At 36.6% G+C, this 72,089-nt stretch overlaps 3 protein-coding genes across 5 annotated transcripts in view; 1 reads left to right on the top strand and 2 right to left on the bottom strand.

Annotated features, from left to right (window-relative positions):
- Positions 1 to 3,170, top strand: part of LOC113352850 (uncharacterized protein At5g65660-like) — a 6,043-nt gene extending 2,873 nt beyond the window's left edge. The window contains exons 3-4 of the mRNA XM_026596614.1: positions 2,596 to 2,693; positions 3,087 to 3,170. Coding sequence (XP_026452399.1) covers positions 2,596 to 2,693; positions 3,087 to 3,170 — 182 coding nt within the window. The remainder of the gene's footprint in view (positions 1 to 2,595; positions 2,694 to 3,086) is intronic.
- A 19,827-nt stretch (positions 3,171 to 22,997) lies between these two features.
- On the bottom strand, positions 22,998 to 49,270 carry LOC113350500 (beta-galactosidase-like). Of its 3 annotated transcripts, none has more exons than XM_026594645.1 (18): positions 48,966 to 49,270; positions 48,493 to 48,701; positions 48,337 to 48,403; positions 43,420 to 43,512; positions 43,177 to 43,320; positions 42,927 to 43,015; positions 42,700 to 42,802; positions 42,483 to 42,570; positions 42,115 to 42,233; positions 41,847 to 42,011; positions 41,492 to 41,673; positions 41,283 to 41,392; positions 41,085 to 41,194; positions 24,203 to 24,313; positions 23,990 to 24,100; positions 23,688 to 23,893; positions 23,252 to 23,588; positions 22,998 to 23,123 (listed from the first exon to the last, which is right to left on the bottom strand). In XM_026594645.1, exons 1-18 carry the CDS (start codon positions 49,071 to 49,073, stop codon positions 22,998 to 23,000), a joined length of 2,478 nt encoding a protein of 825 aa, XP_026450430.1. In that variant the 5' UTR covers positions 49,074 to 49,270. The 3 variants fall into 3 exon arrangements, with proteins under 3 accessions (XP_026450430.1, XP_026450431.1, XP_026450432.1); XM_026594646.1 differs by having other exon boundaries at positions 22,998 to 23,108; XM_026594647.1 differs by lacking the exons at positions 22,998 to 23,123; positions 23,252 to 23,588; positions 23,688 to 23,893; positions 23,990 to 24,100; positions 24,203 to 24,313 and adding an exon at positions 39,450 to 39,510 and having other exon boundaries at positions 48,966 to 49,268.
- A 950-nt stretch (positions 49,271 to 50,220) lies between these two features.
- Positions 50,221 to 58,041, bottom strand: LOC113352849 (phospholipid:diacylglycerol acyltransferase 1-like). The gene is made up of 7 exons (XM_026596613.1): positions 57,623 to 58,041; positions 57,360 to 57,526; positions 52,116 to 52,171; positions 51,657 to 51,940; positions 51,206 to 51,530; positions 50,843 to 51,102; positions 50,221 to 50,712 (listed from the first exon to the last, which is right to left on the bottom strand). Exons 1-7 carry the CDS (start codon positions 58,039 to 58,041, stop codon positions 50,226 to 50,228), a joined length of 1,998 nt encoding a protein of 665 aa, XP_026452398.1. The 3' UTR covers positions 50,221 to 50,225.
- Positions 58,042 to 72,089: the final 14,048 nt, after the last annotated feature.

The following is a 72,089-nucleotide window of genomic DNA, read 5'->3' as shown; positions in this document are numbered from 1 at the left end:
ACCAAACCGAAACCAATTTGTAAATTGTTTATTTTTAGGAATGTTTTGGCCAATTCAAGCACCGTTAACTAAATTTGAGTATCCGTGAATACCTAAAACATCATACTCTTGTTGTGGCTCTTAAAAAGATCTAACTTTTTTTATTCCAAAACCCTCATCTTCATCATCATCTTCATCCTCATCTTCTTCTTCTCCCTCTCAATAATTATTCTTTTGAAAAAAATCAACTTATTAATTTAATCTCACTAATCATTAATTAACTTACTAATCACTACACTAACTTAATTAATAAGGGTAATTTTGGTACTAAAATAAATATATGGATAAGGGGTGTTCACTTTACTTCCGAATATCCACCAAAAAAAAACAATAGTCTCCCACCAAAACGGGGTAGTGCCCAAAAAATCGTTCTATAAAAGGGAACATTACACGGTATGCAGTTTGCCTATAATCAACCCAAAACAATACAACATTTGTTGTTTGGGGATAACGATAAAAAAGATATATTAAAAATCTAAAGAAGTGGTGTGGGCAGACAACTAACTTATGGTTTGGTTAATAAAAAGAACCAAACGGCAAAGCATTTACCTCTCCAATCTCCACCCTTCTTTAGTTTTTAATATTTTTTCTTTTATCTTTTACATTGAAACCTTCCTTCATTTAGTCTATCTCATACATAAGTTGTTCTTCATTTTCTAGTCTTCTTTAAACAGTCTATCTGATAGACCTTACTCTAATAGAATATCCGCTTCAAACATGAGCGTGTTTGGGAAGAATTCAGTAATTCAGGGCCTTTTAGATTGAAGGTGTAAATAATTTAACTCTCTTTTAATCTCCGTACGTATGAAATTAATCAAATACCGTCATTTTACACTCTACTCCATCTCTTAGGAACCTTTTGGCGGTGATTTTACTAATACGATAGTTCTGCACTTGTCGGGGGTTATCCCGTGTTAATACCATATATAAAAAAATCAAACAGTGCCGGATTTTATCAATAGGATTAGGAGCCGGTAGTATCTATCAAAGTAAGCGTTTGCATGCTGTTCTTGTTACTTCTTATTATAAAAATATATATGCATGTGTCCACGACACACAGCATATGGTTGGCCTCGGGCACATGTAAATGTTTTTGGTGATCAGATTTAACGTATTTTCAGATTCGATCTTTATCTTTTACAAACTTCCAACAAATAAAATAAGATATCTTATATAACCAACTCTAAGCAGTAAGCACTACATACTCTGTGCCAACTACCAAGCCAAGACGAGTAAGAACCGTGTGGATTAAAAAATGAGTTATTAGTGTACCTGACAAATACGAGTAAGAACCGTGTGGATCAATCGAATAAATTCGGACATTTTTAAAAGTCGACTCCTCCAAATAATTCTCATTTATATTAATATAATATTGACTTTGTGTTCAGAACATGGGGCTAATCACTGTTATAAAAAAGGTGCACTTTGTGTCCTTGATCAAAGAATGGACAGGATTTATCAGGGAGGGTAATCCGGCGGCCCAGGTAAGCCGGATCGAGTTTGACTTCGACGGCTGGGAATGATCGGCTATGTTTCGTGTGGGTCGATAGAAGTAGGGCAGGGTGACATATGTGGTTCACATAAAACGTTCTCTCATTTTCTGATGCTACGCTTATTCTTCTATCTCGCAGAAACTCTAGATTTTTGAGAATCTTTCGTTCATGCGGTCTGTGTGCTTGATGTTTTCCGAAGATCCAGGAGGCAAGGTTTAATCAAAAATACGATGCAGAGGATAGGAATAGAAGGTAAATATGTTGAAACCCTATAATTTTCTTTATTTATTTATTTTTTTTCACTTTCTGATTGATGTTGCTTGAAGTTTGCTGGAAATTTAAGAGGCAGAAGTTGATAACACTGATTTAATTTTTCTGAACTATCTATCTGTGTTGAGTTACTGATGCCCCATATGCTCTTCATATTGATTTCCAATTGTTGTTTCCAGGAAATTTAGGAGGCAAAGATTTATCACAGAGAAGTGTTTCACCAAATTCGAACTTCTGTCTCAATTTGAAATCGAAATATTACGTCCTGAATTTGTTTTAGGGTTTTTGTTTATTTTTCCGGGTTTGATTGGGGCTGTTCAAATTGACCAATGGAAAACCTAGAGCAGAGAGACAACGAATCGCCCATAACCTATTTTTGAGAAAGATGTTGTTAATGAATGTGTTTGTAATCGTGAATTGATTCATTAATTGTATAAAGTTTGATTTTGACTATGATTGTATAGCAGATATCCATGATTTTAAAGTTCGAATTATTGAAACCACTTGAATTTATTTTAAGGATCTAACTAAGGTTTATTTGATATGAATGCTACAACTATATCGATTGGTCATAGGTGCGATGGGGGATTTGGTAGATGATCATAATTAGTTTATGTGGAAAAGGCTAAAGGGAGACAGTGTAGATCATAAAGCTGCTTTTCCTCTATTACCATGCCTGATCTTGCCGCATTATCCTTAATAGATGCAGAGACCATAATGTGATATTGTGCTAATAGTGTTCCAGGATATATTCGAGTTTATTGTGATATTGTTTTTGGCTTGATTATTTCAGATACAGACTCTGCAGCAGGGCGATGGAATATTACACCATTATCCATAATCAAGGATGGAGACAACTTTTTGCTGGATTTAGCTCTTAACTCAATGAAGGTAATGCTTCACTTAGCTACACAACATTAGCTAGATAATTCACAGATGTGTAAATTGATGGGGTTTACTCAATCTCATTAGCTAAGTGGGTGACTTTTTTGAGTGAATTACTTTGATAAGTGGTTTGCACCTTTAATATGCACTATTAATCAATCCTCAGATTTATATTTTCATGTACGAATATGTGCATGCAATCTTGATTGCGTTCTAGCATGGTAGAGTGCCATCTTATTGACACGGTTAAGAACGCCTGTCATTTGGAGTTTGCATATCCAAAAATTGCCATGCCCATATTGTTTGTAGTAGCAAATGATGGTCAGCATCATAGATGTTCAATCCTCGCTTGCGTCTCTACAATCTTTATTTTATTAACATGATTTGTTCTCATGTCAGGAGAGTAAAAAAATACTTTTTGGTGGCGTTATTCTCAAGTGTCCCCATGCATTAGAGTTGGCAGTAGTTGCTAGGGAAATTTGATTTAGCATCCACAACATGATCAAAACATGGTGCAAGATGAGCTATATAGAAACATTTGGGTTTAGGTGTTTTCTAAGTACCATGTGGATTTGTTCACCTTAACGTATGCAAGAATCAATTTATTTGCACAGAATGACTAATCAATTCATTTTTTTGGGTTCAACTATCTTCAAATTAAGATCTCTGTTAAGGGAACTATTTAGGGCAATCGTCAAAGTCGTGCTAATTTATCTTTGTGGTCTTAAGTAATCAGATCCAAAAAATTCTAACTTTTGTTGTTTCGCCGACCCCTTAATATTTTTTGTTCTTTCCTTGGTTTGGTTTTAATATTTTTCTGTGTATTTATGTTTTTGGCTTCCGCCTCACTCGGCTCACTGAGAAAAAATTTGTTGAATAAATTTTTGGTTCCAAATTTCAGCAACATTATTCACAATGTTGTAATATCATCATTAACAATAGTTAATATCATTTTTAATTGTACATTTCATTCTTGGTTGCTAAATATTTCGCTTTTGTCCAATTTTATTGCTAAATCATATCAGAATTCTAAAATCTTCATGATCTTGCCGCACACATTCAGCCTAAAGGTAATTTTCTTCTCTGTAAGAGTGTAAATTTTACTGTCGCCAATTGGTTTCTGATAATCCGTCTGAGTTCTTCGTATCTAATTTGATGTCACAACAACAATATCTCAAATATGAATTTTGGTTTAGGAACTTCATATTTATGTGATTCAATTCATTACTTCTGTTATGTCGTTGTCATGTTTTTCCATCGTGTAAGTTGAATCCTTGATTTCTGTACATAGGTTCTTCAATTGCTGATTAGGTATTGACAATCCTGCCAAGTGAAGCATACCAAAAAGGTAAGATTATTTTGTGATACCTATTTGATTTTTTATGCAGAATAAATCTTTTTGATTTTTGGTACTATGTACTATGTTTTTAGGTTTTTGATTTGTTTTTGTTCATGGGTTATTTTTGCAGGTTGGCGTCTATTCTGTAATAGTCTGAGAATTGAGGTGATTTTATTCTAGCTTAATCTTATTTTGATAATTGGTTATTTTTTTAAGTTCTTTTCTTTCTAAGAGGTGGAATAGAATAACCCGGTTGAAGCGTAATGATCATACGTTCGCTATCAATCGCCTTGAACCTTATCTTCCTTACTTCATTCCTTTGAGGGACTAGGTCAATGTCCCGAAAGTAGTCGTCGTCCTTTTGTAGAATGATGGGCTCTTAGGAGTAGAAGTGGGCATGAATGGAGCTTAGCTTCTAGGACTGTGTTGACTGAAACTCTCTTTCTCCATCTAATCTTCATTTTCTGTCTCCCTATAAAAGAATTTTACATATAAAAAAAGTAATAATTTTTTTGAATCTATTCCAAGTTGAAGGAAGAATCGATATTCAGTAATCAAACTATTCACTCCATAGTCTGATATATCTTTTGACGAATTGATTAAGCGGACGAGAATATAGATAGAGTCCCGTTATACATGTCAATACCAATACAGACAACAATGAAATCCTTGGTTGTTTTGTTTCTAAAAACTAATGTGATAATATAAGACCCAGGATGCAGATGATCAAGATTGTATTCTCAAAATTCTGTAGCCCTTTCTTTTTCTTTTTAAGTGCAATGTTAAATTTCTTCCGGGCTTAATTATAGGACTGATGTTGTGTCATTTATATACATTTGAATTACTATGGCGTTAAGGCCTTGGTTTTAGGTTAGACTACAACGTATCTTGCATTCATATATGTTAATTAGGTAATAATAAATGGTTTATTCATTGTTATCTATCCTACACCGATGATCTTGAATTCCTTTTTTCTTCTTTGTTTGGCTTATTTTCCGTTTAGATGAAGAAGAGCGAAGTAAACAATTGTTGCACCCAGGGAAGAGAAAAAGCATTGCATTGTTCCCATAAGAACAATTGACAATCTTACTTAGGGTATTCTGATCAAGTATCTTTATCAGATTCTGCTTATACTGCTGCTTACTGAGCATGAAAGAGAACTTGGTGAAACAAATGAAAATAGTTAAAAACTGCAACAAACTTGGAAGAGCTTCTGGATAGTATTGTAGAAGTTATCTATTCTTTTACTGTTTGTTCTGCTTGAGGTTATTGATGATATTTTATTACCAAAGCAAGTTTTCAATGCATAGTCTATCGGCATATAAAACATAACAATGTTGACTGCTTAACTTTGTGGCGGTATACTAATGATATCACATTGGAGACTGATGGACGGAGGTGGTTATCTTAGACAAATGATATAATTAGTAGCCCAGTAGCATTTCTATGGTACTGCAAAGGTTGATGCAGTCAAAGTAAGATAATTTTATCCCTAGATATTTCCGTCGACTTTATCTTATCGAGTTTTTTCCATGGTTTATAACAATGATTCTGTTAGCATCAATGATTCTGACATCTTTGTCGTGGTGAATGAGTTCAATTCTACCATAAAATTATGGGTATTGGTAGTTGAGTTGCTAGTATCGTCTCTGTATATGATAACAATGGATGTTACCTAAATTTGGCATCTTTGCTTAATGGGAAAATCGCTCACTGGACTGATTATAGAACATGTCCAAGACTACCAGCAGGTTAGTGGCATCAGTCTAATATAACTACGTATAATCCCACAAACAATTCTGAAGCACGAGAATGGTTACGGTATTGTTAGGGGATGAAGGGTTTTTGTGTATGATATCAATGCGTAACATAGGTTTCACTAAGGAGATAGAGGATGGCCGCAGAGATGATGATGGAGGTTTAGAAAGGGAGACAGAAGCAAACTTAAGACCATAATGTTGAGGTTAAATGTGTATAAAGCAGGGTGTTAGGTACATTCTCTTCTTGTTGTCTTAGCTCAAATGGCAGAGCGCATGGCTTTAACCATGTAGTTGTGGGTTCGACTCCCACAGATGGCGTAGTTATTTGAGTAAACCAGAACTTTACATGCTTCAGATACCAGTATATAGTGCGGCATAGGTGTACATGTAAAAAACCTTTTATCTCTTTACATTGTTTTCTATCAATCAGATACTAATACTGTTTTCTCAGCACTTTCCTTTAGAGGAGAATATGTTGATAGTCAGACATCATTTAATCATTACAGTACTCCGAGTTGATTCTTTTTTACCAATTTTCTCTATTGTAGAACAATCTGATGCAATGTCAGACTTTTTTTTGGGGATATTTAATCACATCTCTGTTTTGTAAGATAATAAGCTTGAAGAGCGAGATGTTTTGTGACATTATGGTAATTGGACCATGGATGTTGAGGAGGCGTGATAATGGGGATTCTGTTACTTTTGACTGCTATACCCATCAGGTGTTTCACTTTCTTATGAGATAAGATGAAAATTGGAAATCTCTGAGTATTTAGACATGAAATGAGAACTGAGAGCAGAACTTACCCATGCTCGGATGATGTTGAAAGGCGTGAGAAAGATGGCGACGTAAGGAAAAGGTTGGATTTGATAAATTCTAACGGTTTCCCAGTGAAAGATGGATGGATCAGGATTCAGGGGTTAATCTGTTGATGAGCTATGTGGTGGTTGTTCTAAAAGAAAAATTTATGGTTCTCCTTCCTCAAGTAGTCAAGTTCGCTTACACACTTGCATAAGAACCTATCTTTTTGTCAGTGTCAAACACGAAATGCTACATTATATATTCTGAAACATGAATGATAGGCTTTTTATTTACTAAAGTTTAGTGTTAATTTGATACCTTGCTAAAACTAAAACATTTTTAGCAAGGGGTTAAAAATGTAACATTTTCAGCATTTCATATTGAGATTAGGATAACATTGTTGCTTTTACTAGAATTCTGATAAATTATCATCTAACAGCAAGATATGAAGAGCTTTCTACGTGAAATTAGCTTGGGAGTGCATCATAAGAATGAGCAATGGAATTCCTATTCAAGAGGAGTGTACACTTTCCCTTGCACTATGTACGTCCTGCTATTTCCATAGGTTAGATGAGTTGGAAACTTGGTATGAAACAACTGGATAATTCTATAAGAGAGAATATTAAATCTTGATCGACTCTCGAATAGTTTGACAATTTCCATATTTCGGATGGGAAAGCATTTTATCATTCTAAGAGCTAAAAACTTTTTTTAGAGTCATTAGTAAATGCTTGGGAATCAACCGAACAAAATTTTTTATACTATCTCATGAAAATCCAAGATATACTGGCAGCGGTTTTTTTTTTTTTTCTGATCGTTCAAAATGAATTGTATTAAGATGCACACAAGCCGTGGGTGGGCGAATACAACTTAAAGAGAGCTCAACAGCCCTGTCTAAAGTGCACACACAAGAAGAAAGAAAAAGAGAAGACATCAAGAAAATGCAACTCGATGTACCTTACAAAAAAAATTGTCAAATGTAACATGCGAACCAAAACAGGAGCGCTATACCATAAAAACAAATTATCAAATGTAACTGACAACGGATTGTTATGTTGGTGTGATGGGACGAAACCCAGGAAAGGAAGTAAGCCATTGTAGGATCAGAATCTCACAACGACAATGTTTCAGCGAAATTATCAATGACACAGCACAACAACGTCGCAGAACAATTTCAGAAATGATAAAATAAATGACGTCAGCAAAGATCACGAGAAAGATATGATAGTTCTGCGAAAATTAGAGAGTTTGCGAAATTAACATTTGTAAGGTTGCGAGAATGTCGCAAACCATACCCGAAAATAAAGGACAGATTAGTTGTTATCCACTATGTATTTCTTTATAAATAGTCGTTCGAGTTGTAAAGAAAAGAGGAGATATTTTTTGAGTAAGAAATAAGTAAATAGGAGAGAGAAAGTTCAGAGCAGAGATCATTCTTGATTTCTTTATCTTTTCTTGTAAGAACATTCAAAGATTAATCAATAAAATTAAGAGTGTAAACCTAAAAATGAGTTGATTAACAATGAAATCATATGAGGGGTGTTGTGTATGATTTCCTGCAACTACATAATGGCTCTAGAAACAGGGACGTGTTGAAGATTATTTTAGAAAAAGTTGAAGATTGATATTGAGATTTGTGAAAATTTAGAGTGATTGATTAAGAATTTTCTATAATTTCTTGCAATATTGTTAACATTGAAGAAATGTCTAGAAGAAGAAATACATCCGAACAACCGACTATTGTTAGAAGAAGCAAAAGAATTGCTGGAAGAGAAAGAAGTGAAATGGAAGAATCTACTAGAATGAGAAGTAATAGAGAAAATCAAATTCAACCACCAATTCAACAAACACTAGTTCAAGGGAGGAATACAGATTATGATAGGGTGAGCATACACACTTGGCAATCAAATTCGGCAGAAGAAGAGCAACAAAACAGAAATTATAGACAGGAAGAGAGAAATCAAGAAGCAGATGAAGGAATAATTCATGGAGATGAGGAAATTGGAGAATTAGAAACGTTGAGACGAAGAATACATGAAGAAAGAAGAACTGAGGCAGAAGAACGTGCAAATTTAACAAGGCAAAATCACGAATTAAGGATGGAGAATATAAGACTACAGAATAGAAGATCGAGAAGTATTACAAAATCATATTCAAGATCGACTAGAAGAGAAATGAGGCGAAACTCACCCACAATCAATGCTGGAAACAATATTCAAGAAGAAATATCAAATCCTAATGAAGAATATCGCGAAAATAGAGAAAGAGCTGATGATCGTTACGTTACAAAAAATGAAACTTTTGATTATGGGAAAAATGGTGGAAATCAAGAGAACGAACAACATACGGGAAGAAATCACCAAGATGGCGAAGGAAATCGAGAGGAAGGAAGAAGAATTTTACATGTGAGAGAAACTCAAAGAAATCAACAGACAATTGAAGAAGAAATTGAAATACATTATGCTGAACAAGCACGTTTAATTTGCGAACGTGAAAGATTGAGAGCGGAAATGGAAGAACAAGAGCTTCAGGAGACAATTCTCCAGAACAATCATGACAATCGAGAAAGAAGACGTACACAAAACCGGAATAACGGTAATCTCAATGAAGAGTATGATAGAGTAAAGAGGATGGCTGAAAGACAGCGATTTGAATTGATAAAAAATGAACAAAATCATGGAGGGGAAAATGAAAGGCATCATCATATGCAAATTCAAAATAGAGAGGAGGAAGAGAATCGCAGAAGAAGACGAGATGAGGATAATGAAGAAGAAATGCAAAATTTCGCGAGAGAAGATAGACATGAAGACATAAGAAGAGAGGTGAAATTAAAGAGACCAATGGATCAAGATTCAGGTGTAAATAAACAAATCTTGAATGAATTAGAAGAAATGAGAGGAATGCTAAATAATAGAGGAGAAGTAGGTAGAAGACAATTGGATGAAGCAATAGAAGAAGCTGCGAAAACTCCATTTACAAGGGAAGTACAATTAGGAGGAATACCACCGAAATGCAATTTGCCCGCATTAACCAGCATTTTTGATGGAACAACTTGTGCAATTCAACACATTAAAGCCTATGTGAGGTGCATGTTACAATGGGAAAATCATGATGTCGTATTGTGCAAATATTTCGCATCCAGCTTAACAGGAGAGGCGTTAAAATGGTTTGAAGGTCTACCAAAGAACACAATAACCTCCTTCAATCATTTGCAATCTACATTCTTGGGGGCGTATATAAGTAATAATTCCTCGCGACCTGGTATAGAAGATGTGTTTGGATTAAAATAAAGGATTGGCGAAAGTTTGAAACACCTGACTAAAAGATGGAGAACTATGTGTAACGAAATGGCTGGCCGTGTGGATGAGAGATATCTTATATTATCATTTATCAATGCTATGTTCGCAACAAACCTATTGTATGTCCAAATTTTCAGAGTCAATAATAAGATCACAATGACTCAATTGTGGGAACTTCAAGAAGAATACATTGCTCTAGAGGAAAGACAAAATGAAATGGAATCATATCCAGTTGCGAACACCAGCTCACAAACAACGAATGCAAGCTTATTACCCAAGCTAATAAACACAGTTGCAAATACTTCGCAAGTACAACAAGAGAAGGTGACAAGTAACAATCAACAGAAACTGGTAGCTATGGGAAGCCTAGATCAAGAAGAGTATGAAAGAGAAAGAAATTTCTACAATCGTGAAGGAAATAAAAAGATTCAAAGACTCGATCAACCGCAAGAAACTTATGGAGGTCAAAGATAAAACTATAATAGAGGACAAGGAGGTCACAAGGGAGTGTGGGAAGAAATCAAGATGCCACCTTTAAATGCAAGTGTAGAGAAGATATGGGAATCTATAATCTTGATGGAGAATATACCAACACCATGGAACATGGGAACGGAACCACCTCCAAACCACAGAAGTCATGAGTTTTGTTCTTATCATCATTTTCATGGACATACCACAAATGATTGCATAAATGTAAAAAGAATTATTTTGAGAATGATAGACCAAGGAAAACTAAACGACTTTCTGGTAGGGCATCCACAATCTCAACCACTGCCACCACCACCAGAACATCACAAATTGAATACGATGAAAAAGAAAGAAACATTCTTCATAGAAGTTGGTGCAAAAGAAAAAAATCTATTTTGTCATTCTATCGTACATTCATATAATACAATTGAAGATTTTCATGATAATGTTTTGAGTAAAGTGTTCGCAAGAGATAATGATTGAAGAGAAATTATGAATATTGCGAAAATCTCGCCACTAGAGGAATGGGAGAAACATATCATTTCTTTTGCCGCAGAAGAAATTCCCGAAGGAGAAGAGGTGCATGACAATCCATTGGTAGTATAATTAGAAATTAATCCAAAACCGAAAGAAGATGAGGATGATGAAGCTGAAGATTCATGGGAAACCAATAGAATTCTAATTGATATTGGAAGCTCTGTGAACATCTTATTTTATCATACTTATAAAACCATGGGTGGAAGAGATGATGATCTTATACCATCAACATATAAGATATATGCTTTTAATGGTACTGCTAACAATCCTAAAGGGGAGGCTACTATGCAAATTCCATTGAAGGGAATATCTTCTGAAATCTTATTTTGTGTCGTTGATGTAGAATCACCCTACAATGCGTTAATTGGTCGACCTTGGCTACATGGGATTCTAGGTGTAGCTTCAACTTTTCACCAGTGCATCAAATTCCCTCAACCCAGTGGTGTAGGAATCATAAAGGGAGATTGGGTTGAAGGAAAGAGGTGCTACGAAACTGAGATAGAATCTTGTGAAGGAACAACAAACAAGAAGGAAAATTGGCGACACAAAATCAAAGATACACAAAGAAGTGAGAGGTTCATGGTGGATACAATGGAAAAGAAAGGAGAAGAGATGTTGCGAAACTAATGCTAGCTCAGAATAAAAATAATGAACATGCCACTACTAAGGAAGCAGTAGCAGAAAATAATAAAGAAGCAGAGGATGACAAAGGTAATAAAAACAAGAAATGTATGAATGATTAAGTTGTTACGATACTCTCGCAATAAGCAAAATTCTCAAAAATACATTTGATTGAATGGAAAAATTGAGATTGCGAAATTCAGATACAATATGATGATTTGCGAGACTCTTGAAGAGATAATGAATTTACAGAAAATAATCAGATAAAAATGACAAAAGAGAAAGAGGCGAACCTTTATAGCGTACACCCTAGAAAGAGGAAAATGTAAGACCTAAAGTACGTCATATAAGGGGGTACCTATTGCATGACTCAGGGAAAGGCTACACCGCCACCGGAACCTGAGTCATGGAGATTTTGGGTCAATGAAGCCCATCCGGGAGAGGCACCTTGGATTCTCATCTTAAGCATATGACTTAGGTTGGGCGACTAAGGTAATAAGGACTCTCCCAAGGATTGCAGATCTGATCAAGGCGTCGAGGTACACGGTTGAGTCAAGAGTGCCAGAGACATTTGAAGCGTACATTGCCATTCTTGACAAGTCTTGTCTTATATTGCAGTCGGCCTGAAGAAAACCCCACTTAGGGTGCAGTCTCGTAACCATAAGTCATATAGGTAAAAGGGATAAAAGGCTGCGAAAACAACTGGTTGTTGTTAAGACTGGATGAGAGGAGCTAACCTTGTATGGTAGAAGTACGCCTCCTTGAAGGGGCAACCAGGGGGGAGATAAGGGCGGCACCCTCCATTAGGGAGCTGATAAGTGTCTTAAGACGCAAATGTCATGAGGATTTTTATTCGCAATGATATTAAGGCTTGTCATATTTTTGCAACAATCCTGAATAGGCAATAATAAAAAAGAAAAGGATAACACGAGATCAATGGGTTTTCGCATGAAAATGCGAAGACGTCCTGCGATTTCGTCGCAATAAGGCAATGTCACGGGGCTTCATTTTCGCAAGAATATTTAGGCCTGTCATACTGTCGCAACATTCCTGAAAAGGTCATAATACAAAAGAAAAAGTTAAGGCAAGATCAATGGGTTTTTGCATGAAAGTGCAAGGACGTCCTGCGATTTTGTCGCAATGACAAGAGGTGGCATAATAAGACATTTAATTAGGAAGGAAAAATAAGACCACACAGGAATGAGATTTTGAAAAGAAACAAAATTCACTTCGCATAAGATTGCGAAGTTATACAATAAGAATTTTTTTATGAAATCTCCCATTTGGATTCAAATAACAGAGGCAAGTATGAGAATGTATGAAATTAGAAAATGTTATTTGTCTCCATATGAGAGATTTACTCAAAGATTCAAGAATTAATGATTATATTGATTAACTGTATTGCAAAGAAGAATTGTTTTAATTAATTCAGGTCAAAATGAAAGAAACACAAATATACAGAAAGAAGAAATAAATGTACAAGTATTACAAAGAATCAAAGAAATAAGTAAAGACTATTTCTTAGTTAATCCTTCATTATCTTCATCAGACTTGTTTCCTTCTTCGTCTGCGTCAGAATCTTCATCACCATCAGAACTTCCATCACTATCAGATTCTTCATCGTCAGCTTCGCTATCGGAGATAATTAAACTGAGAGTATTCTGTGGGATTTCTTCCAAGAGACAAGAATAATCATAATGTGGGATATTATGATCGTCACAAACCATTTGGATAGTTTGATTGCGAAAATGCATATCATCATTCTTAAAATTCGCAACAGTGATCTTGATTTGATTCTTTAATCTAGAATACTTGTCGTTGCGAGAAGAAAGATTCTTTGCGAGTTCCTCCTTTTCAGCTTCGAGTTCTTCAATCTTTTCACGATATCTATTTTCAGAATCTGCAAACAAGAGACAATCAATTATTAACTTGATGAGAATTCATAAGAAGCAAAAGATTAGTAAAGAAGAGCAGTTAGTAACCTTCTCTGTCAGAAATCATATCTCAAATCAAGGCTGTATGCTCAACTTGGAGACTAGCATTTACACCTAAATCTTTTCTAGCATCATCTAAGATTTTCGCAGCCCAAACAAATTCATCCTCACTACTTATAAGAAGACGAGAACGAATTTGATTTTCCCTTTCGCAGAGTTCGATATTCTTGCGGTTAGCTTCATCTCGTTCTAGTTGAACTTCAAGAAGAGCCTCTTGGAATTTAGCCAAAGCCTTGGCATCTTGATCATCTATGAGACCGCTAATTTTGGTTCTTACTCATTGGTTTTCACTTTAGAATCAAGAAGGAGACGCTTAAATCGGTTGTCTAAGCCTAAACTAGATCTGTGATCAATATCTAAGAGGCGAAATTTAGATCTAAGCTCATTTAGAGAAAGAGAGGAAATTCTATCATTTGAAAAGCTATTTACAGAATTGTTAAGACGTTCAAGAAGGGTATCATTATCCAAGGCATTAGGAAATGAACGAATAAGGGTAGCTTCATCAGAAAGACCATAAATGTCTGCAAAAAGCATCATTTAAATAAGATAAAACAATAGGATGAATGAATAAAGGGAAAAAAGAAAAGTAACATACCGTAAAGTTGATTATTAGCTTGCTGAAGACTAGAAATTTTGTTCTTATACGAAGAAGAATCAATTTATAATTGTCTATTTTTCTCGCGAAGACCTTTAACTTCAGCTTCTAATTCTTCATTCTTTTTGCGAAATTGAAGATTCTTCTTTTCAAGATTTTCACGTCTTCTCTCTAGATCTGAGGCAACAACAAAAGAAGCTTTTCCATCCTACTAAAAAATATAAAAAATATTAATATAGAAAGAAATTTTGAGTTATAACAATGAAGAAGTAAAAGGATCTAGAAACTCCACGAAGAGAGCTATCACCATCCAGTAAAGGGACATCGCAAAAGGTAGTGAGAGATTTGCAGGTATTTGTGAATTGGCTATCTCCCATTCCTTGTAGAGAATCAGAAAAGAGGCCAGAGAGCTTAGCCATAGAAGATTCAGGTGGAGAATCTTCACTTGCAGCAAGATCATCGTTGTCCTCATCACCCTTGTCACTTTCGGAAATGAGGAAGAATATTTGAAGGAGAAGAAGAACGAACTTTCCTTTTCTTTGGAGGAGGACCAGTTGATTTTTCCCTGCGAAGAGCACCTTTACCTTTATCACCAATCTTCGTAACATCGGCATATTCTTCTACTTCAGCAATAATCTTCACACACAGATAGAAATAAGAAATGGAAGTATGAAAGTAACAGTATATTGTTTAAAATCATAAGAGAAAATTTCTTACCTCATCTGTGTATGAGCGAAGAGCTAACAGAGTACTAGACTTCCCAGTCCTGTTATAACTATCTTTCAGTTTTTGAATCTGCGGAATGTCGCAAGAGTTAGCGAACATAATAATAAAAATCAATAAAGAAATATAAAGTGAGTTAAATGGGAAGAAACATACCTCTTTCTCCTTTTCGGTCCAAGAGAAGACCCAAGGTTGATAAGCAGCGAGATTCGCAGGAAGAACATTTGACCCAGCAATGTAGGGTCCTTTTAGCATTAAAGGAAAAACACACCATTTATCATCTTTGGATTGGCGAGAAGTTGTGTTTTTACCAGAATGCCAATCAATATCTTGCATGATAATTTTGGCTTCATCAATGTTATCTTTTCTCTTTAAGCGAATACCCCAGCGAGTATTCTCTTTCTTCATGTAGATAAGTTCATAGTTCTCAAAGAAATTCGCTACTGTGTATTTTTCAGCAACTATCTCTGGGTTTGCGAATTTAGGATCCTTAAGTTCTTTGGAGTAAAGAGATCCTCTACCAGCACCATGATTAGCGAACTCTAGCATCAGACGGATGCAGTCCCCACTCAGTTGGAAGATAACTCGCGAAAATCCCGAGTGAGCGAGAATTTCATAAAATAAAGGAAGATCTGGGTTATAAAGAGGAATAGGGAGACTTGCGAGAATATGACCTAGAGAAATTATGATTGATTGATCGTCACAATACTGATCAGAGAAAAGCTTGACAGAAAGAATTGATTTGGCATTTTCACCAGGAATGGTGGAGAGTGTGAAACCTTTATCAGCAAGATCTTTTTGTACATCCTGTAAATTCTTTTCATATCTATGACCACTTGGAGCCGTGTTTGAATATAGAGTATGGGAATGTATGAAAAGTAAGAAGATTGAAGGAGGAAAAAATTACAGCGGCAGAATTTGCAGAAGAATAACAGAGTTGCAGAGATGAGAGAATAAAAATAGAAGAGAAAGTAAAAAGAAAAATGGAAAGAAGAGTATATAAAGGAGATTTTTTTTACTCGAAGAAATAAACATCATTAATGACACAGCACAACAGCGTCGCAGAACAATTTCAGAAATGATAAAATAAATGACGTCAGCAAAGATCACGAGAAAGATATGATAGTTCTGCGGAAATTAGAGAGTTTGCGAAATTAACATTTGTAAGGTCGCGAGAATATCGCAAACCATACCCGAAAACAAAGGACAGATTAGCTGTCATCCACTATGTATTTCTTTATAAATAGTCGTTCGAGTTGTAAAGAAAAGAGGAGATCTTTTTTGAGGAAGAAACAAGTAAATAGGAGAGAGAAAGTTCAGAGCAGAGATCATTCTTGATTTCTTTATCTTTTCTTGTAAGAACATTCAAAGATTAATCAATAAAATTAAGAGTGTAAGCCTAAAAATGAGTTGATTAACAACGAAACATATGAGGGGTGTAGTGTAGGATTTCCTGCAACTACATCCATATCATGCCATCATCGGCATATAATTAAGATATATTAAGATTAATGGCAACCACATGTTTAAATTAACATCCAGAAATCTGCCAGACAATGAGTGTGAATCCTAGTTGGGTGGATATTAAAGACGAGTTCATGCCACAACAATATGCTTCTGATCGTCCTACATGCCCTTGAGTTAAAAAAGGACCATTTAGTGGCAGAAATCAGAAAAAAAAATGTTTGGCAAAGCGGTTACACACGTGTGTTTACGATTGAAATTCAAAAGCGCGGCCAGATGATCTCGAAAAAAATCGAACAATGAGCCAGTTGAACATTTTGAACCAGGCGAATTTTCACATGAAAAAACTGGCCCAGTTTTGTTTCAAACTGTTAGGAAATGTATGGTATGTCATACATGGTCCATGTAATAAGGATTCTATCTATATGCATGAAAAATGTAAAATGTAATAAAGGTTATCCGAAGAAACACCTTAACGGTCCAAGCATGGATGAAGGTGGGTATTAAATTTATTGTCGGCATAATGATGAGAATGAGATAATTGTTCACGGTGAATACATAGTGTGCAATAAAACTATTTTTCCATGCAACCCATAATTTTCTAAAGTATTTATTGGCCGCACTAATGTTGAAATTGGTGGGGTAAGTAAGGGTCTTTAAATAAATAAATCTGCAAAGGTCATGACGATGTACGATGTGACGTTGGTTTTCAGTAAATGTGACGAGGAACAATAGTACATCAATGCAAGATATATTGGACCACTAGAGGATGCATGACGTTTATATGATCCTTCGCTACACACCAACAAGATCCTAACGTTGTTCGATTAGCTATCCATCTTCTCGGAGAACAAAGAATTGTGTATGATGTGAGTAAGTTAATAAAGAGAGTTAAAAAAGTTGTAGAAGAATATAAGTCAACATTGATGGTGTACTCTGAATATTAACCTTACTTACAAAGCATATCCTCATTAAGAATCTCTGTAGCATTTTGTGTGGACAAGAAAAATAATTGAAAAATAAGACGATGGGTTTTGGGATTGCAAGGATGTATTTCATCAGTCATAATGTCGGTGATTTGTACAGTATAAACTACGTGTGAGATAAAACATCCATAAGACAACTAATGAAAAAGTACTTGATTATGGATTATATCTCCTTGATGAACATCTACACGAATTTGGCAAGTTTCTTGACGATTTCTAAGATATGCCGAAACCAATATAAAATTGGAATAATGTAGCTGGTATATTCAGGAGTATCTGTTGCTGCAACTTGAAGTATTAGATTCTGAATTAAATGAATATTTTGAAGTTTTTCCCAGGTTCATCATGGTTACCAAACTATTTCCGTCGTTTTTACTGTGAAGACACAATAACTTTTGCCAGAGTAGTTGGATACCAACTTCACAAGAAAGTAATTGGTTTCATGCGGGTAGGTAATGCGATTTTTCTCTCTCTAAATGGTAGTGCTAAATATTAGTCGCAAGTTTGCGCCTAGCTGAATACATGTTTCTCACTGCTGATTCTTCTTTAATTGTTTTGATTCTTTTCTTGAGAGGTCGTCGTGCCGCATATTATACGTTCAAGGCTCTTAAAAAAATAATTGAAACCAGTGTTCGTGGAAATGATCAAAAGAATCCACATGCTAAATTCCTGAGACATATTAAACTAATTATGTAGGATGAAGTTCTATTGCATCATAGACTTTGCGTCGAAGGAGTTGATTAAACAATTTGTAATTATGGAATCCTAAAAGATCATTTCGTTTAGTTACATTTATTATGGGCAGAGATTTTTTAGGAAAAAATTGCCTGATATCTGTGGATGTTATTGGAGAAGAAATCGTTGAAGCATGTCCGAATATCATTGCTTTTGAAAGACATCATTGTATTGACTCTTAATCAATATATGTGCCTAGATAGGCGAGAGTGGGAAAATGTATCTTTTGCAAAATTCTGAATAAAGATACAAATATGGATAATATTATGTTTACAATTTTGTTTCATATTAATACATGCCATAATATTTTGAATATTCATATTCTGGGTATTATAGGTTGGTGATAATTCGAAGGAAGTTGTTGATCTTTCCGTGTCAATGGGTAGGTGTTATAACATGCCTAAATTAATAATCTTTCATTTATCCCTAGATTACTAAACATAAGAGAGCATGCCAAATATGTTTTATTGAGACGATAATACTGTCAACACGCAATGAAAATGTACACAAGATTAATATGTCTGCTATGGAAAACATGTCTGCAAATATATATACATTGACTTGAAAATGTACACAAGATTACCCACAACATCCATACTTTGATGGCATAAAAATGTACCTAGATGCACCTAAAAGGTTGAGTCTCGTTATAGGATGGGTTAGAAAATATAAGTTGTTGTCAGAGAGTGACTTAAAACTTAATAACGAGTTAATAATATTGAAAATACAAACATGCTAAAAGAAACGACCGAATGAGTTATAAATAGTTACAACATATAAAGTCTTCTACTAAAGCAAGTCATGGGAAGTTGTTTATGTTGAATTCTGAAATTAGAGATATATCAAAAGCATAATTCAGGATTAGAAGTTGAAGGCTTACCATCCTAAAAATAGGGATCAAAATGCTGAAGCAAAGCGTAACATGTTATAACTAATATGAAACTTAACGGAAAACAAATATTTTTTTAGGATACCACAGAATGTCTAGAGACATCCTCACATCCAAATGATTATGCAAAGTTGTAAGAACGTAAAGTTATTTGTATAAGGACAAAGTTGATTATTAACCAGAAATATATCAGTAGGGGTTGCATATAGGAAAAAAAATCAAGGTTAGAACCAATATTTAGGTTGGGGCATAAACTTTACAAACGAATAAACTTGGTATTATCTCGACTACACGAAATATCGTGGAGATACGTCATATGCTCTACGTATATCCGGAAAAACCGCTAAGCCAAAAAATTATATATCTCCCCGTAAAAATAAAATTGATTTTCCAACGATCTTGGATAGAATGAACCAGAAATTAACTAATCTATTTGGAGTTCTTTAAATGTAGAATTATTTATTTTAAGCTGAACATTAGAGTAACAGTTGAGCGTATTATGTGGATAGTTTACCCATGTGGGCTACAATATTTATGGCATAACCACATCTTATTCTTTGAACTCGACGATAATTTATTGTTTGATGTTACTTCCTTTTTATGTTTCATACAATAATAATATGGATATAACAAATTGAAGAATCCCTAACAAAAGGTGCCAAAATCTTAGAAAAAAGTTCGATACAATTAAAACTAAGAAAGATGTAACTATGACACACTTTCAGAATTTTCACTTTAGATGGTGAATAGAGACCTGTTCCAGGAAATTTGAGATTACACCTTAAAAATATATAACGGGTAATTGCACCATAATTGTATCTAGATAAAAATTTGGCATGTATTGTTTATTTTTATATGGCTTAAAAGAAATAACAAAATTCATATTTTTGCAGATGTGAGAGGAAAAATGTTTCTGGATCGAAAAAAAATAACTGAAATGCTAGAAATGGGTGTGAAACCTAAAGTCAAAATGTTGTGATACAAGATGTAAGAGGCAATCAAGAAAAAAAAATCCTACGCGGTTATTTATCCAATCAAATCACACATGAAATCAAGGATCATGGATAATACGAGGATATGATAATTGCAACCTTAACAAGGGTTGTTGAAATGAAAGATAATTGAGTTTTAGAAATATAAGCTATGCATTTTGTAAATTACAAAGACATGTTGTTTAATGGAATGACGCATTCCATGAGTAACATATCCTATTTCAACCGAAATAACAAGGCATAGAGAAAAAAACAATATAAGTTGAACGTGTATGCAACAAAAATGTGCATAACCCCAAACTACTCGAAATAATAATGGAATACATATGCATTAAAAACGAGAAAAAAACGTACAAAGCCATAATTGATGAATTGATTTCACCATCATAACTTTACAAAAGAGGTAACAATAAACAACAACATGGAGTTGGTAATCAGATGATACAATATTTAGATTAATTAATTATTAAGGATTTTTATTTCATTCACGGTAATTCTTATGATAATTTGTGGTCATTATCAAACTATCTATTACTCTTTAATGCATTTTTTACTAAATTCTCGCATTGTAAAACTTTAATTCAATATAATATAACCACAACATATTACTCCGATAACAACTGTTGCATTGTAAAATGGACAATACCTGCTTAATAAGAAAATTTAAACTCATGAATTTACAATTTAAACCACAAATTATGGGTCGTGATAGATTCGATAAGGCACTGTGAATGTAACTTCATCGTATTTTTATATTTAGGAAAACCAAGTCGTTAAATTTTACAATTTTTATGTCGCGCGTATGACAAATACCATTTGAAAAACTCATGCATCGCCCTGTTTGTTCAATTGAGTCAAAGTAACGTGGCTTAGCATTGATCGAGGCATGGAAAATTGATTCTCATTGACTACCAAAAATATAATATACAATGACTGTCTTTGAGCGTATAAATGTCATTACATTTTGATTGTCAGTTTACTTTACCATAATCAAGTATTTTACTTAGCCGCTATATACCGAGCATTTACCTAGCAGTGAAGAAATTAGAATTAAAGATTAAATTAAAAAGATTATGTTTGATAACCAGAAACATGTATCAAAATACCAAAACCAAAGGTTGGGAATGTAACAAGTGATATATTGAATATGGACCAAACTATTGTGTAAATATGAATTTAGGCATTATCCATTATTGAATTAACAAACCTTATATTAAATGACATGGATAAAAGGAAATATACTATGATGAAAGTTTGAGCCAGGGACATAGGTCGGGTGATGCATTGAGACGGAGGAAAAGGCAATCATCGCTTGACAACAAAGAAATTAAACTCTGTAAGGGATGAAGAGGTCATGGAAGGTAACATTGATACTGGTGCTGACAAAAAAATCAAAAAAAATGCTTCTTGCATGATTCTCACGTGTCCTTAATCAAAAGCCCAAATATTCGAATCATGAAGATAAATAGGAAAACATATTGGAGTATCTGGATCAACAAAAAAACATCGAGACTTGGGAACGTAACAAAAATAATTGTTTAAACATATATTTCAAACGAAAAATTGTATGAAAGATTATGCGGAAAAAAAAAGAGTATGAGCAACTAAAATTTAAATAATATAAAATACTAAAGAAAAAAAAAAGAGAATGTATTACAGTAAGATGTTAGAGGATTATTTGAAAAATGAGAATTTCGTTAAAGATGAGGAAGACAACGGTCGTTTAACACTCAAGGAAATCAACAGAGATATGTTTGCATTTACAGGAAATCGGGATATAAAAACGGTCTGTAAATAACGAGCATGCATCGGTCTTTTCGCTCAAAGTGAGTCTAAACATGAATTTTACAAATACATGGTATCCGCCACAAAAATATGAAGAAGTTAAAATAAAAACAAATACAAACTGTGACAATTCAAACAACAAATATTCTGAACCGACATAGAAAAAATCTGAACTCGAGAGAGTAAACAACTACTTAAGAATAGTTGAATGCCAAGAAATTCATGGACGGATCAAAAACATATCCATTCACTTTTAGGAGTAATTTTGATGGATCTAAATTCTTTCGTTATATTAGTCAATTTATATTTCTATCAAGGTATGCTATGCCCCAACGAATCACACGTAGAGATATTTATTTTTGTCATAATCGTATGGTTCACCAGGTTTTCGGTTGAATCAAAAGGCACTAATAATTGCTTGAATAGCTCCAATATCTTTTGCATTATTCATGTAATTATTTACCTTTTTTTTATCGATAAAGAATTTGATGCTGACGAGTTTTGAACTCAGGTAACTGGTACCATCACCCAACGACTTTATTACTATAATAATATACTACAATGACATTAGCATCATTTACCTTATTATTATTTTGGTAGTTTAAAACCGTACCTAGATCAGGACGTTTTATTCTTCATAATGAATTTTCTGGATTGCTTTATTTTAGACTTCCTGCTTTCAGACCACGCTTAAGCTTGCATGTTCCAATTTGTTAGATAAAAGCTCCCAGTAATCGTCTGTCTAAGTCATATTATACTTTGATTGTCATCTTTCACAGGTGATGTTTACATTTAATCTCTCATAAACGATTTAATAACCTTGGAATCAACAAATGAAAAAGGCACCAATGATTTTTTTTATAGGAAATCAACGATCGCGAACTTAGATAACATAAACCGGACTATATAGGTGGGCATATCTAGATAACAAAAACATATCAGTGATACTTCAAGATATTTTCACGGAGCTTACTAATTTGAAAATCCTATGTCGGATACCGAACACTAAATGACGCCTATAACTAACTAGAGGTTGATCCGGGGCCGTAAGGTCTCGGTGATACCTAGTATCCTAGAATAAAATATATGCCTAATACGGGATTACCTAAATTATTATTGGAAGTGCATTCAAAATTTTCATATATACGTTTTCTTTGATAAACTAAAAGCTACTCTATTTACATTTTGCCTTCTTGTCTTTTGACACAACACTGTATCAATTTGCCTAATGCTGCACATGTTACAGCTTTACAACTATCCTTCCGCTGAAGCCAATAACCGAAACTAATAGTATTTGATGACTTCAGATGTATAACCTTCGTTATGTGCAAATGGCTTCAACTGAGAGCTTCTTCCTGGTACTTGGACAAGGATCTCCTCCAAATATCTCAGGACTAATAGTTACGGCACAAGATTGTTGCCCAATGCAGTTCTGCAGTAACATTTCATGTGTTAGACTAAGATTATTACGCAAACCAGCCTTTCTCGAGCTACTTGCACATATAATTGCGCAAAATATCTCTCTTCAGTGATGCAAACTACGGAATGTTAGAAAACTAATATTTCATCAAATACCTTTTGAAAGGCGTCATACGACTTGTGTGCATGACAGCTTCCTTCCCTAAAGCTCCCACAAAATCCACGGGGAGTTCCAAAGCTAGCGAACTTTATCGAAGAAATTTTCTTTCCTGGCATACACCAGAGATAGGGTTTCACATTCAATGGTACTGCAGATTTTCCATCGGCTAGGGCCAAATAACTCTCTAGTGATGGTTGCGCTTCATAAATATCAGCACATACACTCTGTACAGTTCTTTTATCCAAAGTAACTCCACTTGGATTACCACCCAATTCTTCAGAAATAACCATTAAGTTTCGAGTGGGTTTCAACCATGAACGAGGTACGTGATACCTAGAGATATACAACAGCAAATTAGTCAAAAGAAAAGTCAGCCGGTTTTCCAAAATATAGTCTTTGCTAACTGAAATACGAAGAAGTTTATTATCTAACCATCTTTGCGAGGATTGTCCGCAATTACTAGCGCATTTCGTTTCATTATAGTACCCAGCATAATTACAAACATCACATTTTCCATATGCTTTATATGCAGGCCAATGACGTCCAATGCTCTCCCCGTTGATCCATACTTGACCTTTTCCCTTGCTAATCAAATCTAAAGCCAAAGGATCATTTCCACCTGGTGCATCGAAAATAGTCTACAAAAGGAGATATATATAATTAGCCCACATAATCGGAGCCGGTACAAAATTTCGTGATATCTAACCAATATTGAAGCTAGCCAGGATCCTCACCTTGTACCATGTTAGGGGTTTATTTCGAGCTAACAAAGATCCTTGCATCCACTTGACAGAAGAACTTCCACGGAGCAAACCAAGATTTAAAGCTTCACCCGTCAAACCAATCTGCCAGGGAATACATTAATTTGGAAATCTAAATATGTTAGCAGTTTGCTTCGTGGTGGCAATGGCAAGGTATAGAAACCAGGGAACGAGCAGAATACAAACCTTGTAAGACCAGTTTTGCCATGTTAAATCTCTTTGTTTGTCATTAAGGCCCTTCAATGTGACGGGACCAAGAACCTCAGTATTCCATGTCTCAAATTGTTTGCCAACATTCTGTGTCAACTCAACCAACAAGGAGAGTGTTAGAATGGTAAGATTTTCTGATAAGAAATCCCCAATTACTTAGAATTCTTAATTAAAACTAGGATTAGGGTTAGCAATCCCTAAATTCTCTTGTTTTAGGCATTAGTTTATTTTTGGAAATTGTTCTGTTTTAAGAATTTTATTTTAGATTCCTAGTTATAGAAGTAGTTTCCTTTCTAGGTTACCTTTCCTTAATTTTATAGTTCAGTGGCCTATATAAGAAGGTCTAGTGTTATTAGTTTGATTATCTATGAGAATTATAAGTTTGTTCTAAGTTTCTATGTTATTTTAAGGTCTACTCTGCTGGCCGTGGGTAAGAACTATTAAGTTCCTATCAATTGGTATCAGAGCAGGCGTATCCCGTTTATGACCAAAACTCGAAAACAAAAACAAGTAATTATGGAGAAGCAATTAGGTGAGCTAACGGAGAAGATGGCTGAGATGACATTAAATCAAGCTTTGTTAATTGAGAGGATCGACCAGCTTGTGGAAAGCAAAGCAGTTGGGAATAATGAGGGACAAAACCAATCAAAAAGAGGAGGAGCGATTATATTTTTCCAAGTTTGATGGATTTGATGTAGAAGGTTGGCTCTTTAAGGAAGCACAATATTTTGAGTATTATGAAACACCTGCGAATCAGAAAATCAAGTTGGCTACATGTAATTTAGATGGTAAAGCTTTACAATGGTATAGGTGGTTGAAGAGAACTAAACCTGTAGTTACTTGGGGAGAATTTGAGAAAGCCATTAGTAGTCGTTTCGGTATTACTTCATATGAAGATGCAGGAGGAAAACTCGCTAAAATTAAGCAGTCAGGTTCATATGTAAAATATTGTGAAGAATTTGAACGATTATCAAATTTGGTGGATAATTTAACTGAAGAATTTTTAGTGAGATGTTTTCTAAGTGGATTAAAAGACGAAGTAAGACTAGAAACTCAATCCCACACTCCTATTAATTTACATGATGCAATGGCAATTGGAAGGTTACAAGATGAGAAGGTAACATTGCGAAAACAATGTTAATAGAATAGCACCAAAGACACCTAGTGTTGTTAATACTAGTAGACCTTTTAATTCTAGAGCACCTATATCATCTTCAAAAACCATGACAGAAACTCCAGTTGTTAGAAGATTAACTCAGGCTGAAGCTGAAGAAAGAAGAAAGCAACAACTATGTTATAACTGTGATGAAAAGTGGCACCGAGGTCATCGCTGTAAAACTCAGACATTGTTCTTAATTGATAGATATGACAATCAGGATGAAGATGAAGGTATAGATGAAGTTGTTATAGAAGAAGAATATGAAAAAGAAGCCGTCGAGATTTCTATGCATGCACTGGATGGATCATTAGCTCCACAAACCATGCTGGTACAAGCAGAAATTAAGAAGGCTAAAGTTACCATACTTATCGATTCTGGAAGAACCCATAATTTTGTTGATTCTGCGATACCTAAAAGAATGGGAATTAAGATAATTAAAGATGAGACTTTTGAGGTGTTGGTAGCTAATGGTGCTAGAATGACTTGTGAAGGATGATGCTTGGATCTGCATTATAAGTTAAATAAATATGGGTTCAAAGGAACTTTTTATGTATTGCCACTGGGGGATGCGATGTGGTTCTGGGAGTCCGATGGTTAGAAACGTTGGGTCCCATAACTTGGGATTTCAAAAATTTAACCATGGATTTTAAGAGGGATGGTGAACGTATTCGACTAGAAGGAGATAAAAAAAATAAAGTAAAGTTAGACAACATCAATAGCATCCAGAAACTCTTAAATAAGGGATCAACTGGGTTCTTTTGCAAAATTAACCAATGTTCAGAAGCAAAAATTAGTCAAGAAACACCAGGGGATATACAAGAATTCATTGAAGAGTTTGGTGAGGTGTTCTCGGTACCCACAATGCTGCCACCTGTGAGAAGCCATGATCACCACATAACGTTACAACCTGGGAGTGATCCAATCAATGTACGACCTTACAAGTACGCACATTACCAGAAAGGTGAGATTGAACAGATTGTTAAAGAGTTGGTAGACTCGAGATTAGTTAGGCCAAGCACGAGTCCTTTCTCTTCTCATGTTTTGTTAGTTAAGAAAAAAGATGGCACTTGGCGTATGTGTGTTGATTATAGAGCTTTAAACCATGTTACTGTCAAGGATAAGTTTCCTATTCCAGTCATTGATGAGTTATTAGATGAACTACATGGAGATTTATTCTTTTCGAAGCTAGATTTAAGATCGGGTTATCATCAAATTAGGATGTATGAACAAGATACCTACAAAACAGCTTTTCGAACCCATGACGGACACTATGAATTCCTAGTGATTCCAAACGGATTAACTAATGATCCATATACATTTCAACATCTTATGAATGATGTGTTCAGAAATCAATTAAGAAAATCTGTCTTGGTTTTCTTTGATGATATTCTGATCTATAGTCCTACCTGAGAAGCACATTTATTGCACCTTCGTGAAGTATTCCTGATATTAGAAAGCCATCAACTTAAGGTCAAATTAAGTAAATGTTCTTTTGGTACTGAGAGGGTTGAGTATTTGGGTCATATCATCTCAAGAGAAGGAGTGGAAGCTGATCCTAGCAAGATACGGGATATGTTGGACTGGCCGTTACCAAGAACTGTCAAGGCATTACGAGGATTCCTAGGTTTGACAGGAAATTTGTATAGGGTTATGCTAATATTGCAGCACCACTTACAAAATTGCTAAAAAAGACGGTTTTTTGTGGACAGATGAAGCAACAAACGCATTTGTTAAATTGAAAAGTGTAATGACATTACCTGACTTTACAAAGACCTTCATTATTGAAATTGATGCTTGTGGAGTAGGAATAGGTGCGGTTTTGATGCAAGAAGGTAGGCCAATTGCTTTCACAAGTAAGCCACTTGAACCTCGTCATATGGGTTTGTCAACTTGTGAGAAAGAGTTGTTAGCAGTAATTCATGCGGTTACTAAATGGCGACCTTATCTAATTGGGAGAAGATTTCTTATTCGGGCAGACCAACAAAGTTTGAAGTATTTTTTGGATGCTAGAGCTGTAACACCGGCACAACAAAAATGGTTAACAAAATTATTAGGCTATGACTACGCGATTGAGTACATGAAGGGATCGTCTAACAAGGTTGTTGATGCACTTTCTCTAAAATTTGAAAACGGTGAAATTTGTTCTGTAACTTATGTTAGTTGTGCTTGGATGGAAGACCTATTGGCTGAACTAAAAACAGATCCGTGCATCATAGATTTCATCTTTAAAGTGAGTCAGCCTTCTTTCGGAAAGAATAACTTTACCGTACGAGATGGTTTAGTTTACTATAAACAACATCAACTAGTGATAAGTCCTACTTCAAGGTGGAAGGCACTACTACTAGCTGAGTTTCATGAATCTCCAGTTGCTGGTCATGCCGGATATTTGAAGACAGTAAAACGTTTATCTAAGTTGTTATACTGGTCTAGAATGCATAAAGAGGTGAGAGACTACATTGCTTGCTGGTGTGAAAATGGAAAACACACAAAAACTCTTGCAAGTATACAAGGCCAAGTTTTAGTATAGAGAGTAAGCAAGGGATCAGTCCACAGGGAGTGGGAGCATACGAGAAATTTTCCTAAGCTAGCAATGAAGACAAGGCACTATGGCAGTGAGCAAGGCAAAGTAATATGGCAATTGCAAAGAACCAAAACAGTTAACAAAGCAAAGATGACAAAACAGCATGGAACCAAGGCTGTGAGCCAAGGTCAGGGGTGAGTTTGTGCACTGATTTCAATGCACAACAGGCTTCAAAATACAAGAAATAAACAGCAAGATAGCTAAGAAATTTAGCTGAGCAGGGAGCAAAATAAGACTGAAATTGTAAGTGACTGAAATAAGGTATTGTGGCTAAGCTAAGGGCTTAGAATCCACCTTTGTGTCCTAGCCAAGCAATGTGATCCTAGGTTGAGTTGAAAATCCTATGCATACATCTAGAATGGGAGGAAAACTAATTTGCTCACTAGTTTGCCCCTAGCATTGACTGTCTTTTGACAGAACAATCAATCACAGGCACTATGAGCATCAATCTCTTCCCATTGCTCAATCAAAACATACATCAGGATAACTATCCTAGCAATTCACCATTTGACAATGCACTAGGCTTCATCTGAGCCTCAGCCTAATTCAAACAACACACACATAACATTCAAAATAATCAACTGTGATAAAGGGACTGAATTTGAAATTGTAATTAAAATTTCTTCAAATGTCTACTGGCTAGTCCAGAGATGCCCCAATTTCACACCCAACACCTTCTATTTATACAAGCAAGCAAAAACCCAAAAATCCCCAAATTATCAGAAAATTAGGGTTTCACCAAAAAGTGAAATTGACTCACCTAACTCTCTGATTTCATCTCAATAGTCTCGACCCATGCTTCCTTCTCTTCTTCTCCTGCTTTTCCCATGTCTTCCATGCTGCTACGCTCCAGCTCGAGCTTCCTCTGCCTATCAACCTAGTTCATCGATTTCAAAACCCTAACAGAGAGAGGGAGTGTGAAATCAGTGAAATAGGTAGCATAGGATGATGGGGGAAGGATGGGTTTTGGTTGTATTTGATGTAGGGTGGTTGTAGTGGCTGGTAGGGATGATGGCGATGGCAGAAGGTGATGGTGATGGCAGAGTTGTTCTCTGCAGAGGGTGAGGGAGAAAGAGAAAAAGAAGTCGATGGAAAATGGAGTAGGGAGTGTTTGGTTCGACTGGGGTATAGGTGTGTTAGGTGTTAAACGTGATCATCAAATTTAATGTTTTGTGAAGGGAATCCGTGGGATGATAACTTCTGAAACGGATCTAACGGCGAGATGGAGACAGATTATGAGCGACCGTTGGATGCAAAAATACAACGAAACTAACAGCTCAAGATGGAGTTAGGTGCTGTAGTGTTGGTAAGGTGCATCGAAATCTGATGCATGATGACGCAGCGACCGTTGGATGATGGAATGGATCCAATCTTACGGTTAAGAAGGAAAACGGGTTTGGGTATTGAATTTTGGGTTTAGGATATGGATTTGGGCTTAGGAATTGGATTTGGGCTTAGGTAATCTTGAGCCCACTTCTTCTTTAAGAACAATTTCTTCCTTTTTAAGCCCATTTTTATCCTTGAGTCTTCCATAACACATTCTTCACTTCTTTTCCGCTAGAGATTCCACCGGCTTTCTCCCGTGTCTTTGCTCTTTTGGCTCCGCAACTCATCTAGTCTTTATTTGGTACCTAAAAATACAAAATTAATTAATAAAAATATTTATTCTTGTAAACAATGAAAATACAGAATATGGGATAAAATGTAGAATTAATGCACAAAAGATGAGTTAATGCCAAGAAAAATATATAGAAATATGCACTTTTTAGCACTCATCAAATACCCCCAAACCTGAATTTTACTTGTCCTCAAGTAAAACAAAACTAAGGAAATCCTACCTATACCACTGTCGCTGGTCTCTCGAATGCATTTAGCATATGCACTAAGCCTTTTAAACCACTAAGTGTCCCTAGTGGACGAGTTAAGTCTCGTGAAGGTTTGCTTAGAACGTACCTACAAAGTTCTAGGTCAAAATATAAGCTCATATTCCATCAAATGTGACATGTGCAAGTCAGTTTAAGCTCACAGCAAAATGGAGATGTCAATCGAGCTATCAAAGGCACAATCCTAGCACTGATAACAAATAAAGACATGTGATAAGAGTGTAAAGTGTATCTACACATGTGTAAAGAAAGATCGGATGTTATGACTACTAATCACCAAGAGATAGTTTCTCAGGCTAAGAACCAAGGTCGAAATCTAGCTAGCTGTCCGGACTTTACGAGAATTGTGAATGAGTTGGAGGTATTTCACAATTACTCGCGTTGTACATCAATGGCATACACCCTTCCTTGCTTATTACAATAAAACAAAAGATGACTCTTTACGTGACTCTTATTTACATTGACTACTCTCTTTTTATTTTTGGAACAAGAGATGATGGAATTGATAAATACTTGATTTTTTTGTATTTTTCTGATATTTTTTCTGAATATATACATCGTTTTTTTTTTTTTTTTTTTTTTTTTTTTTTTTTTTTGATAAAGAAACACTTTTGATACATATACAAAAGGAAACAAAAGATTACATGACACTTTGCAAGAGGTAGCCCTTTTTGATGCACCCAGTTAAATTCGATGGTTGTCTTTCTTAATGTAACCTCCACCTTCTATCCCAACCAACCAAAGAACAAGCTAGTCAAGTTTCGTTCAGTATTCTAAAGTGATTGGCAATCGTAACTTCCTATAAACACCTTGAAGATCGAGGCATACATGTATTGGTAGATCGTGCGCGTGCAAATTTCTTATCACTATGTGAATTGTGCTAGAATCAGGGTGCCTAAATATCTAGACTAAGACTCCTAATAATTACATATTTGCACAAGAGTCAACATTTCAAGGTAAATGAGCTCCATTTTTATGTTTTTTTTTTAATTTTTAATTTTTTTTTTTTTTTTCAATTTTTTTTTTCAATTTTTTCAAAAAGAGGAGTTTGTTTTCAATTATGGCATATTATCGTGGTATCTACTCTATACCCCCAAACCTAAACTAAACATTGTCCTCAATGTTTAAAATATGGAAAGAATTAAAAACAATATGAAGGGACATGCTGAGTAGAGTAAAAGGAGAGAGAATACCCGATTTCGGCGAAAGCTCGATTAAAACTCCGTTATCAAGGCAAAATCCATCATATTCGGAGTCACAATGGATGAGCACAAAATATATACAAAAGGAAATTTAACTAACACATTATCTACAAGAAAATTTGGTTTTTAATGGGATTGGACTTTTTGGGAAAAATTTGGTTTTGTGGGAAAACTTTTGGTTTTTAGGGAAAAAGGCTTTTTGGTTTTAGGGAAGAAAACGTTACTTATGTAAAGGTGGACCAGTTTAGTCCACATAGACTGGGTCCTCCAGGTTGGTTGTTTCAATGTCGGGTGGAATGGGAATGGTTTTAATCTCTGCCCGTTGACTTTGAAAACGTTCTTGTTGGAGACATCCTCAGCTCTACAGCTCCATGAGGAAAAACTGTGCGTACTAGGTACGGACCCTTCCATCTGGAACGCAGTTTTCCTGGAAAAAGATGTAATCGGGAGTCATACAGCAAGACTTTCTGACCAGGAGTGAAGGATTTGCGTAGAATACGCTTGTCATGAAATATCTTCATCTTCTGCTTATATAACTGGCACTGTCATAAGCCTCATTTCTCAATTCTTCCAACTCGTTGAGTTGAAGTTTCCGTTGAATTCCAGCTTCGTCCAGAGAAAAGTTCAGTTCTTGATTGCCCATAGCTCGATGTTCTAATTCCACAGGTAGATGGCACGGCTTTCCATACACTAGACGATAGGGGGACATGCCAATTGGTGTCTTATAAGCTGTTCTATAGGCCCACAAAGCATCATTCAATTATGACCAATCTTTCCTAGACGGGTTAACCGTCTTTCTAGAATGTGCTTGATTTCCCTATTAGACACTTCCACTTGTCCACTGGTCTGAGGGTGGTACGGAGTAGCAACCTTGTGAGTTATGCCATACTTGCGTACTAAAACTCGAAGTGCCTATTGCGAAATGTGAACCACCGTCACTGATGATAGCTCTAGGGGTACCAAAACGTGAAAATATGTTTTCCTTTAAAAGGAAAGTACCACCTTGTGGTCATTTGTTCTGGTTGCTATGGCTTCTACCCACTTAGAAACGTAATCAACTGCGACTAGATGTACAACTTGCTGTCAGACATGGGAAATGGACCCATGAAGTCGATCCCCCAAACATCAAAAATCTCACAATCAAATGGGGTTCAATGGCATCATGTTTCTCCTCGAAATGCTTCCTAGCTTTTGACAGCGTTCACAGCAACACAATAATCATGGCAATCCTTGAACAATGATGGCCAATAGAATCCACACTGCAAGATCTTTGCAGCGGTTTTCTTGGCACTGAAATGGCCTCCACATGCTTGGTCATGACAGAAAGATATCACATCTTTCTGTTCGGTGTTGGGGACACTCTAATGATTTGGTCTGGGCAGTACTTAAACAAATATGGGTCATCCCAAAGGAAATGTTTAACTTCAGCCAGGAATTTAGAGCGGTCTTGTCTCGACCAACGTGAGGGCATCCTACCTGTAGCGAGGTAGTTAACAATATCAGCAAACCAAGGAAGGTCTGAGATAGACATCAGCTGTTCATCTGGGAATGATTCTCTAATCAGCTCAAATTCATCAATAGACTCTAAAGTTAATCTAGACAAATGATCAGCAACCACATTCTCACAACCTTTCTTATCACGGATTTCGAGATCGAATTCCTGTAATAATAGTATCCATCGAATAAGGCGAGCTTTAGCATCCTTCTTGGAAAGAAGATACTTCAAAGCCGCATGGTCTGTGTATATGATGATCTTAGACCCTATCAGATAAGATCTAAACTTGTCTAATGCGAAAACGACGGCAAGCAATTCCTTCTCGGTAGTTGAATAATTGAGTTGGGCATCATTAAGGGTTTTGCTAGCATAGTATATCACATATGGTAGTCTATCAACTCGCTGTCCTAAAACAGCACCAACAGCATAATCAGAGGCATCACACATAAGTTCGAACGGAAGCTTCCAATCGGGTGGTCGGACTATAGGAGCGGTGGTGAGAAGGGTTTTTAATTCCTCCCATGCCTTCACACAAGCAGCATCGAAATTGAAGGCAACATCTTTGGAGAGAAGACTGCACAGAGGTCTGGAGATTTTGCTGAAATCTTTGATGAATCGCCGGTAAAAACCAGCATGACCTAGAAATGATCTGATCTCCTTCACAGAGCGAGGTTGTGGTAGATGTTGAATGAGGTCAACTTTAGCTTTATCCACTTCAATTCCTTTTTCTGAGATGATGTGTCCTAGAACTATTCCTGAATTCACCATAAAATGGCATTTTTCCCAATTTAGAACAAGGTTCTTTTCTTTACATCTGGATATCACGAGGGCAAGATGCTTCAAACATTCGTCAAACGAGGAACCAAAAACAGAGAATCATCCATAAAGATCTCGAGAAAACTATCTATCATGTCAGAAAAAATGCTCATCATGCAACGCTGAAAAGTAGCAGGTGCATTACACAACCCGAAGGGCATACGTCTATAAGCAAACGTCCCAAATGGACACGTGAATGTTTTTTTCCTGATCTTCCGGAGCAATGTGAATTTGGTTATAACCGGAAAAGCCATCTAGAAAACAGTAGTGACTGTGTCCAGACACACGTTCTAGCATTTGGTCAATGAAAGGGAGCGGGAAGTGATCCTTCCTTGTTACTGTGTTCAACTTCCTGTAGTCGATGCATACTCGCCATCCTGTGGTTGTACGAGTAGGGACTAATTCATTCTTGTCGTTCTGAACTACAGTAATGCCTGACTTCTTAGGCACAACTTGAATGGGACTAACCCATTTGCTATCGGGAATTGGGTATATGATACCCGCATCAAGTAGTTTCAGGATCTCTCCTTTGACTACATCTCTCATGTTAGGATTAAGTCTCCTTTGCATTTCCCTCGATGGTTTGGCATTCTCTTCAAGGTTAATGTGGTGCATGCAAATGGTGGGACTAATTCCTTTGAGATCTGAGATGGTCCATCCTAAGGCCTCTTTGTGTTCCTTAAGTACTTCTAAAAGCTTACTTTCCTGTTCCGTGTCTAAACATGATGAAATAATGACAGGTAAAGTATCAGAAGAACCTAGGAATGCGTACTTCAACGTACTAGGCAATGTTTTCAATTCAAGCTTGGGTGGCTCAACAATGGATGGAATGAGCTTGGAATCAGAGAGTAAGGGTGGTTCCACTTCATATTTCCTTTCAGTGACGTCCATTTGAGGTACAGATTCGAGCAGAGATAGGACGTCACTACAGTATGCATCATCATAGGAATCTGAGTTAAAGTTCTCCATACATGCTTGAAAGGGGTCGACGGATAGAATGTTAGTCAACGAATCTTGTATTAATCCTTCAATCATATTAACTTCATGCACATCATCATCATCAAGATTCACAGGTTGTTGACTAATATCGAACACATTCAATTCTACCGTCATGTTGCCAAAAGACAGTTTCAACACTCCATTACGACAATTAATGATTGCGTTGGACGTAGCCAAGAAAGGACGTCCTAAGATGACAGGAATGTGACAGTCTGGGTTTTGTACAGGTTGAGTGTCTAAGACAATGAAGTCTACGGGAAAATAGAATTTGTCAACCTTGATCAAAACGTCTTCGACCACTCCACGAGGAATCTTGACAGATCGGTCTGCCAGTTGTAGAGTGATAGATGTTGGCTTCAACTCCCCAAGACCTAACTGCTCATAAACAGAATATGGCAGTAGGTTAACACTTGCACCTAGGTCTAATAACGCTTTATTGACCGTGTGTTCTCCTATAGTGCAAGAAATTGTTGGACATCCTGGATCCCTAAACTTGGGTGGAGTTTTGTTCAGAATGATGGAACTCACCTGCTCAGCTAAGAAAGCACGTTTGTGCACATTGAGCTTGCGCTTTTGAGTACACAAGTCTTTGAGGAATTTGGCATAAGCAGGGATTTGCTTGATTGCTTCAAGAAAAGGAATGTTGATGTTGACTCTCTTGAACAGATCTAACATCTCATTGTAATGGGTACTTTTCTGTTGATAGATCAATCTTTGAGGAAATGGGGCAACAGGAGAATGAGTTGGCAAAGGGACATTCACAGCAGTAGAATTGTCAGGCTTTCCAACTTGCTCAGATTCTTTGGTTTTCTGGGGTTGTGGAGACAGCGTGGAATTTGTATCAGATTCATTAGGTTCGCCCACTTGTTCTCGATGACTTTACCACTTCGGAGGGTGGTAATGGCATGGACTTGATCGGAGAGGGTTTCCTTGCAGGATGAAGAGCCTGTTTGAAATACCTCTTGGATTTTGTTGGGGTTGGCTCGGAAGTTTACCCTTTTCTCTCTCACTATGGAATCACAGATTTGACCCATCTTTTGATCAAGACTTTTCTGACTTTGCACCAGACTCTGGAACATTTCCTCTAGGGCGGATAATCTCTTGTCGGTATTGTGTTGAGGATATGATTGTTGTTGAGAGTTTGATTGTTGTTGAGGGTTTCTCGGGTGTTGATAACCTTGATTGTTCTGATATCCCTGATTGTTTTGATAGCTCTGATTGGGTTGAGATGGTCCTCCCTGAGTGGGTCCTTTTGACCATGAAAAGTTAGGGTGGTTTCTCCATCCTGGATTGTAGGTCTGTGAATAGGGGTTATGTTCTTGTTTTTGAAACATGGCATGTGCCTGTTCAAGCCTAGATTCCTGGACTGCAAGCAAATCGGGACAATTTTGGAATTGATGGTTGGGATTGTTACAAGCGGCACATACAGACGAAGCGACATGTTCTCGGAGAGTAGTGGTGGAAGGTTTTGAATTTTTATGTAGTTCTAACTCTTCTAATCTCCTAACTATTGATGCCATGTTTGCTCTTCCATCGAAATCTGCTTCAATCCTAAAAGCCTTCGCTTCGGATGTAGTCTTTCTGGGTTCACGGATGGATTCCCACTGTTGCGTCTTTTCAGCTACTTCAATCAAGAAGTCCCAAGACGCATCAGCAGTTTTGTCTACGAATAGACCATTACACATCGACTCAACCGTTGTTCGGGTGGACACATCTAGACCTTCATACAAAATTTGCACAAATCTCCATTTTTAAAAACCATGATGGGGACATTGGAGCAATAATTCATTGAATCTCTCCAAGTATCTAGCTAAGGTATCACCCTCTAATTGCACAAAGCTATTCAAACTTTGACGAATTGTCGCAGTCTTGTGATTCGGGAAAAACTTTTTGAAAAACTCCTTTATGAGGTCATCCCATGTCATGATGGATTGAGGCTGTAAAGCATAAAGCCAGGCCTTTGCCTTATCTTTCAGGGAGAAAGGGAAGAGCCTTAACTTTAGGGTTTCGTCGGACATTTGAGTGAAACGCAGAGTTCCACAAATTTCCTCGAATTCTCTCACGTGGTGGTACGGGTTTTCATTCTCAACACCTCTAAAAATAGGAAGCATCTTTATTGTGCTCGATTTCAGCTCATAATGGCCATTATCCTCGGGTAGCACAATACAAGAAGGTTGACTGGATCTAGTTGGGTAGATATAATCCTTGAGGGTACGGGGTTCTCCCATTGTTTCGGTTTGATCTGGGCTGTCTACCTCAGAACTCAGAATTTCGATAGGTTCTTCTTGATTAATTCTAACAAGTCTGTTTGTTTGGTCTCTATAGGTCACAATCATGTCCTTGTAGGTACCTCAACTAACATGTTGGTCAGACAGAGCAATCGGAAACAATTTGGCCCACAAAGGTTACGAAGATTTGGTTTTGAATGGGTTTTGGTTTTAATAAGGGATTTTGTTTTTGGTTTAAAATTGGGCTTTGGAATTTTTTTTGAACTAAACCTAGCATAAATTAGCACAACCCATAAAAGAAAATAAAAACAATAATAATTAATTAAGACAAGCCCATAAAAGAAAATGAAAAAGAAAAAGAAAAAATAAAAGAAAAATAAAGACAAAAAATAATTACAGTCCCAAAGAAAAAGAAAAAGAAAATAAAGGAAAAATAAAAATTATTACAATCCCAACTAAATAATTAAATTAATTATTACAAGCCCGAATTTGAATTTAAATGAGGCCCAAGTGGGTTAACTCATGGGTTAGGCTTACTTGATTTTTGGAGGGAAGCCCAAAAATAGGCTTTTGGTCCCCTTTTAGTTGCACAGCCCAGTTGGGCTTTAGGATCGTCCTTAGCAGCTTCGCGCTCAAGCCCAGCAACAACAGGTGGAACAGAGCCCAGCAGCAGAAGGTGCACAAACCCAGCAGCAACAGAGCCCAGCTCAGGAGCAGCAGACTAGGAGCCCAGTTCGCAGATTAGCAGCAGCCCAGCTCAGTTGTACGAGCCCAGCAACATGTTGAGATGCAACAGCCCAGGAGCAACAGCAGCACAGCCCAGCGGCAGAGATGCACTAGCTTTGGGCTTGGTCTGGCAGCAGCAACAGCTTCCTTGGCCAGGCTCAACAGCAGCAGAAACTCACCAGTCCCAGCTGCAGCAACAGCAACAGTCCAGAAATTGGCTGCAAAGATTGTGTGCAATGATTGTGTGCAATGATAGCAGGCTACAAGTGCAATGATTGCAGGGCAGGAATGAATGGCATGCAGTGATCTTGACAGAGATGCAATGGTAGATGAAAGACAGCAAAGTAAATCAGCAGATGGCAGCACCACTCCCCGGCAGCGGCGCCAAAAACTTGGTGTGAAAATGGAAAACACACAAAAACTCTTGCAAGTATACAAGGCCAAGTTTTAGTATAGAGAGTAAGCAAGGGATCAGTCCACAAGGAGTGGGAGCATACGAGAAATTTTCCTAAGCTAGCAATGGAGACAAGGCACTATGGCAGTGAGCAAGGCAAAGTAATATGGCAATTGCAAAGAACCAAAACAGTTAACAAAGCAAAGATGACAAAACAGCATGGAACCAAAGCTGTGAGCCAAGGGCAGGGGTGAGTTTGTGCACTGATTTCAATGCACAACAGGCTTCAAAATACAAGAAATAAACAGCAAGATAGCTAAGAAATTTAGCTGAGCAGGGAGCAAAATAATACTGAAATTGTAAGTGACTGAAATAAGGTATTGTGGCTAAGCTAAGGGCTTAGAATCCACCTTTGTGTCCTAGCCAAGCAATGTGATCCTAGGTTGAGTTGAAAATCCTATGCATACATCTAGAATGGGAGGAAAACTAATTTGCTCACTAGTTTGCCCCTAGCATTGACTGTCTTTTGACAGAACAATCAATCACAGGCACTATGAGCATCAATCTCTTCCCATTGCTCAATCAAAACATACATCAGGATAACTATCCTAGCAATTCACCATTTGACAATGCACTAGGCTTCATCTGAGCCTCAGCCTAATGTAGTTTAGCTCATGCTAAACTTGTGAACAACAATAAACATCATACAGGATAATTCAAACAACACACACATAACATTCAAAATAATCAACTGTGATAAAGGGACTGAATTTGAAATTGTAATTAAAATTTCTTCAAATGTCTACTGGCTAGTCCAGAGATGCCCCAATTTCACACCCAACACCTTCTATTTATACAAGCAAGCAAAAACCCAAAAATCCCCAAATTATCAGAAAATTAGGGTTTCACCAAAAAGTGAAATTGACTCACCTAACTCTCTGATTTCATCTCAATAGTCTCGACCCATGCTTCCTTCTCTTCTTCTCCTGCTTTTCCCATGTCTTCCATGCTGCTACGCTCCAGCTCGAGCTTCCTCTGCCTATCAACCTAGTTCATCGATTTCAAAACCCTAACAGAGAGAGGGAGTGTGAAATCAGTGAAATAGGTAGCATAGGATGATGGGGGAAGGATGGGTTTTGGTTGTATTTGATGTAGGGTGGTTGTAGTGGCTGGTAGGGATGATGGCGATGGCAGAAGGTGATGGTGATGGCAGAGTTGTTCTCTGCAGAGGGTGGGGGAGAAAGAGAAAAACAAGTCGATGGAAAATGGAGTAGGGAGTGTTTGGTTCGACTGGGGTATAGGTGTGTTAGGTGTTAAACGGGATCATCAAATTTAATGTTTTGTGAAGGGAATCCGTGGGATGATAACTTCTGAAACGGATCTAACGGCGAGATGGAGACAGATTATGAGCGACCGTTGGATGCAAAAATACAACGAAACTAACGGCTCAAGATGGAGTTAGGTGCTGTAGTGTTGGTAAGGTGCATCGAAATCTGATGCATGATGACGCAGCGACCGTTGGATGATGGAATGGATCCAATCTTACGGTTAAGAAGGAAAACGGGTTTGGGTATTGAATTTTGGGTTTAGGATATGGATTTGGGCTTAGGAATTGGATTTGGGCTTAGGTAATCTTGAGCCCACTTCTTCTTTAAGAACAATTTCTTCCTTTTTAAGCCCATTTTTATCCTTGAGTCTTCCATAACACATTCTTCACTTCTTTTCCGCTAGAGATTCCACCGGCTTTCTCCCGTGTCTTTGCTCTTTTGGCTCCGCAACTCATCTAGTCTTTATTTGGTACCTAAAAATACAAAATTAATTAATAAAAATATTTATTCTTGAAAACAATGAAAATGCAGAATATGGGATAAAATGTAGAATTAATGCACAAAAGATGAGTTAAATGCCAAGAAAAATATATAGAAATATGCACTTTTTAGCACTCATCACTTGCTGTGATTTTTACCAAAGGAATAAATATAGTACTCTTTCTCCAGCAGGATATCTTCAACCATTGCCGATTCCTACTACAGTATGGACAGTTATATCCATGGATTTTGTTGAAGGGTTGCCAAAGTGTAAAGGGAAAACTGTGGTTCTTGTAGTGGTGGATCGACTAACTAAATATGCCCATTTTTCTTGCATTAAAACATCCATATACAGCCACATCGGTAGCCCGGAAGTTTTTAGAAACAATCATCAAACTTCATGGATTTCCTCAATCTATAGTTTCTGATAGGGATGTTGTATTTACAAGTAAATTTTGGCAAGAGTTGTTTCGCATACATGGAACTCAATTAAGAATGAGTTTCTCCTATCATCCGCAAACCGACGGTCAAACTGAAGTGGTTAACAAATGTTTGGAAGGTTACCTACGGTGTTTCGCTGGAAATAAACCAAAAGGATGGTCATCTTGGTTACCACGGGCAGAGTATTGGTATAATACATCCTATCATACTTCAACTAATACTACACCGTTTGAGGCTTTGTATGGCATTCCTCCTCCGGTATTAGCAACTTATTTACCAGGAGAAGCGAAAACCAAAACTTTGGATGAGGCAATAACCAAGAGGAATGAAGTTTTATCAATGCTTAAGGATCAAGTTCAAGTGGTGCAGAATAAAATGAAGCTAAGGGCATATGAAGGACGTCGGGACGCTGTATATCAAGTTGGGGATTATGTGTATCTGAAGTTGCAGCCATATCGGCAAAATTCTAATGTGCAAAGGAAGAACCAAAAATTATCTCCACGATATTTTGGACCTTATAAGATTTTGGAGCGTATAGGACCTGTGGCTTATCGAGTGGACTTGCCTAAGGAGTCAAAGGTACATTCGATATTTCGTGTATCGTTTCTGAAGAAGGCTTTGTTTCCTAACACAGCTGTTGGGGATAATCTACCAGAAGAAGAAGATGAGGTTGATCCAGTAATCTCCATGGTTGAACTGATCCTTGAGGTCAAGGAAAATCTTAAGGGGGAGGGAATGATAAGAAATCCCCAATTAATTAGAATTCTTAAGTAAAACTAGGGTTAGGGTTAGAAATCCCTAAATTCTCTTATTTTAGGCATTAGTTTATTTTTGGAAATTGTTCTGTTTTAAAATTTTTATTTTAGATTCCTAGTTATAGAAGTAGTTTCCTTTCTAGGTTACCTTTCCTTAATTTTATAGTTCAGTGGCCTATATAAGAAGGTCTAGTGTTATTAGTTTGATTATCTATGAGAATTATAAGTTTGTTCTAAGTTTTTGTGTCTTTTAAAGTCTACTCTGCTGGCCGTGGGTAAGAACTATTAAGTTGCTATCATTTTCCTGCGACCAAACAAGGAGTATACGGAAAAGTACGCCATGAAAGAGGGGAAACACAACTGAAACTAACCGGGAGGCCAACCGCTACGCTTAATAGGGCAATCTTGTTGATACCAACTCTCAATTTTACGTTGTTACTGAATGTTAGTTTTGGGTTATTCAAATTCGCATAAGCAGTTCCTGCCAAAAGAAAGAGAATTATATTATTCGGGCAAAGATCATCAGTGAATCGTTTGTTATACACTTTTGTCTAGCAAATCTTGCTTACCAGATAATTGACCGTTGATGAAAACATGCAAAGCATGACCAGCTGACATCACTGTTAGCACAGGATCGTGCCCATTCTTCAGGAATGCTTCATTTGGCTCTATCTTGACGCTAAAGTACAAAGAGGTGTTTGAAAAGATTGAGTCGATCAGAATACGAAAGAAAAGACAACAGAATACTCGATACTTGGTTAATTCTTTTACTACTTACTCTTTTGAGTACCACAAATAATCCGAATCATCTCTCGTCACATTAATCTGCTCCATTAGTTCACGTGTTATTGTTGCCGAGTTATCATTATACTCGTAGGATGCAATCTCTTCATTATATGATTGCCAAGCAAACCCGCTGCTCTCTCGTGTCATCTTTGCAACTGAGCTTTGTGCCCCAACCTGTTTAGGAATAAAAGAATGTTTGTCAAAAAAAAGAAAAGAATAAAAGAATGTTGCATGCATACATCGAGATTACGTTACCACAATTAATTCCACGACTATACATATCGATCTCTATCACATATTCTTTCAGCGACGTTCAAAGAACTGAGCTATATATGGTTGATTCTTACCCTCGCAGTGTTGAAAACGGTGTTTTTGCAATCTGGAAGAATGCTGATAGACCAAGGAGGAAGGTAGTATTTTAAGCCTCTAAAGGTAACAGTTGCATGGGAGTTTGCGTCATTGTTCGCAAGGAATGCAGCACAACCTCCTGCCTTGTAATTGAAGACATGAGCCTGAACAACACACGCGCACATTTGCAAAAATGTGAGTAAAGATATTGGTTGTCTGTGATATGGATATAGGTTTATAGAATAATAGAAGAACGATGAAACAAACCTCTTGGTGCCTCCCAAGAACTGCTTTGATTGGCTCGGAATAAAGTAAAGCTGGTTCACAAAGCTTGATTGCTTTATGAAGATCTCTCAAATGACCATACTTGGGTTCCCTTAGGAGTCCTACATAAGAGATAATAGATATGACAATTAGAAAATACAGGACCTGTTATTATTCTAATCAGCGAAAGAAGCAGGATAGGGGAAGAATTAACCAAAAAAAAACCATTAGCATGCAAGATACGTAACCTTCAAGATAATCTAGTTCAACTACGTACATGAATCTACTAGTATCTAATGCTATATGATCAGTGTTGAATGGCTGTTCAGGTAAACAATCATAAGAATAAGCAAAGCCTCTGATTACCATACCATATTCGTCAACCGGCGCATCATAGTCATAACTAGTTGCTATGAATGGACCACCTGCTGTCCTCCCGAAATTTGTTCCTCCATGAAACTGAAGTACAAAACCAAAAACAAAAAAAACTAAGGCTAAAACTACTGAAGATCACGAAAAACCTTGGAACTAAAAAGTAAAAACTACATTTAAATTGTAAATACAACTGCTACATGAACATGACCTTACCATGTAATAGTTCATGAATGATCCACTAGTTTGTATAAATTTGGCAACCGAATATGCCACATCTTCAGCAGTTCTAGGAACTGTACCCCCGAATCCTGTAAACCTATAAACGTAACAAATCTTCATAAGTTAATGATAAACTTCTGAGGTAAGAACAGAAACATATCGCGAAATCTAGTTTTTTGTTTTTGGCAGCTTGAGGAGTAATAAGTAGATCCATAGCTTACCAGCCAGTCCAATTTTCAGTCCACATCTTCGGCTTATATTTCTTGTTGGGAGTAAACCAATCACAGTAGAAACCATTGCAAGCATTTATCTATCATATAAGAGAATAAACTTAAGTTAGAGATAGTACGAATGAGTACAAAACAAAAATACTCCCATTAGATATTAACCGGACCATGCTTAACATGGCGAATTACAAGCGTACTTTTTTTTTCTTCTGTGGAAGTGTTTAAGAAGCTCAAAGTTACTTACGGTTGGATCAGGAGCATCATCTTGTTTGCACATAACCCATGGGACACCAGTGCCAAGTCCTACAGCCATTGCAGCTGCCCATTTTGTATACGCTTTACCGGGAGCCCCAATTTCCCATTCCTCTGGTCCATATTCATTCTCTATCTACAATTGAAATTAGGAAAACCAAACTCTCAATTTTCATGTACAATAATCTCAAATTTAATAACCTAATTCCAAACCCTGATAAATTTGTTTATTTACCTGGGACATAATAATAGGACCTCCTTGAGTTTGAAACATTTTTTCATATTTCATCATGTCGACGATTTTGGTCGTGAACTTTTGCATTGCAGCCTTCATCATATAACCATTCAAAAAAGTAAAAACAAATAAAAGTAAAAAAGATAACTTCATCAACAACACTACAAAGTAAATTGAAAACATGTATGTTGGATTAACTTCAACATAGAAGTCACTAACAAGCTGGTAAGGACAAGATTAGGAAATTGATGTAATCCCAAGGGAATTAGAAGTCGTCTAGTTCTAAGAAAAGGAAAGACATGTAATAAGGTAATAGGACTAGGAAAAAGAATTCATACTTCTATATATATATGATCACCAAAATTGTGGTTGATCATATGTGCAAGATTAGAGCTTGTGTTTAGTTTTGAGAGATTTTCTAAACATCAATAAAGAGAGTTGTCTTTATATAAGCTAATTTTCATCTTGCAGTTGCCATTAATTGGTATCAGAGCTTGTTTCTGAGTCATGGAAAGCGAAACCACCATTGTGGATGCAAAACAGTTCACGCCACCATCAATACAAGTTTCAATCCTCAACGCCACAAACTACACAGTATGGGCCATGAGAATGAAGGTACTGATGAAAATCTACAAGGTGTAAGATACAATTGAACCATGAACAGATGATGCAGATAAGAACAACATCGCTATAGGTTTACTCTTTCAAGCAATACCAGAATGTCTTGTTCTACAAGTTGGTGAACAGGAAACTTCAAAGAAAATTTAGGATGCAATAAAGGCACGTAATCTCGGAGATGATCGAGTTAAAGAAGCCCGTATGCAAACCTTAATGTCTGAATTTGAAAAAGTGAAGATGAAAGACACTGATACTATTGATAGCTTTGCAGGAAAGCTATCAGAGATAGCCTCAAAATGTGCGTCACTTGGACAATCCATTGATGAAGATAAACTGGTAAAGAAGTTTCTAAATAGTTTACCAAGATCCAAGTACATTCATATCATAGCTTCTCTCGAACAAGTCTTAGATTTAAAGAAGACTAGCTATGAAGATATAATTGGAAGATTGAAAGCATATGAAGAGAGAATCCTTGATGAAGAAAACAATGGAGAAACTCAAGGAAAACTCTAGTACACAAACTCTTACCAACAAAACTCTGCGACAAGAGGAAGAGGTCGTGGAAGAGGTGGTAGAGTAAACAGAGGCCGAGGAAGGGGAGGAAGGTTTAACTCACAAGATAGAACAACAAGTCAGAATGATCAAAACCAAGGGAAAGAAAAGAAGGATAGATCAAACATTATTTGTTACAGATGTGATAAACCAGGACACTTCTCCTCTGTATGCCCTGAAAGAATACAAAAGATGGAAGAAGCAAACAAGAATGAAACAAGGGAAGCAGATACAGCTCTTTTCATGCACGAAGTTGTATTCTTAAACGAAGGGAAACTAATACCAAAGAACTACGAATCAAAGGATGGTGAAGAAGGAATCTGGTATTTAGATAATGGAGCCAGCAATCACATGACTGGTAAGAGACACTACTTTTCTGAACTCAATGAGAAAATCAAAGGACAAGTGAAGTTTGGGGATGGATCTTCTGTAGAAATTGAAGGGAAAGGATCAATTCTATTTCAGAGCAAGACCGGAGAACAGAAGCTTGTCACAAAATCTACTTCATCCCAAACTTACAAAGCAACATTCTAAGTTTAGGACAAGCTACAGAAGTTGGATGTGATGTTAGAATGCGACAAGATTATCTAACAGTTCATGACCCAAGTGGAAGACTTTTTAGAGTCTCACGCTCACAGAATAGACTCTACAAGATAAGTCTCATGATTGGAAGGCCATTGTGTCTGAATATGAGACTGGAAGATCAGACATGGAAGTGGCATGCAAGGTTAGGACACATAAGCTTTAGAACTTTAAAGGCAATGTCTCAGAAAAGATGGTTCGAGGGCTACCACAGATAAACGATGAATCAAGGATCTGTGAATCATGTTTAGTTGGGAAACAAACGCGTCAAGGTTTTAAAAGCAACAACATTCAGAGCCTCAAAGCCATTAGAGCTTCTTCATGCTGATTTATGTGGTCCTATTACACCACAAACCCTTGCAAATAACAAATACATATTTGTTATTATAGATGACTTCTCAAGATATATGTGGTCTATTCTTATGAAAGAAAAGAGTGAAGCATTTGACAGATTCAAAGCTTTCAGAAATCTGATAGAAAAAGAGTTAAAAGAGGAGGTCAAAATGCTTAGAACTGATAGAGGAGGAGAGTTCACTTCCTTAGAGTTCAACAAGTTCTGTGAGTCAAATGGAATCAAAAGGAACTCACAGCACCATATACACCACAACAAAACGGAGTGGTGGAGAGGAGAAACAGGACTCTAATGGAGATGACAAGAAGTTCTTTAAAGGCTATGCAGGTACCTAATTATCTATGGGGAGAAGCTGTACGACACTCCACATACCTAATAAACAGGATACCTACGAAAGCTCTGAAAGACATGACTCCATATGAAAGTTTGCGAAAGAGAAAACCAAACATAGATCATTTAAGAGTGTTTGGTTGCAAAGCATACGCAAAAGTTGATTCTGCAACTCTTAAGAAACTGGATGATCGATCTCAGACTCTTGTGCATCTAGGAATTGAGCCTGGATCCAAAGCTTACAGATTATTCAATCCAACAACGAAAAGTAATAGTGAGTCGAGATGTGGTATTCGATGAAAACAAACTGGAACTGGAAAGAAACTAAATGACCAAGTAGGGATCCAGGAATGTTTCACATGATGAGGGGTCAAGTAATTGATGAAGGAGAAGGACCCATAATCATCAATACCAATGGAAACAATGATAATCAAGAAGAAGAGAATAATGAAAACACTGAGAATAACGTAGAAGAAGAAGAAGAAGAAAAGAATCAACTAACCCATTCCACTGCGAAAATCAACAAGACAGATACAAAAGCCACAGTATCTGGAGGATTATGTTCTTCAAGCTGCAGAAGAATGTGAGATTATGCTACTTTCTGTTAATGATGAACCAAGGAATTTTCAGGAAGCAAAGGTCTCGACTAAATGGACACAAGCATGTAGAGAAGAAATTATTTCAATCAACAGAAACAAGACTTGGTTTCTAGTTGATAAGCCAGGTGGGGTAAAAGTGATTGGTCTTAAGTGGATCTTCAAGGTTAAAAGAATGATGGAACTATTAACAAATATAAGGCAAGACTTGTAGCTAAGGGATACGTTCAAGAATCAGGCATAGACTTTGATGAAGTTTTCGCACCAGTTGCTAGACTAGAGACAATTCGTCTCTTAATAGCAGAAGCTGCATCAAACTCATGGGAAATTCACCACTTAGACGTTAAGAACGCATTCTTACATGGTGAATTGAAGATGTGTATGTTGAACAACCAGAAGGTTTTGAAGTAAAAGGACAAGAGCATAAGGTTTTAAAGTTATCAAAAGCTCTATATGGTCTAAGACAAGCTCCTCGAGCCTGGAATACAAAGTTAGATCAAATCTTAAAGAATGAGATTTAAGTTTCTAAAGAAACATCAGTATACAGAAAGAAGAAAAGGGAACTTCTTATTGCAGTCTATGTAGATGATCTATTTTTGACTGGCAACTCCCTTAAGGTGATCAATGAGTTCAAGAGAGAAATGTCATCAAAGTTTGAGATGTCAGACCTCGGAAAACTCACTATTACCTTGGCATAGAAGTCCATCAAGGAGTAGATGGGATTCAGATTAAACAAGAAGCTTATGCAAGGAGAATTCTGAAAGAAGCAGGACTTGAAACTTGTAATCCAACTAAGAACCAATGGAGTTTGGACTTAAAGTTTCAAAGGCACAAGAAGAAGCTGAGATTGATCCAACGAGTTATAGAAGAAATGTTGGATGCCTAGATACTTATTACACACAAGACCAGATTGGCTTTCTCTGTGGGAGTAGCAAGCCGTTATATGCAGAGTCCACGCAAGTCTCATGGTGATGTAATAAAGCAGATATTGAGATATCTAAGAGGAACAATCAGCTGTGGATTGAAGTATGGTCGAGGAGGATCAAAAGGAATTGTTGGGTATAGTGACAAGTCATAATATTGACCAAGATGATGGAAAAGGTACAACTGGTCATATATTTTATCTAGGAGAAGCACCTATTACATGGTGTTCACAGAAGCAAGACATTGTAGCCCTCTCATCCTGTGAAGCTGAGTTTATGGCTGCAACAGAAGCAGCTAAACAATCAATATGGCTTCAAGAACTGTTGGGTGAAATCAAAGGAAGAGAACCTGAAAAAGTTCTCATCAAGATTGATAATAAGTCTGCAATTGCACTCACTAAAAATCCAGTGTTTCATGGGAAGACGAAACACATTCACAAAAGGTATCATTTCATACGAGAATGTATCGAGAAGGAGATCATCAACGTTGAACACATACCAGGAACTGAGCAGAAAGCAGATATATTGACAAAGGCATTAGCTCGGATCAAGTTTGAAGAAATGAGAAATTATTGGAGTACAAGATTTCTCGCAAGGTTGAAGCTTAAAGGGGAGAATGTTGGATTAACTTCAACATAGAAGTCACTAACAAGCTGGTTAGGACAAGATTAGGAAATTGATGTAATCCTAAGGGAATTAGAAGTCATCTACTTCTAAGAAAAGGAAAGACATGTAATAAGGTAATAGGACTAGGAAAAGGAATTCATAGTTCTATATATATATGATCACCAAAGTTGTGGTTGATCATATTAGCAACATTAGAGCTTGTGTTTAGTTTTGAGAGATTTTCTAAACATCAATAAAGAGAGTTGTCTTTATATAAGCTAAGTTTCATCTTGCAGTTGCCATTAATGTAATCTGAATAGACAAACAAAATCCATAAATAAGTATGAAATTAACAAACCTTGAAAGGTCCATTGTCAGTTCTGAAATGCATTCCAGGGACATATTTGAGCCAAACAGGAAAACCCCTGAATTCAAAAACACAACCTTAGACGCGCGGACGCAAAACAAATGAAAAAAGAAAGAAACGAAAGTAGGAAATTCTTAATCATATTACCCAAAGTTCCATTCAGCGCAAACGTAAGGACCGATTCTAAGATGAACATAGAGACCAGCTTGATGTACCAACTTGAGAAACTTAACCAAATCATATCTTCCCTCAAAGTAATACCTATTAGCAGAAGGTTCATGTCCATTCCAAAAGACATATGTTTGGATTACATCTAAACCTGCCTCTTTAGCTTTTTGAATAAGATCAGGCCACATCTGAAGCCCCAGTAACAAGGATTTATCAGATATACTTACCCATTACTTTCATATCGCAGAGAAAACATATTTTTTCTATTTTGAAAAGTATTAAACTTAACCAAAAATTAATTAGGAGAAAACAAAGAAATTTAAGGAGGTCCAGTGTAGAAAAATCACAAATTACAAAGGAAAAAAAAAAACCCAGAGATAGCCATAAATGAGAACCACAGAAATTGAAGAAATTTGGCAAAAACAGTTGCGAGAATAAAAATCAATGAATACCTCAGGTGTGCTTCTAGGATAATGAATGGAACCAGAAAGGAGGATCCTTCTTTGTCCATTAATGATAATAGCTTTACTATCGTAAGATACAGAGCTTCCGTAATACATGATAGAAAAAATCCCAGTAACAACAAGCTCCACCACATTGTTAATGGTTTTTCCATTACTATACTATATATATTGGTTTTTGCTTGAGCTCTCAAAGGAAAATGATGCTTAATTTGGTGGTTTCTTCACAGGAAAGAGAAGAGATATTTTCTAAAGGGTTTGTCCTTTTCTTTCCTAGTTTTCCATCATTTGAGAATGATTTCAAGAAGAGTGACTAAACAGAGGAAGGAATTTGCTTTGGTTTGCAGAAAAATATTTTGAGCTGCTTTTAAACCTTTGAAATTTGAACTATTAATAGGGGTTTAGTAGGACCTACTTGAGCAAATTAATTCTAGTTTTAGCATTGGTAAAGGTGGAATGTCATCCAAAACATTAACAAAACAAAATTTTACTATTTATTTCGGAAAATGGGTCATTTGTCCAAATATTTCTAAAACACGGTTCAAATGGACGAGTAAAAAATAGTTTGGATGAAATGGACACATAAAAAAAGCAAGGATGAAACTGGATTCATCCTGACTTAAACTTAAAAAATAGCAAGGATGAAACTGGATGCATCCTGATGTAAATTAAAAATAAGAAAAAATATTTGAAAATGGGTAGGATGAAACTGTTTACATCCTGACTATTTTTACATTTTTGTCCATTTAAACAATATCAAAATCTAACTCTCCTTTTCACCCAAGAATTATTGATTTTGGTCTTTTTAACCAAATTTGTATATTTATTTTCAGATATTTAGGATTATTAAGGTGGAGTTTTATCTTATCAAATTTTAAAAATAGCAACATGATATATATGAACATGATCTAACCCACTTTTATCTCTTTAAAAGTTTTTGACTTAATTGACCAAGATACTCCTGTTGAAATTTCGTTAAATTAAGTTATCACTTTGATCAATCTTCTCACAAGGAGATTGCTTCGATTCCTTTGCTCAGAGTCTCAGATGTATAAGACCACTACCACTGAAGTCTTTTTGGAAATGAATACGTCCTGCTATTAAATTTCTTAAGCTGGTGGATGAAAGGGTGGCCAACAAATACAAGATAAAATTTCATATGCGTAAGTAATTAACAATACAAGAGCAACAATACAAGATATAATATACAAGTATCAAATGATTAATGAATGAATCCTTCAGACGATTAATTTATAATCTCAAATTGATTTTTTCGGACCACTTGAAGATGTCAGAGTGAACTTGATCACCACCTAATTCTTCTCCCGTAGCTCCTGCAGCTACTCTTACTACATCCTCAATGAGTGCAAAGTTTCCCATTATATCAACGTGTGCACCACTCTTTAGTCCTCTACCTTCTAGGAGGTTAGGAGGAGCATGATCATATTCTCTGTTGTAAGTTCGAATTCCAGAAGGATTGAACCGAGTTGTCCCACGCCAACCTTTTGCACACATATAACCAGCACTCACAACAGGAACAGTTTCATCTCCATCAGTTGTATAGACACCGCCTTTAAGACAGCTCGCTTCCTCTTTTCCACTGTCAGCTGAGGTATCTACCTGAAATGGGATGTAGCACTGATCACTAGTCGGAGTTAACTTGTATATGTATGATCTCTCAGTAGGTATTCCAACACCATACATAGAAAATATCTCCATGTCAGGGGCATTCGGTAATCTGCAAGTTTCAAAAAAAAAAAAACCCATAGATAAAGTACCAAAATGGAGTACAGATTCTCACGTACTTTCATGGTCTAGACTAATAATCAAGACTAATTAACAAACAAAGATGCCAAGTAAATCCTTACTTTGTTTCCAAGGGGTTTGACCAATACTTGTAGTGATCATACAAAGGATCATCAAGATTATCAGCTATACCATGTGAGAAATGAGCATCTCCACGTTTCATCATCTTTGGAGCAACAAAACGGAGTAGGTATATAACTGATCCGGCAGTGTAGACCTTGTAATCTGCAACAGCTTTGATACCAGCAAAGCCCATATCTTGGTACTCCGTCCATAAATCATCACAAGTCGAATTTGCAAGGTTGTGACCTTTTAAAGCGTCCTGCACAAAAGAAACTACTATGTTGGCGATACATAACTATAGAAGATGTTCCACTTTTTACTAGTAAAACATATAATAAGGCATATGAAAATAGAAAGCTTACCCTAAAATCTGAACGTTCGATCTCAGACGGATCAGCTTCTGCTACATCTTTCCCAAATGATATAATCCTCCCGTAATGTGCCATTCTAGTTGTACACCCCTCGGAAGCTGTCCCATTTTGATCTACAACCTGATAACTATTTCTGTTTTCTTTTTTCAGATTGCAGTTGTAGCCTTCTTCTGGAGACCAGTCAAGACCACCCCATATAGTGTCTCCACCCTTTGGTATCATGGACATCGTTGAATCCCAAGTGCGGGTCATCCTCATCAAATGTTGCAGAGGAAGACGAAGCAAGTCTTTAGCCAAGACTCCTGGTGCAATGGCCCTACATAAGGTGATCGGTAAAGGGTATACCAAATAAGCAAAATTGGAAGCATGAGGATCAGCATCACAGAGAACATCTAATACCAGTAAATTCCTTTAATACAAGTTATATGAACTCAAATAGTACCTCGCGACAGCAACATCTTTTGCTTCAGAAGAGAAAAGTCCCGAGACTGCCTTTGGAACCCCTAAAAATGGTCCACCTATGTTCATCACTGCCTTAATATGCTTCGCACACCAATCCGGTCCACCACCACCACCCATGGGAGCTGGTGCTTCAACCCATTTGATGAAGTGTAAAAAATACAGAGCACCCATCGAGTGTGGAATGACGACGGCCTTTTTACCACCATTTGTCGCCACCATGAGCTCTATATTACTTTTAATTCGGCTAAGTGTTTGATCCCGCACCTAACATATATATACCCCAAAATAGTGAAAAAACGTGTAGTATATATATATATATATATATATATATATATATATATATATATATATATATGGAATCCTTGATTATTGCTGCAAGAAAGACACAGACGCAAAGAAAAATAAAGAACTTAGTGGTTGGTACGTAACAAGTGATTACCTCAGTATTCTGAAATGATATTCTCCAGTCATATGCAGCCATGTACATGTTTTTGTTGGCGCAATGCGGAAATGTGATGGGTTTATGGAAATGAATTTAGGAAGAGAGGTTGGTTAATTGAAAGGTGAGGCTTATATTAATATGAAAATGAAAATATTACAAGAGGCTTGTGTAGCAACTTTGGCTTATACTAGTTGTTTACAAAGAGGCACTTTGGCTCTTACTCTAAACTCTAGCTCTCACTCTTACTACTTACTCACTCACTTGAGTTTTTGGATGACCACAAAGGCCAACATTTGCTTCTATTTATACTACTTCATGACCAACTACTAAGAATACTCTAGACTTGGAAATCTCTAGAGCTAATTGACCTAGATCATTCTAGAGAAAGAATTCTCTAGATACACATGATGGAAAATGTCTTAGAAGACTCTAGAATGGGCTTGCACTCTTTTTATCTTAGAAGAGTCTAGATATCTCTAGACTGGGCCTATGCATTGAGATAAGCCCATGGGAGTTATAGTTAGCTATCTAGATAATTCTAGATTTACCCATCACAATTATCAGATGTTTTTAACACCCCCTCTTAATTGTGATGTTGAGCTTATCTCTAAAATGATTGAATTTATCCACCGTGACTGCTTTTGTGAAAATGTCCGCATTTTGTTCTTGCGTCGGACAGAATTGGAGCTCGATTTCCTTGTTCTCTACTAACTCTCTGATGAAGTGATGTCGTAGCTCTATATGCTTCGTCCGTCCGTGGAACACTGGATTTTTTGTCATTGCAATTGTAGACATATTGTCACAGTAGATAGTTGTTGGTTCTTTTTGCTTTTGTTGTAGGTCGGTCATTATTCTTCTTAACCATACCGCTTCACATGCTGCACTTGTTGATGCTATGTACTCTGCTTCGGCTGACGATAATGCCACAGTGCTTTGCTTTTTAGAACTCCAAGAGATAACTTTTGTTCCCATACAGAAAACATAGCCTGATGTGCTCTTTCGGACTTCAATAGAACCTGCCCAATCGCTATCTGTGAAGCCAATTAAATCATTATCTTTTTCTCTTGTATACTTGATGCCAAAATCCTTCGTTCCCTTGATATACCGAAGAATTCTCTTTGCGGCTGCATAGTGTAACTTGCTTGGCTCGCTCATAAACCGAGAAACAATACTAGTTGCATTGACGATGTCTGGTCTTGTATTTGTTAAGTAGATCAGTGAGCCGACTAGACTTCTGAATAAGGTTGGATCAACTTTTGTCGCTCCATCATTTCTTACCAATTTCTCATTGGTACCCATTGGAGTTGCAATTTGTTTGCAATCCATCATGTTGAACCTTTTCAGTAAGTCTTCCGCATATTTTTCTTGAGAAATGAATATTTCTTCTGGAGATTGTTTTACTTGAATCCCAAGAAAATATCGCATAAGTCCTAAGTCTGTCATCTCATATTCTTTCATCATCTCCTTCTTAAATTTTTCTGCCATGTCTTGTTTTGTGTGCTGGCGTAAATTAAATCATCAACATAGAGACAGACGATTAGGAAATCCGTACCTTGTTTTCTTATGTAGAGGGATGGCTCACTTGGACTCTTTTCAAATCCATTATCTCGGAAATACTTGTCGATTTTGTTGTTCCATGCACGCGGTGCTTGCTTGAGGCCATATAGTGCTTTGCGGAGACGATAAACCATGTTTTCTTTTCCTTTTCGGATATATCCTTGAGGTTGTTCAACGTACACCTCTTCTTCAAGTTCTCCGTTTAAGAACGCCGACTTTACGTCCAATTGGTAGACCTTCATTTTTAGTTGAGCTGCCAAAGCTAACACCATCCGGATTGTTTCCATGCGAGCGACTGGGGCGAATGTTTCGTTGTAGTCGATTCCTGGTTGCTGTGAATATCCTTTTGCAACTAGCCTTTCCTTGTGCTTCTGAATCGAACCATCTTCGTTGTATTTTGTCTTGTAGACCCATTTCAGACCAATTATTTCTTTGTCATTTGGCTGATTAACAAGCTCCCATGTCTTATTTTTATCGATTACTCGCATTTCTTCATCCATAGCATATCTTCATTTTTCTTCCTTCGCCGCTTCCTCATATTTTTGAGGCTCTAGTGCTATAAATGCACAATTAGATATATCATATATATCTCTTAGGGAACGCACCTTTCTTGGTGGGGCACTTGCACTTGATTCTGATGAACTTGGACTTTGTCGTGTTGTACTAGGAGATCTCGGGCTTGCTGGTGGAGTACTTTCTTCCTGGCGTGGCTTATCTGGCTCATCTTCAATGAGTAGTGGTAACTCGTGGTTGTCTGGTTCATCATTCCAATCCCAAGCTTTGAATTCATCGAAGATAACATCTCTTGAAATCACTAGTTCCTTTGTTTCTGGCTTTAAAAGTCTATAGGCTTTAGACTCTTCGCTGTATCCGATGAATATTAACTTTTCTCCTTTTTCATCGAATTTTTCTCTATGTTGGGATGGAATATGTGAGTATGACGCAACCAAAAATTCTGAAAGAAGTTACCTCGGGCTTTTTCTTATGCCACGCCTCGTATGGAGTTTTGTTGTGAACCGCTTTTGTTGGAGCGATTAAGGATGTAGACTGCTGTGTTGACTGCTTCGCCCAGTAGGTGTTGGGTAGCTTCCTTGCTTTTAGCATACTGCGAGCCATTTCCACGATCGTACGATTTTTCCTTTCCGCGACACCGTTTTGTTGTGGAGTGTATCGGACAGTGAGCTCCTTTTTAATTCCATTTTCTTTGCAGTAGTTGATAAACTCTTTTGAAGTAAATTCTCCACCACGGTCTGTACGGAAGACTTTCAATTGATGGCCACTTTGCTTCTCTGCCAGCGCCTTGAATTCTAGGAATTTAGTGAATGCCTCGGACTTTTGCTCGAGAATGTACACCCATATCATTCTGGTATAATCGTCCACGAATAAGAGAAAATATCTTCTGTTGTTGAGTGAAGTTGTTCTTGTCGGACCGCAGATATCAGCGTGCACCAATTCGAGGGGCCTTCTTGCTCTCCACGATGTCTTGGTAAATGGAAGTCTGTGAAACTTCCCAAGAATACAACCTTCACATACTTTATCTCCACCGTCGATATTGGGAAGACCGATTACCATGCCTTTTGATTTCAGAACCTTTAAGGATCTGTAGTTGAGATGCCCGTATCTCAAATGCCATAGCTTTCCTTCGTCAATATGGTTGGTACTCATTGCACAATTTTCAATTGATGGCATAGATAAGGGAAAGACAAAATTTCCTGACATTTTTACTTTTGCCACCAATTGCTTGTTAATTTTATCATAAATTGTGCATTCTCCGTCTTCGAAATGTAGTGAGTACCCCTTTCTTATAAGTTGTCCAACACTTAATAAATTTTGAGCTAGGCCAGGAACATAAAGAACATCAAATATGTATCGAGTTTTACCTGACCTTGTACGTACGGATATGACTCCTCTTCCTTCAACATTCTGGAACTTTCCATCTCCGAGCTTGACCGGTGGAATCTCTTGCTCCTCCAATTTTACGAAATATTCTTTGTTTCCTGTCATATGGCTGCTGCATCCGCTGTCGACATACCATATACCTTGCGCTTCTTGTTGCGAGGTGAGGCAGGAATAAAATACTTGATTTTGAGAATCATTTTTCTCGGAATAGTTGGCTTCATTATTTTTAAGCCAACAATCTTTTTCCATGTGATTTAAGTTATCACATTTGGTGCACTTGTACTTGCAATTTTCAGTTGCATGGCCAAACTTTTTGCAAACACTGCATCGGAGATTTGAGGAGTAATTTTTTCCGTACCTTTGGTTGTTGTTTCTATAACCTCCTTTTCCTCTTCCTCGTCCGCGGTAGAAATTTCTGGGTCCTTGAGTTGACGTCGACCCTTTCTCGTACTGCGAGTTGGATGACGATCCCCCTCTGGAGCTTTCTTTTCTGGCTTCTGTATTTTTCTTCTCACTGAAATTTATTTTTGATTGAAATGCCTGCTCCAATGGTTGCTCCGCGAACCTATTTATCCTTTTCTCGTGCGCCTCGAGTGAACCCATTAATTCGTGTACCGAGAGAGTCGATAAATTTTTGGACTCTTCAATGACAGCGACGATGTGATCGAATTTGAACGGTAAGCTCCTTAAAATCTTTTCTACAACTCTTTTATTTTCTATGGTATCTCCATAACTACTAATTTGATTTACTATACCAGTAACTCTTGAAAAGAAATTCTGGATAGTTTCATTTTCTTTCATAAGTAGATTATCAAAATCTCGCCATAAGTTTTGTAGTTTAATGGAGATTACCTTTTCTGATCCTTGGAATGCTACTTTGAGAATATTCCAGGCCTCCTTCGAAGTTTTCGCCACCGAAATTCGAGGAAAAATAGTTTTGCTTACCCCTTGTTGTAGAAATAGTAGTGCTTTAGCATCCTTCTTCTTGTTTTCCTTGTACTCCTTTTTCTCTGCATCCGTCCATGACGATAGAGCTTCTGCCGACTCGGGTACCTTATAACCATCTTCTACAAAATCCCATAAGTCTTGTGAAATGAATAATGTTTTCATTTGTAAACTCCAATAATCATAACTCTCACCATCAAAAATTGGAATTAGACTTTGGGCATAATTGAAACCTTGAATACTTTGGTTAATTGCCATGGGTAGAGTTTTAGGATTACTGGGTTAGGTTTGCTCTGATACCAAATTTGTTGGCGCAATGCGGAAATGTGATGGGTTTATGGAAATGAATTTAGGAAGAGAGGTTGGTTAATTGAAAGGTGAGGCTTATATTAATATGAAAATGAAAATATTACAAGAGGCTTGTGTAGCAACTTTGGCTTACACTAGTTGTTTACAAAGAGGCACTTTGGCTCTTACTCTAAACTCTAGCTCTCACTCTTACTACTTACTCACTCACTTGAGTTTTTGGATGACCACAAAGGCCAACATTTGCTTCTATTTATACTACTTCATGACCAACTACTAAGAATACTCTAGACTTGGAAATCTCTAGAGCTAATTGACCTAGATCATTCTAGAGAAAGAATTCTCTAGATACACATGATGGAAAATGTCTTAGAAGACTCTAGAATGGGCTTGCACTCTTTTTATCTTAGAAGAGTCTAGATATCTCTAGACTGGGCCTATGCATTGAGATAAGCCCATGGGAGTTATAGTTAGCTATCTAGATAATTCTAGATTTACCCATCACAATTATCAGATGTTTTTAACAGTTTTTGTCTTCATAACCGATGCGCGTCAAATTTTCAATCAGGACTGCCCATACAAAGTATCCTGGCGCAAAATAATCTGCTGCAACAAGTCCAGGGACCGGCCTAACTCGTATACCATCAGGATCCAGACCAGTTTCATTGTTCAGTGACATATGTTGAACCCAGCATAAAGGTCTGCAGAAAATCCAACCAAACAGGTTTCAATAACACATTTACTTCAACAAAGATAGGAAAGTTAGTCTACAGGCAAAATAAATATATAAATAATACCTTTTGTAGACTTCGCCAAATGTACCACCCCAAAGTCTTTCTCTGAACAATCCCTCAGCACAACTATGCCCTTCCCATAATTCAAGACCACCAGTAATTATACCAGGTACCAATACAACTGGATGTTTAGCAACCAACCCTTCTTTACGTAATCTAACACCAGGTGATAGATCAGGTGATGGACCTGTTAGCTTAGCATTATATAAAAAAAATAACAAACACCATATCGAATATACACATCCTATAAACCAAAAACAATTGTGAATACAAGAGAATCTGCTCCCTTCCCTCTTAGAAGTCGTCTCCTTTGTTGAAGTTTTCTTCTGATTTACGTATTTTTTACCATCCTCACTTTCATTCTCATGAGAGCTTGAATTCGAAGATTCCTCTTTCGATACAACAACACTAGAAGACGACATGATCACTTTAAACCTAAAGAAAAAAGAGCAGACCTTTCAAGATATATGTACGTGGAACTTGGGGTCTCTTTCGCTTCATCTATTTTATAGGGAGGAGGAATCCGATTTCTAACCCAACTTTATTTGTTTTTACCGATGTCGACAATTATAATCCTAGTCTCTCTTTAAACCTATGACTCTTTTGGAGCTGTTCTTAAGTCCTCTAATGCAGTAACGTGACAATGATTGTTTGTTGTCTTGTATTTGGATTGAGTCACAAATCTAGGTTTAGGTTTTGTTTTCCTAAAAGGATTAACTGCACCATATATTTAAGGGTGTAAATTCGGGCAGGCCGGGCCGCCCGACCCAAAAACTAAGACAGGTCGGGCAGGCCAGGCTTAATATTTGTGAGCCCGTAAACAAATTCAGGCCGGACAGGCCGGGCACAAGTAGATAATTTGCTACCCAAAGACCGTCAAAAGCCCGCTTTTTATACGGGCAAGCCAGATCGGGCCGGACAGGCCACTCTTTTGAACTTTTATTTTTTTTTAAGTTTAAATTTTCAAATGAACGGTATTAAATACAATATCCTTTCCTTTCCAACATCACATATCGTAAGTGATAGTATTATTTTATATTTAAATTACACTGACAAATTTTTAATTTTAGCCTATAATAAATAATTAATTAGAATACAATAAACTTTCTAATAAGAAAATATATTACCATTAATGTTTTGAAAAGGTTAATTATAAGTAAAAGAACAATTATATGTTTTATTTTTCTTGACACAAAATTGACAATTATAAAATTGTAACTTTTAAGTCTATTAAGAGGATATTAAATGATTAATGGCACATAGAAGGTTTTCAGGCCGGGCACCAGGCCGGGTATCAGGCCGGCATCATAATTAATCGCAAAGCCTGAGACCGCCCAATAAATTAATCCAGGCCAGGCCGGGTGGTCCATGACGGGCCATAACAAGCTTTGGGCTACTTCAGATACAGGCGGGCTCGGGCGGATACAAGCAGGCCGAGTATTTTCGGGTATTATTTACACCCCTACATATATTCGTCTAATCAAAGAACTTACGCTTGTCAAAACTTGAAGTTTCTCCGACACTTACAGCTTTGTGATCCCATTTGTGGAGAAAGTTATCTGTTTAAGTATAGCTTATGTAATGGCATGAAAGCAAATTCTATATGACTAAGGCTATCAAGCCCAGCATACCAAGAAAGAAAAAAAAGAAAAAAAGGCTATCAAGGCCAAGGAGGGCCAGCAGGCATTGGTGGGAACTTGTTGACCATATTAGTTCTTGCTAAAAGCTAGTCTTTATACTTTTTATTGCAGTCTTAGAAGTTTCAAACTGTAGCTTGACAACTATCCCTGATCCTATCCTTTGAGTGTCGGTCCAGTGCGCTGACAGTCCTCGTCTAGATATCCATGCAAGCACGAACGTCTAGATATGATGGAACATGGGACACCAACAGCCAACGGCATAGTATAAGAGCTGCAATAAAATATGCTCTATAAGATTAAGCTGGTTCGGATTGACTATCAAACTGTGACCACAAAAGCCCCCATATTTGGAGGAAAATATTACATAACAAACCTATTTTAGGTGTTCCAAGTTTTTAGTTTCGAGGGCTTACAAAGTGACAAAACCGGGTTATTGAATAGTAATCTCTAAAACCTCTTATCATATTAATTTTATTAATGGCTAAAATACCCTCAATCAATTAGTATTATGTATGATGATGAAGATGAAATTATAATTTCATCATGATGAAGATGATGATCATATACAAAAAAAAAAGGACTAAATCTATTATCTTCTCCTTCTATTTACATTCATAAATCATGATGAAAGTGATGATCATAATTTCATCATAATGAAGAAGATGATGATAAAAAAAACCTATTATTCTTCTTCCTCTCTTCTTCTTCTCCATCACGTTGAAGATGACAACCATAAAGAGAAAAAACTAAAAAAACTCATCACTTATTTTTGTTTTTGAAAATCCCCAAATTCGAGCCGTAAGCCCAATCTACGTTTGGGATTATTTATCGACCCAACCGTAGGTAGAAATTACGGTATGGAAGTATGAATGTTTCAAACCGTAGGATTTTTGAATCTAGAATTCCAAACCGTAGATGACTTATGGTTGAGAAACAACACCCTATGAAAAATCAGTTAAACCTACGGTTTGGAAGTATGAATTTTTCAAACCGTATGCAAATTCAGTTAAATCTACGATTAGGAATTTTGAGTTTTTCGAACCGTAAGCAGTGCCTAGGGTCTGGAAATATGAACCTACGGCGGAGAATTCAAGTTTCAATTTTTTTCACTTAAGAACTAACCAATGGTTTGAAAAACAAACCGCATACAAAGTCAGTTAAACATACGGTTTGGAAGTATGAATTTTCCAAACCGTATGAAAATTCAGTAAATTCTACGGTTTCGAATTATGAGTTTTTCAAACCGTATATAGTGTCTATGGTTTGGAAATTAAGAATTCCAAACCGCAGACAGTTCTGAAACTGTTTTTGAAATACCTAATTTGATCGAACCTACCTACTCATGGAATAAAAACAAATGGAATAAGATGGGTTTTTTGATTCTTTTATAGAGGTTTAATCGACAATGAATAATTTTGAGGATCGATGATTAATTGAAGAAAAAATTGAAGTAAGAGGAAAAAAGGCGATCGGGGAGAAGAAGGGCGATGGAAGAGAGTAAGGAATAAAGAAAAAAAAATAATTTTGATATGATTAATGTTGGGTGAATTGGTGAAGAGTGTTTTGGTATTTTTCTTATAGATTAGGTCCCCTTATCTTCATTTAGGATATTTGTGTTCATAATAACCCTCAAAACATTTTTCTTGGAGCCCCTATAATATGTATAAATAGAGGTGTAAAGTGTGTCGTGTCACCGCTATTATGGTACAACACGACACAACGCATGACTTCCTCCGTTAAGTCACAACATAACAGCTTAAAGTGTTGTGTTGTGCCTGACCAATCAACACACAACACGACACACAATAGACGATATTGGAAAACGAAGCACAACATAACATGAGGCATACCACATCACATGCTACAGGCATCATAGGTAGACGGAAAAATCATGCATAAATCATAACGTAATACACAATATTTATGTGTACATATATTTGATAAAATATTCTTTCTTCCTTTATCCAATTCTTTTTCATGTGACTTATTTCTACTATACAATACATTTTTGTTTGTGTGAATAAAAGTGAAATATAGTAACAGGCCAACAAAGTACAAACTAAACCCAAAGAAAAAGAGAAAAAAAAGAACAGAAGGACAAGGGTGTTGTCATACTATCAAGGAGGAATAGTTTCCTCATAATGATTATCAGACAACAGACCTGACTCTATGATATCTACTGCAGTAGACCTGGTACTTTCATTTCTCTTAATACTAATAAGTTTATCTAACAACATAACCTGACTTAAAAAGTTTGGCATCTTTTCTTTCCAAGAATTGAAAAGCGAAGATTTCCTATCATTCATGGACAAAGTGTCTGCAACTAGATTTCCTGACCTCTTGACACATTTAAAACCCAAAAAGTTGTTACAATCCTTTAGTGTATATATTCACTGCCTCCTTAACAATTCCTTGATTTTTCCAACACATCATGGTATCCTTCCCTTCAATGAACCTCATTATGCTCTCACAGTCACCTTCAATCCAGCAGTTCTCTATTCCTTCTTCCCTAATCCATTTAGCACCCTTAAGAAGAGCTACAACTTCCACTTTTTCTGGAGTTGAAGCTTTAAATATTCCATAGTTAGCTCATGTTCCTTCCCTGCATCATTTCTGAAAATTAGACCAAACACAGCATTTAAAGAGGGCGATATCCAAGTAGAACCAGGTGATATCAAAGCCCTATCATTACTTAAAGCAACATTACAATATATATCATTATTCAAGTGTTTGCACTAAAATTGCAGAAATCTATGTTAGAGAAATGATTCGGTCGAACTCGCAAGCGTTGTTATCTCAAGCATGTTTGTCAATGTTAGTGATCAAAACTATAAGTCTTGATTTCTAGTCTACTTATAGTGATGTCTCAGACTAGGATATATTGTGTAGTTGAACATTAAACTTCACGGTGTTCATCAATTGAAGACGAATAACTACTAAGGAGAGCTTGTGGAACTTCATCAACAAAAGGTATGTGGAGACTAAAACTCATCTATCACTTGGAAAGTCTATTTCTACTCTATTTCCTATATTGAGACAAAAGTCGTATTACTATATAGTATTCGATTATGCACATTTGAGATTTCGAGCTGAGTTTAATTCGCTTACATATTTCTCGAAATATGTGTTGGTAAGCTTTCGCTTCATCCATGTCCATCTTATATTCTTGACGAAAGTAAAAATATGATCATGTGAAAATTTCCGAGTAACATCTTACATGGTTTGTGTGATACAATCATTTGGTGTAGACTTGGAATGTTTCGTTATGATTATTTCAATAACTTGAAAATTGCTTTGATGCTAATAGTGTGTGAAAACGTCTATTGTCATCCTCTAAGAAAGTTTCAATGATTCAAATAGAGTTTAGAATTATTGGATTATGAACATAGTATTCATTCTTGCATGCATGTGATCCATGACCAGAACTGTAGTATGCATACCCGTATGCGTACTTGTAGTTGTAGAATTCCGCGTACCAAGTACATATACCGGTACACATACTTGCGTAAGGTATAGGTCCGAGAATTTTTGTTGGTTTTTGGAAGTGTACTAAGGTATGCATACCCGTTCGCATACTGGCGAACCCAAACTCATACCGGCTATTTAGGTATGCGTACCCATATGCATACTTGAGTGGTTAAAGTTCTAAAATCGGTTTGTTCATGAACTAATACATTTATATATTAAGGAATGCATTATTTGCAAACCGTGGCTATAATGTTCATGAATTGATTCGATTGAATCAAACCGATTTTGCTTCAATTGTGTTCTTGTATACTGCTATGAAAATATAGCAATTGAACAACTCTTTAACTAGTTTCATCTGAGTCATTTGAACTAGTTGTGGTTAAGATGAATAAGGTTGATATGAAAGTATTCATATAGCTAACCTCGGTTAACTACTGTTGAGGCAACATGGTGTACACGTTTAGGTACGGTTACTCAAACCTAAATGAGGGTACATTTCATTTGTGTATAACAAGCTAAGTTCGATCTAACGGTTGAAAGATATTAGCTTGAGTCTAATCAGGTTTTCATCTAACGGTGAATATTAAATGCTTTGTTACCAAGGTAACTTAGATTGCAAATCTTGATTTGAAAACTATATAAGGAAGAACTCTAGCAACTGGGAAACCTAATCCCCACACCTCATGTGTGATACTAGTTGCGACTAGAGTCGATTCTCGTTTAACCTTAGGATTTTCACGAAACTATGTAGGTTAACGACTTAAAGACTTCATTGGGATTGTGAAGCCAGACCCAACTAATTTCTCTGTAGTTGCGTGTTCTGATCTTACTTGATCTATCGTGATTGAGTATTATCTTTGCTAAGATTTGCTTGAGATTTATCTCCAATAGGTACGATTAAAAGTAGTCACAAACATCTTCATCTCATCGTTTGTGATTCTACAATATCTTGTTTCGCTACCATACGGTTAAGATTATTGTGAGGTGATTGTTAATACTAGGCTGTTCTTCGGGAATATAAGTCCGGTTTATCAATTGGTTCCTGTGCACCTTGATTTATCAAAAGATGGAACAAAACTCGTAGGTATTTCTGTGGGAGACAGATTTATCTATTCCAATAGACTTTTCTGTGTGAGACACATTTGTTTATCAAGTCTTCGACTTTGGGTCGTAGCAACTCTTGGTTTTGGTTGAGATCAGCTAAGGGAATCAAGTGTGTAGAATCCTGCTGGAGTTCAGAGACGTAAGGAGCGCAACTGTACCTTGATCAATGTGAGATTGATTAGGGATCAACTACATTCCAATCTGAAATTCATTGGTAGTAGGATGGTGTCTTTAGCGGCTTAATATAACGTGGTATTCAAAGCTGGACTAGGTCCAGGGGTTTTTCTGCATTTGCGGTTTTTCTCGTTAAAAAATTTTTGGTTTCTGTTTTATTTCTTTTCCGGATTATATTTTGTTATATAATAGAAATATCACAGGTTGTGCATTGAATCGACCAATTGGTAAATCCAACCCTTGGTGGTTGATTGAAATTGACTGATCCTTGAACATTGATCTTTGGTACTGTTCAATATTTCTCTTATATTCAATCGGGCTCGCAAATTCCTGTTTGCTGATTGCAGATTGAATTGAGAGATAGAGATATAAAACTCTTTGATATACTTTTCTCTAGATTGAGTCTGACTGTCTAGTTGATTCTCTTGGAAGTATATTGTAGTTTGTTTATTCAGATTGTCGAACGAAATATTGGGTGTGGTTGCTAGACCCCCTCTTTTTCAATCTATTAATAGAAATAGAAGTTTGCATAGATGAGGATGATTTTTTCTCAAAAGTTCTATCGCATCTTTCTTTCCATATAAACCAACATTTTACAGCACATATCTCCGCCATACTTTCATTTACTGCAAACCACAAGTTGTAATATTCCTTGAAAGTAATATTTTCTGTATTGGAAATTACTCCACCAGTAAAGGGAGGCAAAGTCCATATTGATTTTGCAAACCAACATTCAAAAAATAGATGATGCATTGATTCAATGCTATTGTTACAGAAAATGCATTGGTTGTCCAGGTCAGGCATATAAGCACTAAGAATTTGTGTCACATGCAAGGCATTGTTGAGACATTTCCATAAAAATAATTTAACTCTTTGTGGAAAATCAGATCCCAGAATTTCTCCCAAAATTTTTGAATATCTTCCTCGCAAGTATGTTTTCGGCTTAATCTATTATATAGAGATTTTACTGTGAATATGCCATTCCTAATGAGTTTCCATCTAGGTTTATCCTAATCTAAGGTATCATTCAAGTCAGTAAATAAATTTATATTCAATACAGATTGAGCAATGATATGAGGAAAAGAATTAATGATTAAGGTTTGGTTCCACTCATTTGTATCAAGATTAATCAAATCTGATACGAGTGTTAACGAATTGATGGACTGCACATCTCCAACCTCCCAGCACAGATGCTTATGGATCAGCTTTATACCCTGCGATACACACTTCCACATCCAAGAAGAATTAACATATTTTTTCAAAGCAAAAACAGACTTATTCTCTAAATATTTCCCTTTTAATATCTTCACCCACCAACAGTTGGGTTGAGAAACAATTCTCTAAGCAATCATTGCCATGTTCATTCTGTCAGCATCCTTAAAACCCAGTCCTCCCATGCATGTAGGCTTACACAAGAATCTGTAAGATTTTATGTAATGACCTTTTCCATTGGTGGGTGAAGATACATATAATATCTAAATTTATGAAGTGATAACTGTCTAAAATATAAAATTGACGTTGTATATTTCTCGTTTCCAGCATTCATTTGATAATAATAAGAACAATGATATAACTATTATCATGTAAAATCAGACATACACTTAATTTTTAAGAATAAAATTTTGATTATTAGTTTTTGCTAAATTATTTTGATTACCTCGTAGATTCATTAAATTACATTATATAAATTTCTGAAAAGGATTATATTTGGAAAACATTCTAGTTATTTTTGTGTTGTGTTTGTGTGTCATGATGTGGTTTTCTTTTGACTAAAAAAGCGCAGCATAATATGCAGTACGCTGGGCACGCTTTTTCATGTGTGTAGCGTTAAAGCGTGGCACATTTTTACACCTCGTACGGATATACACCATTTGTCGGGCCAAGTTGGCAAGTGAAGCTAGCTATATCTATTTATTTATATTTGATTTATGATTCCTTCTGAAACGAAATTCGTCTACAACATAATTATTAACAAAACCTCTGCATATTAACACTTATGGAATCACACAAAATTACTTATATATAGACGTTAATAAATGTAAGATATCACCTTGGTTTTACCTATTTCCTAACCCAATTTTTTCTAATTCCCATCACATTAATTCCTATCCCTAATTTTTCTAAGTACCATCCAAATAAATTTTAGAATATCCTAAATCCCAACCTCTTTTGTTTTTGACTTTGTTTCATACACCCTACGTATTTTCTATCCACCCACAACTAAAAACCCTAAGATCAAAACAAAAACCCTACTCTTTGTTTCCACCACCGTCTTCTTCCCAACATATTCACCTTCTTCTTCCCCAACTGGCCATCACGTCGATTTTTTTTTAATCTAATTATTCAAAACTACTACCGTATTTTGATGAACGTGTGATTGTGTAACGAAAGTGCTGTTCAAAGTCTATTTTAATGTTGTTGTCATAATCGACGGCCATTAACACTTGTCTAAGCATCCCAAAACTGAAACATACTATATAAATTGTATTGGTTTATTTCCCTACGTTTTTGTTCCTACTGTGAATAACAGAATAAGTAAACCGAATTTAGGTTACTGCTTATGAAAATATGTACAAACAGAGAACGTGTTTTAAATTGTCCATTACCATGGAGATTAACTTTCAATACAAGATAGTGGTATATGCTAGCTAGTATAAGTTTGGACCGGAAGTGATGATGTATGATCATTTACCTAGCTACTTTTATTGCATTAGAAGATTTTGATTGTATTAAAAGATGAACCAGTTTGTACATAGAAAAGACTAAACTTTATAGTAACAGGAAGAACTAGTCGTTCATAGATGAAAGTATGAAACGATTATGTCTGAACTCGATCTTCCATATTTAGTCTACGTCGACATTTTTAATTGCCAATTGATTCTTCTACGTCTCTAAGAATTCAATAATAAAAGATGGAGAATAGGCGTATCATAATAATTAAAATCTAATTTAGGGTTTAATTTTTAGGGTTATTGAAAATAAGAGGTTAATAAAGAAGAACAGTAGTAAAAGGAACAACAACAAACGGAATAATACTCATAGTTAGAATTAATTTGACTTTTATAAGTGGTACATAGGAAAAATCAAAAGTGAAAATTAGATTAACTTTGGAAATTGTGAAGAGGATAGGAAGTAGGAAAAATGGGGATGGGAAATAGAAAAAACCTTAAAATTATGATTTTGTATCAATAAGCAGGAATTATGATTCGTATCAATAAGCAGACGATATTAGTGTAAATAGTATGAGGAGGTTTTCACGTCTATATTCAACATTTTTGGATTCTACATCGTCGGAATTTGATTCCGTCTCAGATGCTCATATTTATGAGAACAACAATACAATTTAACAGCACATGGCCACGCTTGCAGACATCATTGCTTCCTTTTTCTTTCCTTTTCCCGGCCGGACACGAATCGCCGGCCCATCTCTCACTTTCAACTTTTTAAACACCTCCGCACATTCCCCCTCCCCTCTCACACTCTTACTCACCAGAAAAGTATTCTCTGATGAGCAAAGTAGAAGTGAGCAGAAGCCTTAATAGAGCAAGAAGTTATTACCATCACCATTATCATCATCATCATAATCGCCAAACATCAAGATGGAAAATAATCAGGTGGATGGATCTAACAGACTGTCCTTAGGTTTCCCACTTGGTACAGCTCTTCTGCTGATTCTCATTTTCAGCGTAGGTGGCTTCTTCTCTTGTTATTACCACAGGAATAAACTTAGATCTCCCCACAGATCATTTTCACCTAATGATGATCACCATCAAGAAGAAGACACGAATCTTGAGGCTAATGGTACCAACAATAATAACCTAGTCATCCAATCACCATCGTCAAAACCTCCCCAACTCTATCCTGTAAGTATTTTGACACCTCAATTTGACCCTAATGAAACTTTCTTGCTCTTAATCGTCTGATTTAAATCGTATTTAATACTTTTTATTTCAGTCCTAATTTTTGATGATTTCGACAGCATGGGAACCAAAACACAAATGGAAGTATGCCTGTAATAATGCCCGGGGATAATATTGCAAAGTTTATAGCATTGCCGTGTCCTTGCAGGCCATTCCGCCCGCAAAATATCTAGAGCTTTAGCTCTTCCTAAGCGCCTTAGGCGCTCAAAAAAGAAAAAACTTTGGTTATGTCGCCTCCCCTTGGCGCCTTTTATTGCTAGGCGCTGGTCCAGAGCTTGGTGGGCTTTAAACGCCAAAGGCGCTGGCCTTTTAAGACATAGATCGCCACTGGCCACCTATACCATGCATCATACTAAATCCATCCTAAATAAAGTGGTTTAACTGTACCTTCTTTTTCGTGATTTTCATCGGTAAAACAATGTACAAATATCTGTCCCTCTCTCTGACTTTACTGTACAAACATTTCAAAAAAAAACATTAAATGTCTTGTTAATTATGTTTGCACTAAAGTGGACATTATCACGGTTTTTGAGCTAGACAAGGAAGACAATAGTAAGTTCATGCATGGTGGTTAACTGGATTTGCGTAGTACAATAAAAGCTTCGCAATATCATGTTACAATAAATATGAGTCACCAAAATCAATCGAAAAAAGCTTTGCAAGACCACCAATGTGTTAGATACTTCATTCCCTTGATGTAGTAATATAACTGAAGCCTGTTTGCGGTATATGGGCCTGCGATCGATGGCATTTCTTTTCTTCTTTTTTCGTCTTTGGAAACGGAAGGCATCTCCGACAAAACCCTGATTTTGGGCATACCTAAATCTTTGTAGGCATACAAAACAATAGTCCTATCTTGGGTGACCTTATAAGGGGTACCCTATGGGTAGTTCAATTACCTATATACCCTTAATACAAAAATCTAAAATCAATTTTCTAAAAAATCAAAATCAGTTTCCCTTACCATCTCTTCTTCTTCCTCCTCCTCTAACCGAACTCTTCCCCTTCCTGCGAAAAATAAAAATTCATCATCGTGATTAACTGTCGATTCGTAAAAATTTGATCGTCGATTAAACTCAACCACATAATGACTCGTACAAAGAAAAGCAGAGACTAGGCAAACCAAATCGTCTTCTAATCCATCAATTGAAGAAGAAGAACCAATTGAAGATGAAGGTGTAAAAACTGAAAATCAACGACCAATTGAACCAGAAATTGAACCAACTGCATCTCCAACTCCGGAAATGAGGATAAGAAAGCAAGTTTTACAAACCCAGTCTCCTATTTGCTGTTTTTCATCGATTAAATGACGGTTACAGTGTTGGGTTCGGCTCAAAATTGAGTTGCGTTTTTAGCCGAACTGTTCTTCACAAAAGCTTCATGTAAGTGTATATGAACAGTTCGGCATGAAATTTCAAGCCGAACCTAGTCACATATAGAGATGCATAGGGGTTCGGCGTATTCGATAATCATAATATGTGCCGAACCTAGCACATTTACGAGGTTCGGCTATTACGATATTCTCAATATGTGCCGAACCAATAACAATATTTTAACCCAAAAAATAACAAATTGATGTTCGGCTCATACAATTTTCGAAATATAAGCCGAACCAGTAATTATTTTTTTTTCCGAGCTATTCAGGATGTTGTTCGGCTTACTATGAAACTTTCATATAAGCGAACTAGTCTCTAGCAAAAGGGTTGGAATTGAAAATTATAGGTTCGGCACATGCAGTAAACAGATTCAGTGAGCCAAACCATGATCCAAAAAATCATCTAAACAACCTTTATAATTTTGAAAATTATCTTAATCACTAAACAAAATATTTAATCACTAATCAATATTACTAACACTAATACGTAAAGGGCATATTTTCCATTAAAAAAATTTGGGTTAAGGGGTATACTGATTTTGCTATTTCACAACCTTTTTTGTCTTTATGCAGTATGCCTAGTAAGATTTCAGTATGCCCAAAATCAGGGTTCTTCCAAGATACATAGTCCCACACTTTTCATTCATAGAGAAAGGTATCTGATTAAGTACACCTTGTGATTGATTAACTATCGGTCAGTGATATAACAAGCACAATGTGGACAGGGTTCCCATAATTTTTTAGATCCTCTGAAGAACTTGTGCGACTATGAGCCCATTTATATGACAAGGTTACTGTAGAACCTAAATCCTTTGGCTCCAGATCCAGTCTTCACTCACATCTGAAGTCGGAACCAGGAATTCGCGTTAGGGTGGGCTATTTTTTTTGTTTTTTGGAAATATCAGCAGTCTCAACGTCAAAAATAAATACAATAATGAAGTGAACAAGCCCAACAACATGTCGCTTTTTTCTTGAAGCATAACCGCTTGAATTAAATTTATCCAAACTGTTAATAAAGTCGTTGGGAGATAATTTCCCAACGACCTGGCTCCGAATTTCCTTACCATCGGATTAGGGGATTTTTCTTTCTTTACCTGGGTTTGTAGGTAACAAACCTTTTTTGAGTGCTTTTCTTTAAAAAAAAGTTGAGTTTATTCACGTCATAGCGCGCTATTTCAATTAACAACAACCATTAGTCTTAAAGTATATTATGTAGAAAGAGTACATACTTAAGAAAAATACTAATAAAACCTTAGTAAACATAAGATGATTTAAGTGAGAGTGAAACATAAATTACCGGATGGGTAAGGCCGAGAGAATGTCGATAACATCTCATACAAAAAAAAAATGAAAATGTGATCGATCATCGGATACATGTATCGACTGCTTAGAAAGAATACGCCTTTTGTTTATTAAAAAAAGAAAAGAATACGCCTTCGCGAAAAGAAATAAAAAGACAAGTCCTTACTGTAAATGAGACACACTGCACCCTAAGAGCGTCCACAGTGGTGCGAGCATAACTAAAGACCAAAGACTAAAAAAAAAGATCAAATTTGAGTTTAGTCCGTCCTGTGACGTAGCGGGTGACGAGTAAATTTGGTCGCGCGTTGATATAAAGTCCGCTTCATCGTCCAGCGTAGATAAAGATTACGCCTGGCATGGGGCGTTGATAAAGATAACGCCTGGTATGGGGCGTTGATAAAGACAACGCCTGTATGGGGCGTGAACTATAGCAACGCCTGGTGTGTGGGACGGAAATTATACGTTGGCCCGGGTTCAAAAATAAAAAAAAAAAAAAAAGAAAAATGGGGCGTTGATAAAGACAACGCCCCAACCAAAGTTTTGTAAACTTTTCAAATTTGGGTTCATGACTATATCAACGCCCCATTCAAATTTGGTGTCCGGCGTTGATTATACCAACGCCCCATCCAGGCGGACATTATACCAACGCCCCATGCCAGGCGTTGATTATACCAACGCCCCATTCAGGCGGACATTATACCAACGCCCCCATCCAGGCGGACATTATACTAACGCCCTGCATCAGGCGTTAACTTTACGAACGCGCGGCTACAGGCGGACATTATACCAACGCCCGTCGGGTAGGCGGACATTATATAAACGCCCGACTATATTTGGATTTGGTCTTAATCGCCGATCAAATTTGGTCCGAGTTTTACTCTTTGATCAAATTTTGATCGATGGTCCGTCCCATTACGCCAGCCCACTCGACACCAAATTTGGGTTTAGTCGTCCACTGCAGTTGCTCCCAACGATACACGACTAGGTATGGTTAATTTATGTGTAGTCAAAACCGAAAGAAGAGAACAACCTCTACTGCGGTGCATTAATTATAGATTTAATAATATACTCCTCCTATACATAGAGTACAGCTATGTGTTTATCATATGCCGTTGGATTTTCTTCCGGTCATTTTTATTTAGTTACTAATGGTCTAATCCAAGTTTGCCACCTGGGCTGTTTTATTTTTTGCTAGAGATTACAAGGGCCCAAAAAAGCTTTGGTGGATTTTGGGGTAAGCTACAGCCCAGGTAAGCCACCCCTCCGTTCGTCCCCGTATGAAGTCTTAATGTCCTCCAAAAATTGGCTTTTTTCTTTGGCTCATAGCTCATAACAGATTGCCTACAAGAGACTTGTTGATTGCAAGAAGGATTGATGCTCTAGTAGGGTGCTTATTTTAACATGCAGTGTGCGATATTTTCCCCGCAGCTGTTTTCAAGAGCATTTGGAAAGAAAGAAATGCTAGAGTTTTTTCTGGTACAAGTAGT

The sequence above is a fragment of the Papaver somniferum genome, chromosome 2 (genome assembly GCF_003573695.1).
Source record: "Papaver somniferum cultivar HN1 chromosome 2, ASM357369v1, whole genome shotgun sequence".
Taxonomy (NCBI): Eukaryota; Viridiplantae; Streptophyta; class Magnoliopsida; order Ranunculales; family Papaveraceae; genus Papaver; species Papaver somniferum.
The sequence above is the reverse complement of the archived record's forward strand: the minus strand, read 5'-3'. Positions and strand labels throughout refer to the sequence as shown.

Bases quoted from the DNA above. Each gene is read 5' to 3' on its own strand.
- LOC113350500 (XM_026594645.1), bottom strand. From the start codon at position 49,073: ATGTATTACGGAAGCTCTGTATCTTACGATAGTAAAGCTATTATCATT. The intron at 41,195-41,282 runs GTAAGCAAGATT...TTCTTTTGGCAG, and splicing joins CATCAACGGTCAATTATCTG to GAACTGCTTATGCGAATTTG. The intron at 23,589-23,687 runs GTTAGATAATAA...GTATATCTCTAG, and splicing joins GGACAATCCTCGCAAAGATG to GTATCACGTACCTCGTTCAT.
- LOC113352849 (XM_026596613.1), bottom strand. From the start codon at position 58,041: ATGTCGTCTTCTAGTGTTGTTGTATCGAAAGAGGAATCTTCGAATTCA. The intron at 51,941-52,115 runs GTAATCACTTGT...TATATATGTTAG, and splicing joins TATCATTTCAGAATACTGAG to GTGCGGGATCAAACACTTAG. The intron at 51,531-51,656 runs GTACTATTTGAG...CACCTTATGTAG, and splicing joins AAAGATGTTGCTGTCGCGAG to GGCCATTGCACCAGGAGTCT.